The sequence below is a fragment of the Mobula birostris genome, chromosome 11, assembly GCF_030028105.1.
Source record: "Mobula birostris isolate sMobBir1 chromosome 11, sMobBir1.hap1, whole genome shotgun sequence".
Lineage (NCBI taxonomy): Eukaryota > Metazoa > Chordata > Chondrichthyes > Myliobatiformes > Myliobatidae > Mobula > Mobula birostris.
The window spans coordinates 71,105,994-71,177,819 of NC_092380.1; the positions used below are offsets into that span (position 1 = coordinate 71,105,994).

Below are 71,826 nucleotides of genomic sequence, written 5' to 3' on the forward strand. Positions count from 1 at the left end.
CGGCACCCAGAGCCATCCAACCTCGCTCTCGGGCCAGTCATATGGGCATCAGAACTTCATCTGCACTGATTCATCTTCCAAACTTGCCTCGCCATCACTCACCCCTTCACCGTTTGCGTCAATAATTTAACACAATTTACCTCAGAAGATGCATTTTTAGTGATGTTTTTGGTCGGATTTCTTAGCTTTTTGATTACTTGGAAGCTGTCACATACACTTGGTAGCGCCATCTTAACCAGACGTAATATGGCACAGTAGGTTAATTGGTCACATGGGTTTAATTGGGCAGAAGGGCCTGTTACTGTACTGTATCTCCAAATAAATAAATAGGTTGAAATTTGGGGTTTTATTTCTCAGCGGACATGGTGTCTCAGGAATTCTTCAAAACATTAGTAGATTATTTGTATTTTCAAAAGCATGGTCCTTTTAAAAGAAATTCAGCACGATGTCACACTACAGGTTACATTCAAAATGCAAGTAAGTTTATGCCCTATCATTTTAAATTAAAGGAGCTCTCAGCATTCCAGTTGGATTCTTCTTATAAAAATGCTTAATGTGATCTTGCATTGAACCACATTCGACGGAGGAGGCTAAAACTCTTGCATTGTGCTGAACTGATTCAGGTGCTGAAGCTGATAGCACCTGAAGTGCAATGAATTTGTATCAAAGGAAGAAGAAGATTGACATGAACTTGAACTTCTCTCTTGCTTTTGAGTTATTTGCCAATAGAATTGTAATTGTGTGGATGTTGATTTAAGGGGTGTTTGGATTTGATTTAAGTTTTGACCTTTTGTTGTCTTCATTACCTTGATTAACAAGGAATTCCTGTTTTGCCAAAACCTTATTGTCTACAATACATCCTAGAAGCTTTTTAACAGTGAGAATGATGATGAATCAGGCAAATGAAGTTTAATGGCTGTCAATTTTACCGCACAGATATATGTGGTGAGGATATTGCGGGAAGGACAGATTGCACCAATGTTTGTCTTCAGAACATTTGATGAATTCCAAGAGCTCCACAACAAACTAGGCATCCTCTTCCCCCTGTGGAAGCTTCCAGGGTGGGTGTTGAATACACATAAGAAATACTTTGTTGTGAACGTTTTGTTTATTGCAATTTAGACAAAGGCCATTGTTTTTCCAGCTTCCCCAACAAAGTTGTCCTTGGCCGAACTCACATTAAGGATGTGGCCTCCAAGCGGAAAGTGGAGCTGAACAATTACGTACAATGTCTGATGAATAGCTCGACTGAAGTAACTGAGGTAAGTGAGTGGAATTGGAATCAAAATGAAGGCTCTCCAAAACCCAGCATCTGTCTGGACTGGCTGTTTTCTTCATTCTATGCATACTGACCAGAATAGAGTCATGCAACACGATAGCACAGAAATAGGCCCTTTGGCCCATCTAATTCAAGCCCAACTATTAATCTGTACCCTTTGACCTGCACCCACACCGTACCCTCCCAGCCATACTACCTATCCAAATTTATCTTAAGTATTGAAATGCTGGCAGCTCATTCTACACTTCCACCACTCTGAGTGAAGATGTTCCTCTTCATGTTCCCCCTTAAACGTTTCACCTATTACCCTAACCTCTAGTTCTAGTCACACCTAACCTCAGTGGAAAACGCCTGCTTCCGTATACTCGACCTATACGCCTCATAATTTTGTATACATCAATCAAAATTCCCCTCATTCCCTATGATCTAGGGAATAACCTTCTAAGCACTCTGATCTTCAAGAGGACCAATTTTGTCCGTTGTATCCGTTTGCTTTTAATATTTCTGTAGAAGCCCCTGGTATTCTCTTTCACCTTGTCTGCTAGTGTAACCTCATGCATTCTTTTAGCCCTCCTGATTTCCTTCTTAAGTGTCCTCTTGCATTTCCTATACTCCTCAAGTACATTATTTGTTCCTTCCTGCCTATACCTGCTATGTAGCTCCTTCTACTTAACCAGGGCCTCAATATCTCAGGAAAACTAAAGTTCCCAAACCTGACGGGAACATACAAACTGTGCTCTCAAAATTTCACTTTTGAATGCCTCCTACCTACCAAGCACACCTTTGCTGAAAATAACCTGTCCCAATCCACTCTTGCCTGATCCTTTCCAATTTAGAATCTTAACCCAAGCACCAAGACCTACCCTTCTCAATAATTATCTTGAAACTAATGCATTATGATCACTCAACACAAAGTGTTCCCTCACACAAACTTCTGTCGCCTGCCCTGTCTCATTCCCAAATAGGAGATGCAGCATCACTCCCTTCAGTTGGCATTTCTATGTATTGATGAAGGAAACTCTTCTGAACACATTCAGCAAACTCCATCCCATCCAGCCCTGTAACAGTATGGGAGTCCCAGTCAATATGTGGAAAGCTTGAATCACTTATTATCATAACCTTGTGTTTCTTGCAACAGTCTGCGATATCTCTACAAACCTGCTTCTCCAAATCTCATTGATTTTTGGGTGGTCTGTAATATAATCCATTAATATCACTTTCTTACAGACTCACCAGATGAACATTCCAATCTATCCTATCTGAACACTGCCATGACATTTTCCCTGACTAGTAATGGAAAATTTACCTCCTTTAATCCCTCCTGCTCTATCACGGAATCCCAAAACATTGAGCTGCCAGTCCTGCCCCTCCTGCAACTCTCATTAATGGCTACAGTGCCATAATTCCACATGCTGATCTATGCCCCAAGCTTATCCACATTTCTTACAATATTCCTTGCATCTAGACTCAACACAGAACATTAGGTCCACCACGCTCAACCTTTCGATTTGTACATAGGCTTAAAAATATCTTTCCCCACAGCCACTCCACTGTCTCTCTGGCACTGGCTCCTATACCTCTTCCACTCTAGGTAATCCCCACCCCCCTACCGTGCAGCAAGAACAAACCTTCCTGCAAGGGTATTAGTCCCCTTCCTGGTCAGGTGCAGACCATCCCTCCTTTACTGTTTCCACCTTCCCTGGAAGAGAGTCCAGTGATCCAAAAACCTGAAGCCCTCCTTCCTACACCAACTCCTTAGCCACATGTTAAACTGTATGATCTTCCCATTTCTGGCCTCACTAGCAGATGACATGGGTAGGAATCCTGAGATCACAGCCCTGGAGGTCCTGTCCTTTAACTTAGCACCTAACTCCCTAAACTAACTTTGCAGGACCTTGTCACCCTCCCTACCCATCTCATTGGTACTGATGTGGACAACAACCTTTGGCTTCCACTTAAGAACGCTGCGGACCTGACTTGTGATGTCCCTGACCCTGATACTCAGCAGGCAACATACCATTTGAGAATCTCTCTTTCATCCACAGAACTTCCTGTCTGTTCCCCTGCCCATTTAATGCTCTATTGGTGCAGCTTGCCTCTTCTCGCGCACCCTCCTCTTCTTTTCTAAGCCACAGAGCCAGGCTCAGTGCCACAGTGATCACTGTGGCTTTCCTGTGCTATGGCATCCACCCCCCATCCACCCCCGCAACAGTATCCAAAGTGATATCCTTATTGTTGAAGGATAAGGCAATGGGTACTCTGCACTGGCTGCCTATCCCCTTTACCCCTCCTGACAGCCACCCAGTTACCTGTGTCCTGCACCTTGGGTGTAACGACCTTCCTGAATCGCCTGTTGATCAACCCCACAGCCTCCAGAATGATCCAGAATTCATCAAGCTCCAGCTCCAACTCCTTATCACAGTCAGTAAGAAGCTGCTGCTGAATGTACTTATAGATGTGGTCGTCAGGGACACTGGTCGTCTGCCTGCCTTCCCACATACCGCAAGAGGAGTATGCCACTCCCTTGCCTGACTTCTCCACTGCTGTAACTCTGGAATAAGAAAGAAAGAAAAATTAAATGAAAAAATCTACCTACATCCTCTGCCCTCCCCTTGCCAAAGCCTCTACGAGCCAAAGTGTAAACTCCTCATTCTTACACTGGCCCACTAACACAATGACCACTCTGCTTAAACCTCTTTTTATTGGACCTTGCCAAGTACCGAATTATGCACACTCCAACGTTCCTTAGTGGTCTGTGGCATGCAGAATATGCATACTTGTCCCGCTTGCTTCTTTTTAAATCCCTCTCTCAGTCTGCACACTCCATCTCCCAGTGATGTGTGGTGCATGACATATCCCAGGAAGGAGGTCCTCTCATCAAAAAAAACACAACCAGCAGTAATTTTTTAACCCTGTGCACTATCTTGCTCCTAAAATGGCCACTTGCACTCTTGTTCAGAATTATGCACTAGAAAAAGCTATCAAACTTTATAAACGTTCTTTGTTGTTATTTTTCAGTGTGATCTCGTTTACACCTTTTTCCATCCACTAGGCCGAGATGAAAAAGCTGAAGGAGTAGATGGACTAGTCAAGCCCACAGGTATTTCAGATGAAGTTTTGCTTGGATGGCATTTATCATTTTGCAGTTTGCTTGTGACTGTGGCATGTATTCATTTTGTTGATGCAGTATTTATCAACTTGACGATTTACATGTTGGGGCATGATTTTTTTAAAAACTTGCATATAGTTGTTAACCTTATCTACTAACACGTAATAGCCTGTGTTTGAGATTTCACGAAATCCGGTTTGCAATCTTGAATTATATAAAAAAGTGGATTGTACACGTTTCTTGTAAATTTAAATGAAACTTCTGCCCAAACCACCAATCTAATGGGTTAGTTAGAGCATGGAACAGTACAGGCCCTTCAGCCCATTATGTTGTGCCAACCTTTTAACATACTCTAAGATCAATTTAACCTCCTTCCCACATAGCCCTCCATTTTTCTTTCATCCATTTAGCTAAGAGATTATTAACTGTCACTAATGAATCTGCCTCTACCACCAGTCCTAGCAGTGCGTATTACGAACGCACCACTCTCTGTGTTTCTTTAAAAAAAAAACTAACCCTGAAATTTGCTAACCCACCCTTTCATTTTCTCATCCAAGTCATTTATAAAAATCAGAAAGCAGGGGTCCCAGAACAGGCCCCTGCAGAACACCACCGGTCACCAACCTCCAGGCAGAATCTACCAGCACCCTCTGCCTTCTGTGGACAAGATGATTCTAAATCCACGCAGCTAAACTTCCCAGGATGAGCCTACCTTGTCAAATGCCTTACTGAAATCCATATACACCACATCCACTGCTCTACCTTCATCGATGTGTTTTATTACATCCTCAAAAAAATTAAATCAGGCTCATGAGGCATGACCTGTCCCCTACAGAGCCGTGCTTCACCAAATTCTCATAAATGCTGTATCTAAGAATCCTCTTCAATCCTTTTCCCACCACCCATTAGTCTATAATTCCCAGAATTATCCCTATTAACTTTCTTGAACAAAGGAATCACATTTGCCACCCTGTAGTCTTCTGGTACTACTCCCATGGCCAGTAAGGACTCAAAGATCATTGCCAAAGGTGCAGCCATCTCTTACCTCACTTCCTGTCATAAGCTGGGTTATATCCTGTCCAACTCAGGGACTTACCTATTCTAATGTTTTTCAATGTTCAAGCATATGCTCTTGCTTAACATGACATTTTCCAGCATACTCACCTGTTCTTTACTGCTCTCATTTTCGTCTGGGTCCCTTTCATTGGTGAATACTGAAGCAAAGTACTGAATATGTCTCTGGAGTTGGAGAAGGTCCTTAATAAATACTTTCCTTCAGTATTCACTAAGGACCTCCTCCAACTTTAGACACATATTTCCTCTTTTATCCCTAATCAGTCCTACCCTCGCTCTGATCATCCTTCTGTTCATATGTGTGAAGAATGCCTTCAGGTGTTCATTACCTTATTCGCCAAAGCCTTTTTGTGTCTCATTCTTGGTTTCCTAAGTCCCTTTTTAAGCTCCTTTCTTGCTTCCTTGTAATTTTCTACAATGCCATCAGATCCTTGCTTCCTGAACCTTAAGTATGCTTTCTTCCTTTTGACCTGATGTTCCACTTCTCTTGTCAAACATGGTTACTTCAGTCTATCATCCATTCCCTGCCTTAATTAGCCAAACCTATCCACTTGTTTAGGTTAATATCAGTCTCATTTCTTCTTTGTTTAGAAATTGAATTGAATGATCTTTATTGTCATTATACATAGGTACAATGAAACTCTGTTTGGCTTCCTCTCAGGCAATTAAATAAAGCGGTAGATAAAAACAAGGCAGTAATAGAAAAACAGTATTAAATAGATAAGTAGCAGAAAATAAGTTGCAGCAGCACCAGAATATCACAGTAATTCACAAAGTGCCGATAGTGCAAGTATTTGAGTCCTTGTGTTCCAGTCAGCAGTGTTCCTAATAAGGTGGCTGCTTCATCAAGCTTTTGATTGTGAAGACTTTAACCAGCATTGTCAGGTCACATTTTTTAGTCATTCAATTTTCTTGGGGATGTTCTAATTTTGGGTAACTTTTTGTCTGATACAAAGAAATTAGGTTTTGAAAAACCCCATTACATAATAGCGATAAAAGTGTAGGCTAATAAATCTGTCCTTTCCCTATCATTGTGGACTTCAACCAGGCTACTTAAAGAAGTATCTGAACAGCTATTACCAACCTATCACCTGTGAACTAGAGGGGCCAACACACTTGACCACTGTTATACCCACCATTAAGAATGCTTAACATGCCATCCAACACCCACTTTGGAAAGTCTGATCAGTAGCTATTCTTCTACTTCTGGCGTATAGGCAGAGACTAAAGCACGAAAGTGATGACCAAGAAGGTGGTCAAGGGAGGTGGAGGAACACTTACGGGACTACTTTGAGTCAGAGGACTGGAAAATATTCAAGGACTCATCTTAGAGTAGAATCTAGATGAATATGCCACAGTTGTCACCAACTTCATTGAGACCTGTCTGACTTTGAGATCATACTGAAGTTATCCGAAACAAAAGCCGTGAATGAACCAGGAGATTCGTAGTCTACCAAAGGTTAGATTGTGGTATTCAAGGCCAGGGATTCAGAACTATTAAAGAAGTCCAGGTATGACTTAACCGAAGGCTATTTGAAGAACGAAGAAACAATTCTGATTGAAGTTAGAGACTGAATCAGATGCACATCAGCTCTGATAGGGTTTGCAGGCCATTACTTCCTACAAAGCGAACCCTAAGATAGCTGTGATGCTTCACTCTCGTATGAGGTCAATGCCTTTCATGCACTCTTTGAAAGGGAGAATAGAACTACACCTGTGCGAATCCCTGCAGCATCTGGTGATCCTGGGAACTCTGTTTCAGAGGACAGTGCCTGTCCTGTGTCCAACATATGAAACAATTACAAAGAAGGCATGACATCAGCTGTATTTCATTCGGACTTTCAGGAGACTTGGTATGTCATCAAAGGCACTCAAATTTCTACGGACGTACCATGGAGAGCATTCTAACTGATTGCATCACCATTTGGTATTTTGGGGCCGCTGCACAGGATCAGAAAAGGCTGCAGAAAGCTGTAAACTCAGCCAGTTCTATCATGGGCACTAGCCTCCTCACCATTAAGGACCCTTCAAAAGATAATGCTTCAAAAAGGCGGCATCCATCATTAAGGACCCCATCATCCAGGACATGCCCTCTGCTCATTGCTACCATCAAGGAGGAGGTACAGGGGCTGAAGTGACACACTCGATGTTTCAAGAACAGCTTCTACCCTTCTGCTGCTAGGTTTCTGAATGAACTCATACCAGCACCTCACTTCTTTTTTGCCTTTTTTTAAAACACTTTTTGCATTACTTATTTAATTTTTAAAATTTCTATTGTTGTAACTTAGTTTTTGTTATATATTGCAATGTACTGCTGCTGCAAAACAACAAATTTCATGACATATACATGTGATATTAAATCTGATTCTGATTGCACATCCTCTCACGTTCAGTCTCACCACTTCTTCAAGATGCAGTGCTTTTATTTGTTCTCCTGCCTCCATGGCTGAGCATGTTAGAGAGAATTTGAAGCTTTCAAAGTCATTGTGGCTCATTTTGTATTGTTGAAAAAAGTTACTTAAGTATAATTCTACTTTGAGAAAAATCAAAGTAGAAGATGGTTGGAATCAGATATCATTGATAATGGTTCATGATTCATTCGTTCATCATGTAAGTTCCCATGGGTAATTATTTTTTTTATTTGTTTTAAACAGAAATAGTTTCACCATCTGCCAATTCAGGTCAAGTAGGTGGAGAGGTTAAACTGTCCATTTCATACAGGAACAGTACACTATTCATCATGGTAATGCACATACGAGACCTGGTAAGTGAAAATTAAGCTCGGAACTATGGCTCTGCTCTCTGTTTCTGTAGGACTGGAAAATTGCAAATGTCACCCCCATTCATTAAGAGGAGAGGAAGACAGAAGAATGGAAATTATAGGCCAGTTAGTCAGACTTCAGTGGTTGGGATGATGGTAGAGTCCATTACTAAGGATGAGGTTTTGGAGTACTTGAGGCAAAGTATATAATAGACCAAAGTCAACATAGTTTCCTTAAGGGGAAGTCTTGCCTGACAAAATGTATTGGTATTCTTTGAGGAAATACCGGGCAGGATAGGTAGAGGAGAGTCAGTGGATGTTCTCTGTTTTATCTGCCAAGGAAGTTTTCTGCCATCATCTTGGTAGCAGTGTACATTCAACGTCAGGCAGGCACTGGAGACCTGTACTATTGGAGTTTAGGAAAATGAAGGGGATTTCATTTACAGCTATCAAATATTGAAAGGGCTAGATAGTGGATGTGGAGAGAATGTTTCCTATTGTGGTGAGTCTAGGACTAGAGGGACGTCCATTTAAAACAAAGTTGAGGAGCAATTTCTTTTACCAAAAGATGGTGAATCGGGGGAATTCATTGCCACAGACAGCAGTGGAGGCCAAGTCATTGAGTGTATTTAAAGTAGAGGTTAATAGGTTCTTGATTAGTCAGAGTGTCGAAGGTTACAGGGAGAAGGCAGGAGAATGGAGTTGAGAGGGAAAATAATTCAACCATGATGGAATGGCAGAACAGAGTTGATGGGCTGAATGACCTAATTCTGCTCCTTTGTCTTATGGTCTCTGACCCTTTTTCCTAGATTTATGTACAACCACAGACTAGCTTCTCTGTCCCTTGGGTGTAACCAAATTAAAACTGGAACTCAGCCACTCTCATTTACTTTCACCCTTCTCTTGCCTGTACCTTCTAATTGGTCCTTCCCTTATTTCCACCTTCTCTTGGCTGTCATCTACATTAGCAATTTCATACACCCCTTTGAATCTGTTAGCCTTGTCACTTTTCATTTCTTTATTTTCCTTTCCATGTCCTTTACCTGACACAAGGATTCTTTGATTTCTTTGTATTACTGCTTTTTAAGATGTTGCAAAAACTTAAACCTTGATGATAACCTTGTTTTTTTCAACAGTTGGATACCTTACCTCTGTAGTATCATGGGAAGCATTTGCTATGCAATTATACTTAAGTTTTTAAAGATGAAACACAACATTTTGCTTGTATGAAAAGGTTTTTATATTTTGATTATAGGTGACTGAGGATGGAGCAGATCCAAATCCTTATGTAAAAACATATTTGCTTCCTGATCCACATAAAATAACCAAGCACAAGACAAAGGTATCAAGGAAGACACGAAACCCAACCTACAATGAAATGGTAAGCATCTGCTGGAACTTCTCACAGTTTGTTTTTAGTTTTTACCTTTGAGCCCCTTTAGAAACTTTACTGTTTGATCTGTGAGCAAGTGCTTAAGCTGGCAGATTTTGAAGAACAGTAATTGCAATGCCAATTTTAAGGGAAGAAGTACAGAGTCTTGCATGAAGCTATCAAGGAGGCGAACTTCACTTAATTAAGATGAGTGACTGACAGAAAACCTTTTAAATCTCTTCCCTCATTGTAAACAGGTTAAGGTCAGCGGCTCCTGTCAGAGTGCCAGTGCTATGTAGAATTAATGAAATCCATTCTGGATTATTTTATCTGCTGGTGATTAAAATATTAGCTTCTGAGTAATTCTTTGCTGGAGCACTCACTTAGCCAAAGATTAAGACCATAAGATAAAGAGCAGAATTGAACTATTTGGCCCATTGAGTCTGCTCTGCCATTTCATCATAGCTAATCCAATTTTCCTCTCAGCCCCAATCTCTTGCCTTCACCCGGTATCCATTCATGCCCTGACCAATTAAGCAATGTATTTCCTTCCCTTTGTAATATTAGTGAAGCGTTTGGGATTTTCTGATCCCACAGCTTCATTGTCACTGACGGCAATCATTTTTACACAAGCTCTTTTGTTTGGGAGAGAATTGTTTCAGACATCCTTGAAATATCTTACCAGCTCCAGTTTGTAGAAATACCCTGGACCTACTCACTCGTCCACAAAGGAAATGTTCAGTCTCGGAGCTCTCTTGTGCCCTTTGCTCTGTAAGAATTGGAATGCTTTTCGCAGCAATCCAAAAATATGCTAATGCTCCTCTTATTTGAGATGAGCAAAGTTCTTGGCCAGAGCTGGCTAGAGAGATGTTGGAGAGTGCTGGCACTTCTGCAGCTGTACATAATGACCCAGCCGTGTGAATACACTAATTAAATATCCCACAATTTGGGCTGAATTCCATTCTATCGGTAACAGCCTTAGGTTGTCATTCTTCGTCACCCTTGGGCAATTCGCTATCTATTCCCCCTCCTTTATAGAATATCTTGATTATTTGTTTGGGCAAAAGGCAATATCAAAATAGACAGTTATTCTCTCATGAAAAAGCATCAAGTAATGACTTCTGGTGTATCTACCGGGGCAAAGCACTAGTTAATTACAATAAAACTAACAGACCATCCTGCTCTGCTTTGCAAAATGACACATATACACACATCTACCTACCGCTGTACTCGGATCACTTGCACATACGAGGAGTTATGATAATAAATGTCTAAAGTGGAAAAAATACACACATTATTGAGGTTTTTAGGTAGTATTGCAGTACTTTATTAGGAAAAATTTTCTTCTCACTTGTAAAAATATCTCAGCTGCCAACTTTGAACTTGCACCGTCTCGGAATAATGTTGAACATCTGTTCTTTTTCTTTCAGTTGGTGTATAGTGGATACAGTAAAGAATCACTCAAACAGAGGGAGTTGCAACTGAGTGTGTTGAGTGCTGAGTCATTACGGGAAAATGTTTACCTTGGTGGCATTACATTAACTCTGAAGGAATTTGACTTAAGCAAGGAAACCATTAACTGGTACAAATTGACTGCTGCATCCAGTGGGTGACTCCCTACCACATCTTGCACAAAGTATGTGAAAAGTGGAACAATTTGCAAAGAGAAACCCAACCAGACTCCTGCAATTTACTTGAAAGAAGACTTTAACTGTGGATAAACAGCAATTCCAGCTGATGCACATTGCCAATGGACCAATCAGTTTGACGAAATCACAAAGAGTTGCATGCACTTAATGTCACCTTCATTCTATATCTTCTCTTAATTTCTCTGATTAAAGAATGGTGGGAAATCAAGTGTGCCAAAAGAAACTGTTGAAGAACTTCACTATTTGCAGCGCAAAACATCACCTTTCTTTACTATGCCTCCAAGCTCGCAATTAAATTCAAGGTGCTAAATTCAGTGGCTAACTCAGACACATTACATTTCCCAGGGAGCGGCACAAGAAAGATCAGGCACAAGGCAATTGATTGACCCAACTTCGACTCACTGGGCTGCTTTTAACGGAACTAAATAAAAAGATACAAGTTTTACTGCCTCAAGGATTGTAAAAATACAGATGGAATATATGCTTTATGCAGGAGATCTTTCATCTGTGGTATGTGACCTCTTTTCTATGATTAATGCCATTGGAGAAGATCCAGGACTAATCACCCCACAGGCAGACATAATAAATAAAGAAAATGAGTGCATTGAAAGGCTTGCTCAAGCATTAAGTCTCTCAGATGTGGTCATTAAATAACAATTGTGTGAAAGGTGAATCTGCAGTGAAGCTGAACAGTGAATGCCAAAGGAGGAAATTATGAATTTACTTGTAGATCCTTTACTATTCTACTTGGGTCCAAAATCTGAGTTAAGAGAATTTGTGAGTTTGCAGTCACATAAATAAGTATTGCTAATAGCAAAATTCAAGAGATTTCAACTACTAGATGATATGTTGATTTCTTGGATGTATTTTCTCTATTGCTTTACTGTTACAGTACTAAACTTGCATGCATAAAAATAAGTTGTAAAATTGAAAAGGCACATCAAATATGCAAGTGGGTTTCACCTGTGGTTATATATTTTTTGTTGCTGTAATTCTTGCAAAAAAAAAAGCACCATGAGTATCAATTTTATAAGATATAGCTTACTTTCTAACACACCTCAGTTGCTTCACTGATATTCTGGGGTTAAAATTAATATGATGCCAGAGAAAAAAAATTCCTAAAGGACGACAAGCCACTTAAGGAAGCGCAATGGAAATAATAAAGGAAAATGCTTTTCTGAGAAGTGTGCCTATGGTTGTTTCCAAGATTTGGTAAAAATACAAAAAAATTTGGAGGTGCGCTAACACATTTGACTACACCTTTTCTTTAAGCTTTGCCCCTCGGCTATGCCATGCACACGATACTCAGTTCATGTACCACTGGTTTGTCTTCCTAGGCAAATTTTTTGCTATTACCTTGTGTGCAAGATTTGGCATTTAACTATGGAAATGTGGAATTGTTCAAGGCAATAAAATGGAAGGTTGTTGTATTTCCTTAATTCACCTCATCTTCTCTCACAGCAGTCAAAACTGACAGACTTGACATTTGCCCCAGCCTGTAAATGGTTCTGCAGAAGCCCACATTTGCTGCAGACTTCCAGTTGCCTCTGCAACCATGTGTACCTCTGAATGATGGATTTGCACAAACCGACCAAGTAGTATTTTGTCTCTTTAAAATGTCTTGTCGACAGTGTTTTTGGACTGAATCAAGAGCAGAATAATTTAGTTAAATACTTCAGCTGTTCTAATCTTAAGAGGTTTACAGCTCTTTTGATTATTTCCCCCTTCCTCTATCCAACTATTGATTAGATTGCACCAGACAAATGTCATGTGTCTGTTGCCTATTTATTTAATAGTTTGCCCCTAACGAACCAAATTCAGAGCTGCAATGTAGCAAATTTCAGTTTCAAATATGTTACCTTGGGTTTTCAAGTTTGTTTTTTAAATTATTGCATATATTCCACTGAAAATACACTACTTTCAACTTCAAGAGAGCAGAGATTACAAATGCAAGTTTTGATTGATCTTCTGGTAAGATTCAGACAAAAATATTAGCCCTGAACAGGAGAAACAAATGGTGTATCATTTCTACATTGCACCTTTTTTCTTAGAAGAATATCATTTTTGTGCCTTGCTCAACCTTTGTAGCTGAGTGCATGCACATTAATTACTTTTGTATGGTGAAAATTAAATTCAGCTGCTTACGTCTATTTTACTGTAAATAAATTTGTCCTTGACATTTTAAATCTTCACCCTTAATGAAGATGAATAAATAACCATTAAAATTAATAGCTGACTATTCATTATTTCCCAAGTTGATGATAGTTTCATTTGTCTGGTATCAACAGAACGTCCTTCACAGTAGCTGAATGGGGGAACTAAAACATTAATTTTCACTACAGTAGGTTAAATTTAGGATTCTTTGAGAAAAGCTAAATTTAAGCATTAAATGGTAATAATCTGCCTTTATGTATCATGTAGTATCACTGAATAGTTGCAGAGATTCTGATAAATCTTTGCAAAAAAATTATCAAACGGGAGATAGTGAAATTCTGCACATGACTTTAAGGGGCAGGAGGTCCCACTGATTTGGTAATTTGACATTTCATTTTGCCACTGTTGGGTGCTACACTGTATTAATTGCAACTGTAGCTAAACAAAAATTATGGGGTACAGAATTGTTGCCTTGACTGATCTGCATCACCATTAGATCTAAGAACCAAGTGTATGTTTTGATCATGTTTTTTTTCTTTGAGTAAAGATGTACAGTATTTCTATCCAAATCCTGTCCACATCCAAGTGGACAAAATGTGACTCCATAACTGTTAAATATATATCTTGTTTTTAATAAAGTCATTTTCAAAAATCACAATGTTTTGTATTTTCTGACTCTGTTTTTCTCTTCAGTTAGCTCCATCCTAAAAAATAACTTAACAAATAAATGTTAATGGAGTGGATAACCAAAAGCCAGTGTTTCAAAGAAATGGGTCTGTGTGAAATGATCCTTAAACTAATCTGGTGGAGCTGCATAACTGACAGAAAGTGGAGGCAAGTTCTCTAACAACATCTTAAAAGTTTCAGGACGAGCATTTCAACATGCAAGGCTCAGTAAATTGGACGAGTACAGCTATGAATGTGGTGAGTATAAATATGGTGGGCTGAAGGGCCTGTTTCTGTTCTGTACAATTAATGATGTTTAGATGGAGAGGTGGACATCCATATTCAAAAGAGGAAATGGTGAAAGTCAAAAGGAAAACTGAAATGAGGTTATTCGGCTTTCCAGTGGTGCCCATATCCTCTAAATGAACAAAACAATACAGAATGTTTTCATTAGCCAAAATTAACATTTCCTTAAATTCTGCTGATGCTCTTGGCTCTTGGCACTTGCTCTCCTGGCTCTCCCATTTCCTCCCTTTCCAGAATCTAGCCTCATCTCAATTAGCAGCAAATAGCTTTGTGATTTCCACACATCTATACGTAATAATATTCAGACTCCCCTTCATCTTCATCGTAATTCAACAATCTCATGCCTGCACACTCCTTGCTTTCTCAGTTGCAATCATAACACTTGGTTTCCAGTTTCCACCATTATATTCCCCATAACAACCACAAAACGCCATGGGCGTTTTCTGCTGCTGCTCCACCACTGGCTCACTCCTAAGCTGTGTGCTTCTCTGACTGTAGTTACTTCCATTCAATCCAGTTCTGCTCTTGCGCCATTTATTCATTTGCCATTCAATACATTCAGACAAGTAGATACAAGTGTTTGTTCTGCCTCCTTAAAGGCAAATGCAAAGGATGGAGACGTCACTGAACTTCTAGTTTGCTTGCTGTTCCATCAGTTGGTCTTTTGGTTGCATTTAAGAGATCTGAATTCTATGGTTCAGCATTAAAATTGAGCTTGAACAGATTAATTCAGCACAGAAAGTAAATGATAATGGTTGAAGGGAGTTTTAATGACTGGAGGCCAATATAAGACTCAATGCTAAATCCCTATTTCATGGTTTGTATAAAATGAGGGACAATAGGTGAGAAGTTGGGCAATGTGGATGATACTGAAGGAAGGGAGTTCTATACTGCTGGAAGGTATGAATTGACTGATTAGGTAGATACAAAAGTGGCAAGTAGAATTAAATCTTAAGTGTAAAATACTGTATCTTGGGCAGGCATGAGTTATGAGGTGATGAGGGAACTTTGATACTGGAGGAAATATTCGTAAGGCCAGTGATGTTGTGGGGATGGAACTGGACTCTCTGATGGTGGTGTCTGAAAAGAGGATGCTGTCCAAGTTGCATGCCATCTTGGACAATGTCTCCAATCCACTACATAATGTACTGGGTGGGCACAGGAGTACATTCAGCTGGAGACTCATTCCACCGAGATACAACAAAGAACATCATAGGAAGTCATTCCTGCCTGTGGCCATCAAACTTTACAACTCCTCCCTTGGAGGGTCAGACACCCTGAGCCAATAGGCTGGTCCTGGACTTATTTCATGGTGTAATTTACATATTACTATTTATTTATGGTGCAACTGTAACGAAAACCAATTTCCCCCGGGATCAATAAACTATGACTATGACTATAAACTTTTGGAGGAAGTTGGTAAGTGAAGCAGCTTCTGTGGAGGTGAAGGGATAGTCAATAATTCAGGCTGAAACCCTGCTTCCGGGCTGGGATGTTCAAGCCCATGTCCACAGATCCCTGAAAGTGCTGGGATGTAAAATATGATGTGCTATATGATGTGAATGTGTGTCTATTTTGGACAAGACATAGACCATAGAAATCATGCATGATTGTATAAAGCACAATTTGGGCCTTGGCTCAGGAATGGTGTAGAGTTCTGGTCACTGTATACCAGCAGGGCTGTAAGCACTGGACAGGGTATGGACCACAGACATGAGAAATCCAAGCAACGCACACAAAATGCCAAAGGAACTCAGCAGGCCAGGTAGCATCTGTGGAAAAGGTCTCAGTGTGAAATATCGACTGTTTACTCTTTTTCATAGACGCTGCCTCTCCTGCTGACTTCCTCCAGCATTTTGTGTGTTGCAAAGAATATATGGAGATGCCTGAACAATGCTGCCTGGATTGCAGAATTATAGCCATCTGCAGAGGTTGTTCAGGCTGGGGTTGAGGATACAATTGAGACAGGAATGATTCCTCTTGCAGTGATCAAAGGAGCATGCATTTAATTGCAAGAAGGATTGGATAGATACGTGAAGAAAACTTTTCACTCAGCAAAGAGTGGGGATCTAAACCTCACTTGAAGAGTGATAAGTACAAGGTTAGGATGAAATTAATGTTCATATTCACTTGGTATTGACATGGTGAACCAAATTGGATCCTTGTATGCTGTAAATGTCTTTGATTGTGGCTACATACTGACTTGTGAGGACAAGGCCACCACAGAAAGTATCTGTCGAGATGTATTCTCTCCAAAAATGTGCCCTATCCTCTGAGAACTGAGGAGTGGGAGTGGAAAGTCAAAGAACTCTGTTAGCAAATCAACTTGCCCAATCTGCTGCAACCTTTGTGATAAATGAGAAGGGATGATAATCACGCAGCCTGGCATTTTAATATAATCTTACACTGTTCATGGCTCTGAAACACTTGAAGAATGCTATGCCTGAATGTATCAGTAATGTCAACCTGAGAAAAGAAATCTGAAATCGCTTGAAGTGCACTGATGTTGTTAATTACAGTCAAGCAACGTGCAAGATTGTGCAAAGATTTCTACAAAAGCAATGATTAAGAGAGATTACATAATGAGGCTGGTTACTATAGTTGAGCAACAGCTGCTAAGTTAACTGAAGACTTCTGAAAAAGCATACAAAATGACCAGGTGCAGGGGCATAACTCTGTAATCCTTCTGGGAAGTTAAAGATGTGTCACAGATATAGTACAGAAACAGGCCCTTCAGCAAACTAATGATCAACTACCTATTAAGATTAATTCCACATTAATCCCATTTATTATTCACATCAATTCCCGGGAAATTCCACCACTCACCTATACATTAGGGGCAATTTACAATGGCTAATTAATGTACATCTTTGGGGTGTGGGAGGGAACTGCAGAACCAGAGGACACCCACATGGTTATGGGGGGGCGGGGGGTTGCTTGAGGACGGTAGTTCCTAAGATGCTGCCCATCAATTAGATTTTGTACTCCAGCAATATTCATATAATGATATAAGGAGAGCTTGCCTGGTTAAAGAGGGATGTTTTGGTACCAGCTCAGAAATATTTTTTAAAAAATCAAAGCCATTGCGAACTTGACACTTGACTTCAGAAAAATAACCGCTCAACTTCTTATAGAGGTGTGAAACTACTGCATTTTCCTCAAGCTCTTTCCAGTCCAAGACCACCCTAATCCTGCTTCCACCATTGTTTTGTCTCCGTCAGTTGCACTTGTCAATGAACAAAAACTTCGAAAGCTCCTTGACTGAACCTAGGTAGATTGGCCTATCAATGAACAAAAAAATGAAGAATAAAATTCAAGAGATTTTGGAATGGGATGGGAGCTTAGTGCCAATTCAGTCAATCAAGAACCAGACACAAAATGCCAATTGCGCTCTCTTGTGGACGTAGTGAGCAGAGTTACAGAAACCAGAGACTGGGTGCTGCAGCAAGCAATGGCGAGAAAGAAAAATGAAGCGGAGACACAGAAATGAAGGCCACAAACATAACAGACCAATGCTGTGGTAATGATGAAGGGAGCGGTTGGATGTCAACACTGGTGATTTACAGTGTGCTGTTCTGTGACTGGTTATAGTGATAATGCTGGGCCTGAGAGGAGAAAGGTTCAACTACATAGAGGAGTTGAATAAAACATAATTTGTCACTTGTGCTGTGCTTTACTACATGAGAAATCAAACATTTGTTTAAAGCAAGGTCTAGGGAGAGTCTACAGTTGTGGATTGGGCACGTGGTACTGAAGCACCAGCTCTTCAGCTACTTCATTCCTTGTTGATTGATTGATTGATTGATGTTCTCACAAATCATTCTGTGAGGAGACTCTCGGTTCAGACCCACCATCAATATCAATGAAAGTAGTTCATAACCTGAGATCTCACTCCTACATTTCAGCAGCAAGATAACATGTACCCCTCTGCACGCAGTGGTTAAAGGTGTTGCTTCAGTTGCCTTCAAAGTGGAAGCTGCTACTTCAGTGCATGAAGTGATTCAACATGAGTTGATCAACCATTGCATCTGGTCCAATGCTGGAAGATTATTGGATCAAATACTGGATCTATGTACCTGTCTAAATTTCTTATAGATGTCAAAATTAGAATTGATATACGGATAGGAAAGATTTGGGAGATTATGGTGTCACATGACCAGCAACAATGAAAATAGAATTGAGTCAGGTTTTATAAAAACAAACAAACATTTATTAAACTCTGCTCAAAAATAGCGAAATGTATTTAAACAACTAACTTAACTGGAAGTTAACTGCTATACGGCAACTCTGGAACAGTTCTTAAAAGGGTGAATGTGTAAACAGTTCTTAAAGTGGTAAATTCGAACACAGTTCTTAGGATGGTAAATTCGAAAGTCCAAGAGATTTATACAGTCAATTAAGAGATACTTTTCTGAAGTACAGAATTCCTTGAAGATGTGACGTTACCGCTGATCCCAGCCGGAACCTGCCTTGTCCGCAGGATTCACGACAACGGAAATAAAATGGTTTAAAGGAACTGACCTTTTCCTCTGGAGAATAGACACTGCACAATCCTTCCTGCTTTAGCAGAGGATATCTCAGATGCAGGTCACTATTTCTTGAACAAAGATTCAATAAAAGTTGAGCCTCTCCAAATCCGCCGAACGATATCAGCTTTACTCGACTTGGCGAATTACTGAACTTTGGTAAGGTCTTCACTCTCCAATACTACTTACAATAGAAAGTAGAACTCCACTTTAAAACAAAAGTGCATCATAAGACGAATACGCAGCATAACGGAGTATCTGACAATTTTTTTTTTCTCTCCAAAAATACTTTATTCAGAAATGTTACAAAATAAAGTTATTTACATAGAAAAAAAACATTCGTTGACTCTGAGTCCTTATTCAATAAGTAAAGTTATTTACAATAAAATTATGGCATTGACTCTCAGTCCATATTCAAATTAAAGATGTTTACAATAAATCGTTCGTTGACTCTCAAACCTTAGTCAAGAATTAAGGCTTATTTACAATAAAATTATTAACAATAAAAAACCAGGTATTGGCTCTAATTCCTTTACCGAAGTTCTTTAACAGTCTGCACAATTTCAGCCACTCCTGGGGCACCAAGTTGATTCATCTATCCACACCACTGATGAGGGGTATTCTCCTCCCCAGCCAACCCCTCCCACTCCCGCAGGTGATGAACCTTAAACTGTGGCCCTTCCCCACCGGGTCTTCACAGGGGCCGCACCAAGCTTGAGTGCATCCCTCAGCATGTACTCTTGCAGGCGAGAATGTGCCAGTCGGCAGCATTCAGTCACGGTCATCTCCATGTGCTGGTAGACCACCAAGTTTCGGGCAGACCAAAGAGCGTCCTTCACCGAATTGATGATCTGCCAGCAACACCGGATGTTTGTCTCCGTGTGTGTCCCTGGGAACAGCCCGTAGATCAGGGAGTCCCCGATTACGCAGCTGCTGGGCATGAATCTTGATACCGTCCCTTCCATCCTCCTCCAAACCTTCTTCGTGAACCCACAGTGTGCAAAGAGGTGAGTCACTGACTCCACCTGATTACAGTCCTCCCGTGGGCAGCAAGGTGTGGAGACGACATTCCGGGCATACAGGAGGGATCTAACTGGGAGGGCCCCTCTCACTGCCAGCCAGGCGAGATCTTTGTGCCTGTTGGTGAGGTCTGGCGATGAGGCAATTTGCCAGATGTACTGGACAGTCTGCTCAGAGAACCAACCCACTGAGTCCATCTCGTCCTTCTCCTGCAGTGCCCGCAGGACATTATGCGCCAACCACTGCCTAATTGCCTTGTAGTCAAAGGTATTGGCCAGGAAGAACTTTTCTACGAAGGACAGGTATGGAGGCAACAACCAGCTGACAGGGCTGTTGCGCAGGAAAGGGGCCAGACCCATCCTTCATAGCCAGGGCGACAGGTAGAACCTGGGCACACAGTGGTCCTTTTGCCCATGTATCTGGGATCCACGCACAGCCTGAACCACACACGAAGCTGGCTATCAGGGTGAGGGCGACATTGGGGACGTTCTTGCATCCATTGTCCAGGGACTTGTGCACAACAGTCCGTCTGACCCGCTCCATCTTGGATCCCCAGACAAATCTGAAGACAGCTGGAGTGATTTCCGAGCTGTAGGAGCAGGGGACAGGCCACACCTGCGCCAAGTACAACAGACCTGAGAGCACCTCACACCAGGGGTCTCCCTTTTATACCCGTGGTGACAATGTCATCACGTGACCTCACACTGGTGGGAAAATTACATCACCCCACCATCACATGACCACTACTTCATGCTCATAAGATACTCAATTACATCATGGTCATAAGACAGTCACAAGATATCCATGAGGTATGTAACAATGGCCCAAAATGCTGACGTTTGACTATCATGGATGGGCATCTTGTCGTCATGGATCTGCTGGGCCAAAGGGCCTATTTTCTCACTGCGTGACTCTGTTACTTATAATTTCGGACTTAGTTAAGATCATCAATTCATTCTGAACAAATTCATTTTTTTCCTGAGGTATATGTTCCAGCCACAGCAGTCTTCAGCTCAACTTCCAGTGCTTGAAGAAGTAGATTGCATTTCAATGTCAAAATCTGCTACTGTCATTGAGAGTGAGCTGTGAAGGCTCCAGCTGTGAAATGATAGATTTATCACTGCAATTGTCTGCCTTTCTTTTCCTTAGTATTAGCACACAGTCACCAGCACAATATGGAACCTATAGAGCTGATGATATTTTAAAGCATCTCAGAAGCCTATTCGTGCAGTGGAAATTAAAATGGAAATGTTGCTATGCTGTTTGGGTAGTTGACTCTTACACCTGCTGTCTGAAATGGCCTGAACCTGAACAGGTTAGTTAAAATTACACACGGATCACAGAACAACCCAACACTACTCTGCAAGTTGCTTAAGACTGAGACTATTCTACAAACAAAATAAATTCAAAGCAACATCATATTTGATATTACAAGGAACGTACAAAGATTATGTGGTGGAAATACAATAAATATACTATGGCCTTTCAGATCTGGAGATAATATTGTTCAGAAGTTTCTTTGGAACTCAAGAATGAGGCAAAAATCTTGTGATTGCAGCTGTTTTATTAGATGTTCACAGCAAAATAATAACAGTAAAACACAGCAGCAGGTACCTAACTGTAACCAACTCATTCTACTGTAAGTAAGACAAAGGAGCTGGTTGTGGACCAGCAAGGGTAAGATGAGGGAACACGAACCAATCCACATTCAAGGGTCAGAATGAGAAATTTCAAGTTCCTGGGTATCAAGATCTCTGAGGATCTAACCTGGTCCCAACATATCAATGCAGCTATAAAAAAGTCAAGACTGCATCTATATTTCATTAGGAGTGTCAGGAGATTTGATCTGTCAACTAAATCACTCAAAAACTTCTACAGACATACCGTGGAGAGCACTCTGACAAGCTGCATCACTGTCTGGTATGGGGAGGGGGGGCTACTGCATTGGACTGAAAGAAGCTACAGAAGGTTGTAAAATTAGTCAGCTTCAGCTTGGGTACCAGCCGCTGTAGCATCCAAGACATCTTCAACAAGCGGTGCCTCAAAAAAGTGGCGTGTATTATTACCCAGAGCATGCTCTCTTCTCATTGCTACTGTCAATGAAGACTCACACTCGGCAATTCAGGAACAGCTTCTTCCTCTCTGCCATCTGATTTCTAAGTGGACACTGAACCCATGATCATTAGCTTTCTTTAATGTATTATTTCTGTTTTGCACTATTTTTAATCTCTTCAATAATCTACATATATATACTTACTGTAATTCATTTACTTTTTTTTCTTTGTATATTATCACGTATTGAACTGCTGCTGCTAAGTTAACAAACTTCCCGACACATGCTGGTGATAATAAACCTGATTCTGATTCACTCTACTGTAAGTAAGGAAAGGGAGAACAAAGCGCCTTGCCTTGTAGTCAACCTATATATCGAAAATTTGCTCGAACTGCATGGATAAGAGAACTCTTTAAATAAGAGCAATCTATCAGACAGCAGGGGTGATTTACGATACCATGAGCCCTAGGCTTGCTGACAAGGAAACCACAAAAAATACAGACCAGCTGCTCTACAAATTACTGAAAATCCACTGAACATTGATAGACAAGCAGGTGATTACACAAACACATAAGCAAGCATAAGGAAAGTTGCAAGAACAATGACATTTTAAACCTGAATCCAGCAGAACTAAGAATTTCAGTACAGTAATCTTACCCATATTCCCCAATTGTGACATCTCCTTCTAAAAGTACTTTTATATTGAGGTGTTATTAAGTTTTTGTGACTGGTTAGTTAATCTGTTTCATGACCCATACTAGTTGCTCTGATAAGGCAGAAGTTCATACCCAAATCATATAGTAATGTAATTGCTCCACGAACCATTCCACTGCCATTTCACCATTATAACAATACGCCATTAATAAATCCTACCACCCAAACCTCACATATGGGATTGGAGTGGAAAAAAATCCTGACACATAGGACAAGTTGGTGGTCGTCCGTTGTATCTGATGATGAGTTAGATTACTGCAGTTCTCCTGTTATGCATTTGAAGATGGTCACTGAGTCCAAGTCGTGGGCAACATGGACATCCACAATAAGGAAATAGAAACGGCCCTTGATCTGTTCGTAGAGCCACTGGAACTGCAAGAAGAAACTTTTTAAGTTTTTAAAGTGGAAAAGCCTTTGCACTGGGGCAGTTCCACTCTCCCATCCTCGTAAGTTTGGGTGCAGTAGTCGTCACAACTGGGGTCTTCCTTAGTTGCAGTGGCTAACCTTGATTTCCATGACGTTTCATGCCTGTCGCTCTCTACGAAACGTTGAACAACCCCCTTGGCTGTTGCATATCACTATTGCTCTCATCCATCCAGTCCGCTGGAGCTGACATTACACGCAAGGACAGGCATGTCCATTTCTCACCAGCGGATAAGGCCCGCAAGCAACCCTCTGCCGAAGTGGTGTACCAGGGTGTGGCAAGTGTATTCGGAGCTACAGGTAAGAGCTGCATGTCTGGTGGGGATCAAAGGTGAGTGATCTACTCCAGGAAAGACACAACAAGGCCCCTCACCAGAGGTGATACACCTCATACAGTGTTTCTGTTGTAATCGTCCCAGTGCAGGAAAATCACACAAGTACCCATTTTTTCATTCAAAAGGTTTATCATATGGGAAAGTGCAGTTACTGATATGGAACAGTCACAAGGATCCTTGTCCAATCAAACCAATATGCAAGGACAGCTGGCTCTTTATAGACAGAGGTGCATATCAGCCAGAAGTCTTGGTACACATTGGTACCAATGACATTGGTAGAAAAAGGACAGAGGTCCTGAAGAGAGAATTCAGGGAGTTAGGTAGGAAGCTGAAAAGCAGGACCTCCAGGGTAGTAATCTCAGGCTACGTCCACACTACGCCGGATAATTTTGAAAACGCCGGTTTCGAGTAAAAACGACAGGCGTACACACTAAGCGTTTTTCAAAATATCTCTGTCCACACGAAGATGGATAATTGGGCGAATCTCCTCTACTGGGCACGCGCAGGACACACAGAAAACGAGCGAAGAGGAAACAGTATACTTAGTGCGAGTTTGTCCAGTTAGAGTAAAAAAACTTAAAAGGAATTGCTCTTGGCTCTCACGCAGGAGGACTTAAAACTAAAAAAAACAAATACTGGAGCGTATGGAGGCAACCGACAGGGAGTTTACGGACAATATGACCCGGTTGACGATGAATATTGAAAAACTGACTAACTCTGTTGCATTAATAAAGCATCTTGTTAAATGTATAAAACATGTCTGCATCAGTGTTATCTTGTATTTCCATACAATGTTATGTTAGGCTGTTACACATCTGTTGTCAGAGAAGTACTTGTATAAATAGGTAAACCACCTTCATACAAGCAAGGACAGAAAACAGGACAAAGTGAGTATACTTATTTATTCAGTAAGTTATGGGTCAAAGTATTTGGTGAGTACATTTCTAACTCTTCTGGCTTCAGTCTCATTGCCGTCTGTTCTGAAACTGTTAGGTTGTGTGGGGGGTTGCGTTCAAGAAAACTACAAAATGCCGCGCTGCGGCCATCTGTTCCGGCACGTCACGACAGCGTTTTTAAATAGTCAAAAAAGCTCACTTTACAATTTAACTCTCACGCCGTTCACACCGACTGCGCGTTATAACAGCTGTCCGGCAGTGCTTGTACAGTACCAAGCAGAAGCAGAAAAAGCATTGTTGTTGTGGAGTTGTCATGACAGCGTTTTTAAATATCTCTGTTTACCCCGTACACACTACAATGGATATTAGGCGTTTTCAGATTTATTCACTCTGGAGACCGTTTCTGAAAATCTCCATTTTCAGGGGATGAAAACGCCGCTTTAGTGTGGACGGAGGGTCAAAATGAAGAGAAAAAGCTTCGTTTTCAAAATTATCTGGCGTAGCGTGAACATAGCCTCAGGATTGCTGCCTGTGCCACGTGCTAATGAGCGTGAGAATAGCATGATCAAGCATATTAATGCGTGGCTGAGAAACTGGTGTAGAGGGCAGGGCTTCGGATTTCTGGATCCTTGGGACCTCTTCTGGGGCAGGTATGACCTGTGCAAAAAGGAAGGGTTACACCTGAACCCAAAGGGGTCCAATATCCTAGCAGACAGGTTTAATAGAGTTTAAAGGTTTAAACTAATTTGGTAGGGGGATGGGAACTGGAGTGATAGGGCTGAGGAAGGGGAAAACAGAAATAAATCAAAGATAGTGTGCAACAGAGATGATAGAAAGGACAGGCAGGAAATGAGGCATAAACACAGCCAGTGGGATGAGTTACAGGGCAATAGAGGCGTGGTGCAGTTAATACAGAAAGCAACAAATATTGGACTGCAAGTGTTACATTTGAATGCACGCAGCATAAGAAATAAAATGGATGGTCTTGAAATTCAGCTACAGATTGGAAAGTATGACTTGTGGCCATCTCTGAAACTTGGCTAAGGATGGCTGCCATTGGGAGCTGAATGTCCAAGGATATATGGTGTATCAGAAAGATAGGTTAGTAGGCAGAGGGGGTAGTGGGGCCTTGTGTATAAGAAATAATATTAAATCATTAGAAGGGGATGACATAGGATCAGAAGGTGTAGAATCTCTATGGGTTGAGTTAAGAAATGACAAGGGTAAAAGGACCCGAATGGTATTTGTATGTAGGCCTCCAAACAGCCCCGGGATGTGGATTACAAATTACATCGGGAGATAGAAAAGGCGTGTCAGAAGGGAAATGTCATGATAATCCTTGGGGATTTTAACATGAAAGTGGATTGGGAAAACCAGGCCAGTACTGGACCTCAAGAGAGAGAATGTGTAGAATGATTAAGGAATGGCTTTTTAGAATAGCTTGTTGTTGAGCCCACTAGGGAATTGGCTGTGCTGGATTGGGTGTTGTGCTTGAGGTTAAAGAACCCTTAGGGATCAGTGATCACAATATGATCGAGTTCACTTTGAAATTTGAGGAGGACAAACAAAAATCCAATGTGTTGGTATTTCAGTGGAATAAAGGAAATTATAATGGCATGAGGGGGGAACTGGCTAGGGTTGACTGGAAAGGGACACCAGCAGGAAGGACAGCAGAGCAGCAATGGCTGGAGTTTCAGTGGAAAACGAGGGAAGTGCAATTCAGATATATTCCAAATAAGAAGAAATTTTCAAATGGAAGGAGGACACTACCGTGGCTGACAAGTAAAGTCACAGCCAAAGTAAAAGCAAAAGAGAGAGTACGAGGAAGCCAAAGCTAGTAGAAAGATAGAGGATTGGGAAGCTTTTAAAAACTTGCAGAAGGAAACTAAGAAGGTCAATAGGAAGGAAAAGATGAATTATGAAAGGAAGCTGGCGACTAATATCAAAGAAAATACTAAAAGCTTTTTTAAGCATATAAAGGGTAAAAGAGAGTTGAGAGTAGATATAGGACCAATAGAAAATGATGCTGAAGATATTGTAATGAGAGACACAGAGATGGCAGTGGAACTAAATGCCTATTTTGCATCAGTCTTCACAGTGGAAGACACTAGCAGTGTACAGGACATTCAAGAGTATCAGGAAAGTGAAGTATATGCAGTGAAAATTACGACTGACATGGTGCTCAGGAAGCTTAATGGTCGGAGGATGGATAAATCTCCTGGACCTGATGGAATGCACCCTCAGGTTCTGAAGGAAGAAGCTGGAGAGATTGCGAAGACATTAATAACGATCTTTCAAGAATCAATAGATCCTGGTACTGTACCAGATGACTGGAAAATTGCAAATGTTACTCCGCTATTTAAGAAGGGTGGGAAGCAGCTAGAAAAGAAACTATAGACCTGTTAGCCTGACATCAGTAGTTGCAAAATTGTTGGAATTAATTGCTAGATTAGATTAGATTATGAGGACACTCAGTCCTCGTTTCTTGTCATTTAGAAATGCATGCATGCATTAAGAAATGATACAATGTTCCTCCGGAGTGATATCACACAAAAACAGGACCAACCAAAGACTAACACTGACAAGACCACATAATTATAACATATAGTTACAGTAGTGCAAAACAATACCATAATTTGATAAAGAACAGACCATGGGCACGGTAAAAAAAAGTCTCAAGTCCCGATCGACTCCTATAGTCCCTGATAGCAGGTGGCAAAAAGGGAGAAGCTCCCCTGTCATAAACCTCCAGGCACCGACAATTGCCAACTGCCGATGCATTGGAAGCACCCGACCACAGCCGACTGAGTCCATCCGTAAACTTCGAGCCTCCAACCAGACCCTCCGATACAGCCTCCCGAGCGCCATCCTCTGCTGAGCGCCTTCAACCTCGTCCCGGCCGCTAAAACAAGCAAAGCCGAGGACTCAGAGGCCTACTCCTCTGGAGATTCTGGAACACACAGTAGCAGCGGCAGCGAAGCAGGCATTTCAGAAGTTTCTCCAGATGTTCCTCCGTGCTCTCACGTCTGTCTCCATCAAATCAGAATTGTGCACGGTTTCCTACTTAACAAATAGATATTATTCCAGAGCGGCCACGCACACTGCATCCCGCTGCCATCTTCTCCTCCTCCTGGGATGAGGTTACGGAACACCTGCAGTCACATGTCAAGACAGGCCAAAGTTTGTATGTAGCTTCAAAAGAAAGCATTGTCTATACTTCGTAAATATGGAATTGTCTTTTATGTTTAGCAAATAAATATCGAGCCCCACGTTGGGCCAGCAGACCTTTCCACCGAAAGCCTCTCAGTATGATGCCTGCTCTACCTTGTTTTGTCGAATAAAGAAGCTGCTTTGTATCTACCAGTAACTCTCTCTCCGGTGATTGAATTCACGTAACAACAGTCTTCCGCCCTATCAGATTTCCACTTCTTACCTACCACCTTACACTTCTTCCTCCCCTCCCCCCACCTTCTTGCTCTAACTTCTCATCATTTTTTACGGTCCTGATAACAGGTCTCAGCCCAAAACAGCAACTGTTTACTCTTTCCTATCAATGCTGCCTGGCCTGCTGAGTTCCTCCAGCATCTTGTGTGTGTTGCTTGAATTTCCAGCAACTGCAGATTTTCTCATCTTTATGACAGGATGGTATCAGTGCACCAGCTTGTCTGTCAGACTGGTTGTGGAGATAATGCTGGATAGGATCAACATTAGATAAGAGCAAGTCAGATGTAGGCGGTGCCCATCTAAGGAAGGTTTAGGAATGAAGGCAGCAGCTTGGACACAGTGTTGCCATTGACAGCATGGGCAGGCTGGCTTTTATTCTGGAGACACAGGAGACTGTAGACGTTGGAAGCCAAAGTAACACATAAAATGTTGGAGGAATTCGCAGAACAGGTGGCATCTATGGAAGGAAATGGATAGTCAACATCTTGGGTCTAGACTCTTCATCTGAATATCATCTGTCCATATTCCTTAATAAATGCTGCCAGTCCTGCTGAGTTCCTCAACTTTTCATCCCCCTTAAGTCTTTTGCCTGGTGGTGAGCAGGAAATATGAAAATACTTTAAAAAGGATGTAAGGGCTTTAGAAAAGGAAACAGAGTTGATTTTCCAAGGTTATTTCAGACACAAGGAACTTTAGTTAGCAGACAGAAGATGGGATTGTTCTCCTTGGAGCAGAGGGAGGTGTAAGGAGATCTGATGACTTAAAATTATGATGAATATAAACACAGGAGGTGGAGAGTGACTTCCCATTATGGAAGGAAAGTGCTTTCGAAAATGATTCACAGCAGCACGAAAATGATATGAGGAATATCCCCAGAACGACTTTGAAGGCTACCGAAGAATTTTATTGTACCTTTATATCCTTCCTGATACAGTTTCCTCATTTTCTTGTTGCAACTTCCTTACTTTCAAAGAATCAGTACTTTGAACATATTCAAAAACATCTAGTTTCCTCTTTTTTATCCACTTTCTCTGCCCGCCTGGCACATCCACAACTCCCTGTTCTTGTAATCTGTTAATAATTGTGCCCTGTAGTTACTTTGCTTCTTCTCATTCAGTTGCATTTGTCGTGGGGAAAAAGATACCAAAGCTGACAAATTGAAGGCAACATGATTTAGCTCGTGAATGACCAAAGAGGAAAGATCAGCGACAAGGCTGGTTACAAGGGAACTGCAACAGGAAATGTGTGCTATTTAGGACTGAGCCAGGGTAGAGCAAAAGGTTTACGAATGAAATCTAATAAAAATATCAGGAGACTACTGATGAGATATGTGCACCCTCCATCAGACAGCAGCAGAATAAAAGGGCAATTGCACTCTTTTGTGGTTGTAGAAAAGGTATATTGTGTGTGTGATGCCTACAGCCAACAGCAGAGAGCACCGCGGTGGCAAAAACAGAGTAATTAGGGAATCTGTTGTGAAACCATTGGTATGAACTGGATTCTGGTGTTTTCTGTTGGTTGTTACAATAATCTTGGTATGGGACGGAAAAGCGAATATTAACAAGTTGTGTACTGTGGATGGTTTCAGAATGAAAGCCATGGATTGCCCTCTGCAGTACTGTAGGAGTGTACAAGTTTGTCTTCAAAGGTAGCCTAGCTACTTGGTCTGAGAGTCTCAGCATCACATTTTTTGGATGGGGGGGGGAATTGATGTACAATTAGCAGCAGCAATATTGAACTATATGGTTCAGATTCACTTTGAAAAACAATTGGAGTGGAAGATATCTTAAAAGATTTAAAATCTGTCTAACAATGAGTCATGGAATGTATGCAGGCAGAATTTCTACAGTGAAGGAGAGAAATTTAAGGGAAAAAAAGCAATAGGCTTATTGGGAACAAATTTCATAACATATGTCAATAATATTAAACCTGATTGTGAATATACTGCAATGAAAGGTCCGTTCAGTTGAATGGGGAAATGAAAACATGTGGCCTTAGAGACCATAATTACCAGAAATGGAGTCCTGATGAAAGGTTTGGCCGGAAACATTGACTTGTTTATTCCCTTTCATAGATGCTGCCTGACTTCCTGCAGCATTTTCTGTGTGTTGCTCAAGATGACCAGCATCTCTTGTGGAGAGTTGTTAAATTCTGCGGGGAACAGTGAAGGTGAAAACACATCATATAACATTGCATCATGTGTGCAATATGATAGATGGATAAAGTGATAATTATAATACTATAACCTGTAGGTAAGAATTTGGCTGTTGGATAAATTGACTGCTGGTTGTGGTGATAATCTTGCTATGGGCTGTTTGACCTTGGATAATTTGAAATAGATTGTGCAAACTTCCAATCAAGTGTAGGAAAAGGATGCATTTGACTGTATTAGGCAGCAACACCATCCCAGGTACCAGCTGACTCCTGCACAGTACAGGGGATCTGACCTGGGTGAGTTCACCCCTCTTTGACCACTTTGTGACCTCAGGCTCTGTGGATGCTACGCTGAGTGCCTTCTCTCACCCAACAGACACAGCTGCAGCCCAGGCCTCCTGACCTCAAGCAATCGGCATCGTCAGCCTCCTGGCAGCAGGATCACAAGTTCAGGCCACTGCACCTCGTGATTTTCTCCATGCAGCTTGACTGGTTGCAGCAGACGATCGCACTCTCCCGTTTCTCTTGGTTCTCGTGTGGTTCAAAGACTTTGATGAAAGAAGTCATAGAGTTCTAGAACATAGTTACAGGCCCTTAAGTCTAACAAGTCTACGCTGACCATGGTGCCTGCCCAGCTAATCCCAATTTCCCGCACATGGTCCATATCCCTCTACGCCCTGCCCCTCTATGTGCCAATCAAAGTGCTTCATAAATGATACTACAGTACATGCCTCAACTATTTCTTCAGGTGTGAAAAAGTTGCCCCTCAGGTTCCTTTCAAATGTGTCCCTTCTCACCCTAAACCTATGCCTCCTAGTTTTGGATTCCCCTACCCTGGTGAAAAGACTTTTACTGTCTTTACCTCTTCTAATTTTAAACATTTCTATAAGGTAACTCCCAACTAAGGATCACCAGAACCCCTTGTTTAAAGTTTTGTTTGCTTGCACATTGCCAACTGGGTGCCAGTGAATACTGATGGAGCAAGTCTGGAATAGCAAACAAAAATTTGCAGATGCTGGATATCGCAAATAAAAACAGCAAATACTCAGGAGGTCAGGCTGCTTCCATAGGGTGGAAAAGACGACAAGCAGAAGATAGAGAGTGAATTCATCTATAGATCTTCTGAGAATTTGTGTTTTTTTTTTGCATTTTTGATATGGAAGATAAAACAAAACATGCTAACATTCATTACATACCGTCAATTATTTGTTAAATACTTATACACAAGATACTTACGCTAAAGATACAGATTTTAAACACTGAGCAACTCCTGGTGTCTTTGAATGACTTGGTGGGATCAATGTTCCCTTGTATCACCACTGGGATTTGCCAATTCTTAACAGCATGGCTTGGGGTTTCCCTGTCCCAACCTTGCCCACCCTACAAAATCTGGGAGGCAGTAAGATGAGAAGCAGGAAACTAATTCCGATTAAAGAAATCTCCTCCTTTGCTCCATTTTGCTCCAGCCAAATAAGAATATATGAAATTATTGTTGATTTAAGAAAACATATAAAACATAACAAACTAAATGCCTTTTCATTTTTGCTTAACAAATGATTTTATCTTAATTTTTTAATGAAAATTTCAGAATTATTCAAAATCATTACTGTGAATATAACACTGTGACTGGAGTGTGGAAGTTCACTGCCCCCTACTGGACATTAAGTTCAAGTTCGAATTTATTGTCATTCAACCATATACACACATATACTGTACCGCCAAACGAGACAACATTCCTCTGGATCAAGGTATATTTAACTCACACACATAACACATAAAGTAATATTACCACAAATATATTATTTTTAAAATAGTAAGGTGCAAATATACATACGAGTTAAAAGCTAAACAGGATAACACTACTGGCACTCCATGTGTAAGGAGACCTCAGTGGTGGCAGTAAGTTCAGTAGTCTGCGGGGAAGAAGCTGTTTCCCATTCTAACAGTTCTTGTACCTCCTGTGGGAGTCAAAGAGATTGTTGGATGGATGGAAGGGGTCACTGAGAATGCTAAGGCTCCTGATCAATGGGTGGAAGATGACTCCGATGTATCTCTCAGCAGTCCTCGCAATCCTTGCGATCAGATGCCTTTCAATTCCCACACCAGATGGTGATGGCAGCTGGTCAGGACACTCTCAATGGTGCTCCTGTAAAAATTGGTTAAAATGGGGAGTGGGGGGGAGCCTCACTTGCTTCAATCTCTCTAGAAAGTGAAGACTCTGCTGTGCTTTTTTGAGGGACCAGGTGAGGCATAAATTTCCAAGAAAGGAGAATTCAAATAGTCATAATCATACTTTATTGATCCTGGGGGAAATTGGTTTTCGTTACAGTTGCACCATAAATAATTAAATAGTAATAAAACCATAAATAGTTAAATAGTAATATGTAAATACACTATCAGACCAGTGAATAGTAGAAGACAGTAGCAGTGAGGTTACCTTAATTGGAAACCATCTAATTAATTGCAAGAAATACTAACTTGTTATCGGGGCTAGGAAGTGATTGAACAATTAGAGATGAAGAAAAGCAAATTAAGCATACACAATGGCATCTCTCAAGCCTGTCCTCCATTCACATAACTCATGCACTTATTAAGAAAGATTAATGGAATTGCTCAATGTAATTGTTTTTAAAAGACTGCGTCCCACTGTATTGGTCAGGCTGCACTACAGCGGCTATTCACAGGCACGATCCCATTACAGATCAGCACGGGGACTTTGACCTGCTCCGTTTCCGACCTGGGCCGGTTCACCCCTCTTTATCGCACCTGGTGATTCCGGGCTCCCCTGGAAACACCATATGGATACCGATCTTAACGCGGATGCCCGATCGGCACAGCGCGCAGCAGCCCAGAACTCCCGACCTCAAGCAATCCTGCAGCCTCAGCCTCCGAGCAGCCGGATAACAGGCGCACGCCACCGCGCCCGGCGCTGGGACCTCAGCCGAGGATCCCCTTCCCTGCAGACCAGCCGTGACGTCACACAGACTGGCGCTGGGCCCGGGCGCGTTGGAGCGTCGGCGGACGCAATGACGTCTCTTCCGGGCGCTCGCCCATAACTGGCGCATGCGCGGCGGTAGCGTTCCTTTTCCTTGCTGCCGCCGCCGCCGCCATGGGTCGCATGCACGCTCCCGGGTAAGTGGCGGGGAGTCGCCAGTGGGCAGGCAGCCGTGCCGGTGCTCCCACCTAGGCCAGCGGCACCCCTTCCTGAAACCCAAGCTTTCCCGTCGCCACAGGGGACTGCACCGGCATCTCCCTTCTTTCCCTCCCTCAGGCCTGGCCCGCGCGGTAATGGCGGAGTTTCGGGGCCTGGTGGATAGATCAGCCCTCGCTCTGTGCGTCAGGCAGCGGCCTAGTGCCGCCTGCACTCAGCAAGGCCTTGCAGAGCAAACATCGCTGTCTTGGTGTAGGACCCCGGCCTGGGCCTACTCTTGGGGTGTTTTTCCGCGCCCCTCCCCCCAACACGAGGCCTTCTTGGCCCGCTACTGCAAGCGCTGGAGCCGCTGCCTGGGTGTCGGCGTGTTTCTTGGCTTTGCTGCAAGCTCCCCCTTGATGAAAGTTAATAATACGTAGAAAATCTAATTGCATGTAAATCACTTGTGCTAATTATGCTCAACGTGTTTTCCACAGCAAGGGCTTGTCCCAGTCGGCTCTACCTTACAGACGAAGTGTGCCCACGGTGAGTGAAAGGATTTTCTTGTTTAGTGGCCTTGATTGTTCAAGGTAGGACCAGACTAAAATAAAAGCGCCCAACTAATTTCACGCCTTTTCTTTAGTGTCCCAAACGAGCTATTTTCGCTGCAGTATTTTCTCCATTCTGTAAGCCGCTAATTTCTGTGAAAGTTACGTTTGCATTTTGGGTAATAGCAATCACAGGTTAGAGCAGGAAAGAGATCGTCCATGAGCATGTTGACTGCATCTCTGTTTCTTGTTCCTTTTAATAGACTTGTTTTAGTGTTGAAATTGATGTCGCTTGGATAATTTCAGATGCTGGAATCTGAAGGTGGTGGGGTAGTGACACAAAGTAGAAAGGACTCAGTCGGGTCAAAACAGCGTTTGTGAAAAGATGCCCGTCAACATTGCTCAGAAGAGCAGTCCTTCTCTCTCTCCCCCCCCCCCCCCCCCCCCGGCTTTGAATGCATGAACACTCCACTTGTCCTGAGTTACGGTGCAAGTCGTGAACCTATAGAGGTAGTGGCCGTGTCAGTATCAACTGTTGTAACTGGAGCTCTATGATACAATCAGATGCCTTTGCTCCTTTTACTCAGTGGAGGTTGGTTCAGAGTTCTCAATCTCCATGTGCCCAGATGGTGTTATACTCAACTGTCTTTAACTGAAGCCTGTTGCAGTATTGTAATGTTTTTCTTTATTTTTTTAGTGGCTAAAGCTCACATCTGATGACGTAAAAGAACAGATTTACAAGCTGGCAAAGAAGGGGTTGACCCCATCACAGATTGGTAAGTGCAGTTTCTAGAAGTTGTTTGATTTTTCAGTGCAGTGGCTTAATATGACAAATGCCTTTAAGAGTTGGAGAGCTGACAGGTAAATATGCTCAATTGTGAAGTTTGTTGTATTTCATTTCACTGGGGCTTATTGGGCTAATCTAACTTTTGATTAGCTGCTCACTGTGATGATTGTTCTTCCAACCATTCGCAGTTTCCCCCAGAAAGGACTGGTCCATGTGTTGGTTTGACCTTCCTTGGATGTCTGAGTGAGCATTGAAGTTGTTCCTTACTGTATCAGGATGTTTGGCCAGTTGAGGGTATGTGGGCTGTTGGTCTCAGAGCAATCCCATCTTCCCTGTGAATTCACTTGCCCATCAATTGTTTTTTCTGTGGCCCACCTACATGAGGGGTAATTTATGGCAGGCAGGCAATCAACCCACCAGTCAATAGGATGGGTTTGAGATGTGTTCCTGGGGAAACCTGGTAAGTCACAGTGGCGCACCTGATTGGAGCTGTGAAGTGGTTGTAATTCCCATGGCTTTGAAAATATTGTGGAGCACTGAACTTGATTGTGCTGTTTTTCTCCCCCCAATTTAATGTGCTTAGTAATCAAAGATTGCTGGATTTGAGTTTTAGGTTAGTGTGGGCATAGACTTAAAGTACTGTGTAAATACTTTTCAGGTGTGATCTTGAGGGATTCCCATGGTGTTGCCCAGGTGCGTTTTGTTACTGGGAACAAAATCCTCAGGATCCTCAAGTCCAAAGGCCTGGCTCCTGACCTTCCAGAAGATTTGTACCATTTGATCAAGACTGCTGTGGCTGTGCGCAAGCATTTGGAGAGGAACAGGAAGGTAAGAATTTTGCAATAAATTTTCTTTAGAATTAGTATATTTACAATGGGAGATTCATTCATGCTAGAATCCTTGACATTGGTGGTGTTCATTTTTAGGTTTATTGAAATTTCAATTTCTGTAATTTCAAACCATGCTTGTTAGTTGGTCTTCAGGTGAGGCATGTTGAAATGTCTCAGTTTTAATAAATTTATAAGCTCTAATAAATTTTTTGCACATATGAAATTGAAATCTAAGCTGCCTTTAGTGGTTTGTGTAAAACTTTGGCAGTGCACATTTAATTTTTGACTTCTCAGTCTCGGACCATTGTACGTGCTCCTGACATTTTTATTGCACAATCTGCTTGAGTGGTTTGACATGACTTTGGGAGATAAGAGCTTTAAATTCTGGATTTATAGTTGTTGGAGTATCTGAAATTGATATTAGAGAGCACTTTTCATGATTCTGAAGATTTGCATGGGTTTTGCTCACAATGATGAATGTTTTATCCACCATTCGCAGTTTCCTCCAGAAAGGGGGTTTCCTCCTTGTGTTGGCAAATCCTTCCTTGGATGTCTGAGTGAGCTCTATATTGACTATATTGCATCTGTGGCTGGTGCAGCTAGTTGTTTCTGCTCATCTCTGATAAATTGTTCCTAAGAGTATTTTTGTTTTGTTGTAGGATAAAGATGCCAAGTTCCGTTTGATTCTTATTGAGAGCAGAATCCACAGACTGGCCCGGTATTACAAGTCCAAGAGGGTGCTTCCACCCAACTGGAAGTAGTGAGTATCAACTTGCAGGATATCATGGCATTTTCCCTTCCAAATCTGTTGTAAGTGCATTAAGTGGAGCTGCTCACAATGATGATTTTGTCTAATCATTCGCAGTTTCTACCAGAATGGTATTTTCCTGCATGATGGCAAACCCTTCCTTGGATGTCTGAGTGAGCTGATGCTACTTTATTTAGAGATTCAGCACAGTAATGGGCCCTTCCAGCCCAATGAGCCTGTGCGGTCCAATTATGCCCATGTTATCAATTGACCACTGTTGGAGGAGTGTGGAGCAAGCTAAGAAAACGCATGTGGGCATGGAAAATGTACAAATGGCAGAATTGTAGCAGCATTACTCTAACCACTAGGCTACTGTGGTGTTATACTTTTGGGAGTTGAAACATGGAATTCTGTATTTCTTAACTGAAGGTGAAGTTTATTTTCTAGCTGCTTAATGGAAAGGTGCAGTTTTGACATGTCCAAAGCAATTTTTAACTTGCAAGTGACAAACTTTTGAATTAGTGGGCACAGAAAATTTAAATATAGCCAAATTAATTGCTATTGGAAGGAGGAGTAGTTGCAATTAGTGTGCATTTGCATTCCTACAGCTGGGCATTGAATATTCTGTTAGTTTGGGTGAGTGGCATCCTTTACACAAGTCTTTCACCATGGCCACTATCTTTTGTGACTTGCGAGCCAGTTCTTCTGGCTGTTTACCTATTTCTTTGAATTCTGCCTGAATCCTTTAGAAATGTGATTGAGTAGGAACTTCAATCCACTGCTTTTTGATACAATAAACTCTTTGTTTTCTCTCTGCAGTGAATCCTCTACTGCTTCAGCACTTGTAGCCTAAGGACTCTCTTCATTGACTGAATGGATCTCAGAAAAAATAAATCAATTTGTCATGCTAACTAACATGTCTTGAGTTTTGATTGAGATGGAAGCCTTGGTATTACACTATTAAAATGCATAATAGATGTATGGCCAAGCAGTGTTGTTACAAGTTTCTTTGTACTGGTTAAAACTTGCTACCAAGGATTGCAAGTCTGGGACAAATCTTCCTGTGAGGATGATTCCTTATCCTCTTGTATTTGCAAACTTAATATCCATATGGGTTTTAACCTGACTCCCATTTAAGATTATAATTCGCAAAGACATTAAAAGGATTTATTGACGTATCCTTGATTGGATCTGTTGTCCTGTCATGGAAATGTTCACTTAGTTCCATCTATTATAAAAGTGGCCTACCCTGACCTAAACTAGTTAACAAGGCTATTCATTTGAGCAAACATTGTGTTGGAGATGTTATTCTTTGTAGATGTGCTTCACTGTCTGCTGATTGTTCAGCTGCTTTTAAAACAATATTTATCTTTGTGTCACATCCTAAATAAATCAAGTTTTTTTAAAATCCTACAGATTCGTTGAACATGACTTGCCCTGAATTCTTAATGCATGGACTTAGTTCTTTCAGCTGGCTGTTCTGAAATACTTGTTTGCAAACTATATTCTGGAAAAACACCCTAAAATAAAGGCTTGAAAAACTGCTTTGGTAGGATTAGAAGCAGAATCAGGAACATCACTGGCTGTGAAATCTATTTTGCAGCAGCAATACAGTGCAAAACCATTATTAAGTGCAGTACTTTTAAAGTGCAGGTAGTTAGATTTAGCAGTTACAATGTGCTGCAGTTAGCCAGGCTACTATGTAAATGAACATTGCCCTTTATTAAAATGTAGTAGTTGGTTCAAATGTGACAGTAGCATTGTCTTCACTTTGAAAAGACAAATGAATATTTGGTTCAATTCTTCCTTCTATTTACAATTGTTTATAGACAGATTGTAGTTTAAAGTACTGTACCAAAGAATTTGAAAAGATGGGTAGTAATGAATGAATGGCATGAGAAATGTGAGCCCAAGGATGGTCTACCTGCACTTGTAAATGGAGGAGAGAATTAAAATGCTATTTATAGGCAAAACAATTGGGGGTTTGCATCACAACTGGATGCTACAAAACAGTATCTTTTCAGAACTTACCAAAGTCTTCTAAATGTGTACTTTCCATTTTCAATCTGAGGTTGCACTTTCAGATTGATAGCTTATTCCTATCCAGAACACAATATTGACCAGTACAACACGAGTATAGGTCCTTTCGCTCAAAGTTATGCTGAACTATTATTTTTAAAATACTGAATTAATCTGCATAATAACCATATCCTTCCAATTACTGTCCCTGTTGACCCAATGTTCTCTGGAAGGACTGAAGCACAAGAGGATAAGATGTGAAAGAATATGACCTATCAAGTGTGACAGTTGGGAAAGTGTGTATGGAACTGGAGGAAATGGCAGAGGTACTTAATGAATACTTCAGTATTCACTATGCAAAAGGATCTTAGTGATTGTAGTGATGACTTGCAGTTAGAGCACGTAGATATTAAGGAGGATGTGCTGGAACTTTTGGAAAACATCAAGTTGGATAAGTGACCGGGACCAGATGAGATGTACCCCAGGCTACTGTGGGAGGCAAGGGAGGAGATTGCTGAGCATCTGGTGGTGGTCTTTGCATTATCAATGGGGAGGGGAGAGGTTCCAGAGGATTGGAGGTTTGCAGATGTTGTTTCCTTATTCAGAAAAGGGAGTAGTGATAGCCCAGGAAATCAGAGCAATGAGTCTTACTTCAGTGGTTGATAAGTTGATGAAGATCCTGAGAGGCAGGATTTATGAACATTTGGAGAGGCATAATATGATTAGGAATAGTCAGCATAGCTTTGTCAAAGGCAGGTCGCGCCTTACGAGCCTGATTGAATTTTTTCAGGATGTGACTAAACACATTGTTGAAGAAAGGGCAGTAGATATAGTGTATTTGGATTTCAGCAAGGCATTTGATAGGTACCCCATAGAACATAGAATAGTACAGCACAGTACAGGCCCTTTTGCCCACAATGTGCTGACACTCAAACCCTGCCTCCCATATAAGCCTCCACCTTAAATTCCTCCATCTACCTGTCTAGTAGTCTCTTAAACTTCACTAGTGTATCTGCCTGCACCACTGACTCGGGCTGTGCATTCCACGCACCAACCACCCTGAGTAAAAAAACCTTCCTCTAATATCCCCCTTGAACTTCCCACCCATTACCTTAAAGCCGTGCCCTCTTGTATTGAACAGTTGTGCCCTGGGGAAGAGGTGCTGGCTATCCACTCTATCTATTCCTCTTACTATCTTGTACACCTCTATCATGTCTCCTCTCATCCTCCTCCTCTCCAAAGAGTAAAGCTCTAGCTCCCCTAATCTCTGATCATAATGCATACTCTCTAAACCAGGCAGCGTCCTGGTAAATCTCTGTACCCTTTCCAATGCTTCCACATCCTTCCTATAGTGAGGCGACCAGAACTGGACACAGTACTCCAAGTGTGGCCTAACTGGAGTTTTATAGAGCTGCATCATTACATCGCGACTCTTAAACTCTATCCCTCGACTTATGAAAGCTAATATCCCATAAGCTTTCTTAACTACCCTATCCACCTGTGAGGCAACTTTTAGGGATCTGTGGACATGTACCCCCAGAGCCCTCTGCTCCTCCACACTACGAAGTATCCTGCCATTTACTTTGTACTCTGCCTTGGAGTTTGTCCTTCCAAAGTGTACCACCTCACACTTCTCAGGGTTGAACTCCATCTGCCACTTCTCAGCCCACTTCTGCATCCTATCGATGTCTCTGCAATCTTTGACAATCCTCTACACTATCTACAACACCACCAACCTTTGTGTTGTCTGCAAACTTGCCAACCCACCCTTCTACCCTGACATCCAGGTCATTAATTTAAAAAAAAAGCAGTTTATTGAGAAAGTAAGGAGGCATAGGATCCAAGGGGACATTGCTTTGTTGATCCAGAACTGGCTTGTCCACAGAAGGCAAAAAGTGGTTGTAGGCGGGTCATATTCTGCACAGAGGTCGGTGACCAGTGGTGTGCCTCAGGGATCTTCTTGGTCTCTTACTCTCTGTGATTTGTATAAATAACCTGGATGAGGAAGTGGAGGGATGGGTTAATAAGTTTGCTGATGACACAAAGGTTGGAGGTGTGGAGGGCTGTCAGAGGTTACAGTGGGACATTGATAAGATGCAAAACTGGGCTGAGAAGTGGCAGATGGAATTCAACCCAGGTAAGTGTGAAGTGGTTCATTTCAGTAGGTCAAATATGATGGCAGAATATAGTATTAATAGACTCTTGGCAGTGTAGAGGATTGGAGGGATCTTGGGGTCTGACTCCAAAGCAGCTGCGGAGGTTGACCCTGGTTAAGAAGGCATATGGTGTATTGACCTTCAATTGTGGAATTTATGAGCTGAGAGGTAATGTTGCAGCTATATAGGACCCTAGTCAGATCCCACTTGGAATACTATGCTCAGTTCTGCAGGAAGTCTCACCTCACTACGGGAAGGATGTGGAAACCATAGAAAGGGTGCAGAGGAGCTTTACAAGGATGTTGCCTGGATTGGGGAGCATACCTTATGAAAACAGGTTGAGTGAAATCAGCCTTTTTTCCTTGGAGCGACAGAGGATGAGAGGCATTGATCGTGCAGAAAACTCAGAGCATGGGTGAATTTGTGGAATTATGATGTGACCATTACAGAGATTTGGCTATCACAAAGGCAGGAATAGCTGCTGGTTGATCAGGGGTTTGGATGCTACAAAAAGGGCAGGAAGGGAGATAAAAGAGGTGTGGGGGAGTGGTATTGTTAATCGGGTAATATTCACAACTGCAAAAGGGAGTACTTGGAGGCATCGTGTGCTGAGTCAGTGTGGGTGGAAGTAATAAACAGGAAGGGAGCAATCACTCTATTGGGAGTATTCTATTGACCCATTTCTACCCCCACAACAGTAACAGAGACACTGAGGTGCAGATTGGAAGGCAAATTTTGAAAGATACAAAAATAACAAAATGACTTCAACTTCACTCAACCCATTCTCATAAGGTATGCTCCCAAAAAGAAAAAAGGTTGAGTGAATGTGACCATTTCTCCTTGGAGCAACAGAGGATGAGAGGTGACCTGATGGAGGTGTATAAGATAATGAGAGGCATTGATCGTGTGGATAGTCAGAGGCTTTTTCCCAGGGCTGAAATGGTTGCCACAAGAGGACACAGGTTTACGGTGCTGGGGAGTAGGTACAGAGGAGATGTCAGGGATAAGTATTTTTACTCAGAGTGGTGAGTGTGTGGAATGGGCTGCCAGCAACGGCGGTGGAGGCGGATACAATAGGGTCTTTTAGGAGACTTTTGGATAGGTACATGGAGCTCAGGAAAATAGAGGGCTATGGGTAAGCCGAGTAATTTCTAAGGTAGGGACATGTTCGGCACAACTTTGTGGGAGAAAGGGCCTGTATTGTGCTGTGGGTTTTCTATGTTTCTATATGTTCTGCTTGTAGAATGCTTGGGTTTTTTTTTCTGGGTATTGCAGTTTCCTCCCATGGTCTTTAGACCTACTGGTTAGGTTAATTGTCATTGTAAATTGTCCTGTGATTAGGCTAGGATTAAACTGGCAATTGCTAGATGGTGTGGCTCAAAAGGCCTGCTAATATTACAACAAAAAGCCCCCACCACTGTTTAAGATGACTTTGCCTAGTGGAAGGACAATCTGAACTGTCTGTAATAATTCCATGTGGCCTAGCTGCAGTTTACAATGCTGCACGTTATTTCCTGACTCTTGAACTCCATTTCTTGAGGCAAGCGTACCATCTGCTCTTACCATCCTGTCAGCTTGTGACTACTTTCAGGGAGCCATGGACTTGAATGCTGACATCCTTTGCTTTTTACGTTTACATCTGATGCCCACAAATGCAACATTTTTTCATTCGGTTGGGTTCAACTCCACATCTGACAATTTTCCCTCCCTATCTGATCTATATACCACTGTTCTTTAGCAGTCTTCCATGCTATCCACATAGTCCGCATCTTCAAATTCATTAACTTACCGATTCACATACGCATTCAGGTCACCTACATATATCACAGAGCTGAGGTCCCAACATGGCTCCCTGTGGAACACCATTAGTCAAGATCTCCGACCAGAATTAAGTTCCGTCGACTACTACCCTCTCTTTAGGCAAGCCTATTCTGATTCTAAATGGCCAATCCACGGAATCCTATGAAATACTGCTATATGCAGGATTTAAAAAAACTTTAAAAAAAATCCAACTCAGTATAGATATCACCAGAATCTTGCCGCGTTGATTCCAGCAATAGTTATTCTCATACATATCACGCTGAATTTCTTTATTTGCCTTTCCTAGCAGAGAACTGACTTATTTCGTCTTCCAATAGCTTATCGACGTACAAAAAGGTTCCTGCTTCTTTCCATTTTACCAGGTAAAATTGAACACTTCAGGCATTCGGAGAAACTGGGTCAGTGACAGAAAGCCCGTGCAGATAAATTTTTAGGCGTGGTCTGAAGAGGTCGACAACTAAATTTTACGGAGGAACTGTCATAGCTCCGAACCAAAGTACCTGAAGACGTTATCGTTAATAGCAGCGTTTAGAAACTTGGATAGCTTGAATTGGAATTCAGACCTTAATGGCAGAAATTCACAGGAACGGAATTGATGTGCACTGCCGGAGGGATATCGAAGTGGGAGTATTGTTTTGAGGAATTGTTATTTCCATGATTTCAGCTGTTTTTCCGTCTACTGTGTGCGAAGATAATTATTTTGCAAGTTTTGTCATCCCCGCGCTTTCGACGCAGTTCATGACGTCATGCTATAATTATGGATTTGCTTCCAGAAACAGTCGTTACGTTACCACAATTAATCCAATTGAAATCGAAGGATTGGGCAACAATTTGATAGTGCCAAATTAACTATTATAATTCCTAGTTTTTGTCCCATAAAGACCGCAAATATTTGCTTATCTTACACTAATGCTTTATAACCCCAAGTAACTGCCTGGTTGAATCATTCTGCGAAATTATATTTTGAAAATCGGACTGGCAAGTTCATAAACGATACTAAGAACAAAAACTAATTAATTAATTAATAGCAACTGCTGGAGAAGTATGTTGGGTGGGTTCATTCAAAACAAGTGGTAATCGTATTGGTGACTCATTTGGGGTGATTTGAGGCTTCCCCCGTGCTCTGGTCGGAATTTCCCGTGTGACGTTATGGAAACTGTGGTGCCTGATGATATAGCATATGTTTCTACGTGATTTCCCTCTGTAGAGGGGATCTTTCTGATTACAGAAGAGAAGCATTGCCATCTCGATTCGTTGTCCATTGGTAGTGTTCGGGCTTTGGGAGCACCAAATATTGTTCAAGTTATCAGAAGATAAAGGCAAGGTTGTGTTGGTGTTAAACTGGTCTTCCTTTGGTGTCGTGGCTCGGCTACAAGGCTGTTTCAGTGACATGGTTCCCGTCAAGTACATTCACAATCAACACTCAACCACCCTTTTCGCCAGGGTTAGTTGCTCTCTGTCCATCCTGTGGCACTGTGGGCTGATTTTGCTGACCCAGTTCAGGATCTTTCTTGCGCTGTTGATTAAGCTCCACTCAGGTAAGCGAAACCCCTGATGAGCAGGGGACGCGGGGCTGAAAAAACAGTTTGCCTCCGTCGAATGGGTTTGTGATGCATTTCGTTCCCTTTGGAATTCTAAACCAAGACTCTTGGTGCGCAGAACGTTATAATTGATGGGAGTGTTGTTCGTGATCTCTCCTATGTTCTGCAACAACAGTGTTGGTCATGTTTCGGTCCCGTGTTGTGTGTGTGTTTTAACACTTACTGGTTCAGATCACCAGAAAAGGATTGGCTGCCTATGGTAAACCTTAGCTATCCGTCTTTCTGAACGGGTCCTTACAGGTCAGTGCTTTCGTAATCTGAGCCAGCATTGTTAAAACACATGCTTGTTATGAAGTCATAAACACGAGGAAGTCTGCAGATGCTGGAGGAACTCAGCAGGCCAGGCAGCATCGACGGATGAAAGAGTAAATGCTTGACGTTTCTGGCTGAGACCCTTCACCAGGACTGGAAAGAAGAGAAGCCAGAGTGTGAGGGGATCCAGGAGTGCCCCCTATTAACTGTTTGAAGAGAGACGGAGAGAGACATTCATTATTGATGGTTTGTTTGGAAAAGAGAGAGAGTTATTTACCACCGCTTTGTTGCTTTTGAAGAGAGGGAGAGAGAGAGACGAAGATTGACGGTTGGACTGTCACTTTAAGGCATTGGAAGAAACTTTGGATTTTTACTGAGTTTGGAGTTGGAGACAGCACCGAGCAGCTCGAAGGTTGCTATGGTGACCGAAGGCAGTGTTATTTAATGGACACGCGATGTTATGATTTTCAGCACATTATTGATGTTACTTTCAAGGACTTACTGCCTGCTTGTGCATTTCTTCGCAGACAAGGGAGGGAGGGACTCTTTGACTGACAGGTGATGCTCAGCACAGAAATAAATGGGAGGTCAGATGATACAGACCTCAGGACACATGATCCGGACACTGAATGAGCATTGTTATGCCCACAGAGAAAGTGGGCTTTGGAGGATCAATCAGGCGGATTGATCCAAATTGCTATTCCAACGTAGGAGAGGGGATTGACTGGTGGGGAGTTGTCTATGTCTCCCCTCCTCCACTAATATTAGTAGTTTATAGCAATACTGGACCCCAAAGTGGTTTCTATTTCTGCTGGTTTCTTTATCCCCGTCACGGGGTACGTGAGAAGATGGGAGGAAGAGGTACAAGGTGGTAGGTGATGGATGAAACGGCGGGGGGGGGGGGTGAAGTAGAGCTGAGAAGTTGATGCTGAAAGAGATAAAGGGATGTGGAAGGGCGAATCTGATAGGAGAGGATAAAGAACTATGGGAGAAAGGGAAGGAGGTGCAGCACCAGAGGGAGGTGATGAGTAGGTAAGGAGATCAGGTCAGAGGGGAAAGCAGGAATGAGGAAATTTGAAGGACAGAGGTGGTTACCAGAATTTCAAAAAATCAATGCTTATGCCATCAGGTTGGATGCACGTTAGAGAAAATACTGCCATACATTGTTACGAAGTTTCTTTCTTAGTATGACAGCCATATTTGAGATAAATAGTGTTGCTTGCAGTTTTTGTGGATTTCGTGCCTTAGATTTTATGAAATAATTGGATTGTGATGAATTTGGAAAGACAGATCTATGTAGGGGGATTTAGGATTTATGCATAAATGTATAGCACCCTCATTTTGGTGAATGTAAATTGTAACAATGACATTAAGTTAGTTCTGTCTTCAAGTCTAATTTGGGATTACTGTTAATTCTACTCACTAGTTTTTCCCCATTAAATTTGCTTGACAGCAAGATGATGCTTTTTAGGGACATTGGCAGGAAGGGCATTGCAAGAAAGGGAAGGGAGCTTTTGTTTTTAACCATTGAGTTATAATAATATCAGGGAAGGTCTTGAAACAAGCTTGATGGTTGCTGCCATACTGACTGTCCAATTTTGTAAGTACTCTGTGGGCAACACACACAAAATGCTGGTTGCTCTGGATTTCCAGCATCTGCCAAATCTCTTGTGTTTATCACTTAGCATTCATTTGCAGATCTGAAAGATTGGAATATATAGGTGTATACAATGACCATTTGATGTATTACAGAAACATGAAGGAGCTGGGGTGTGTGTGAATGTGTATTTGATTCTTATTGGACCAAGACTTCAGTTGAATCATAATGGTACACCTCCTTCTCTGTCTTTTAGAAACGTGAAACTGAAGGGGTCTGGGATGGTTTGTCTGTCTTCAGCCTAATCATTTATATAGATAAGTTATTAATATTTGGCATGTTTGTGATTATGTCATCATAGCCAATTTCATCTTGGATTTGATATTTTGCAGTTCTTCGGCTGTCCAGATCATCACATCTCAAGCCTATAGACAAGGGGCCACCAAGTAATGAACAAGTGGTTGAAGTCAAAAAATGTGACAAAAGATTACTGAATGGGTTTGGAAGAGCATTTGGTACCAATGATGCCCGTAGCCTGCAGTGCAGATTCGTAAAGACTGCCAAAGAAATTAATTCTCAATTGACCTTAAATGAATTTAATTTAACTGACCAAACAATAATCTCCATGTTTCCATTTAAATCAGAAAAAAATTTGCAGCCCAGTACTGAGGAGGACTATTGTCAACCTTATCTGAATAATAAGTTCAACCAAGAATACTTCAGAGATGATGGTAACTGTATGACTGATGGCAAATGTGTGGTTGTTGGGTACCCTGTCAATCAAAGTGCATTTACAAAACTTATTATGAGAGAACAGAAGAATGAAGTGGATGATGAAGATTGCAGTTCGACTGATGATGATGAATGGGATGACTCTGAAGAGTCATCTACTCAGTGCAATAGTTACGAATCACTTAGTGATGAGGAACAGAATGAAATCCTTTGGAAATCTTTCTTTACAACAGACATCTACAATCCATGGAATTTTTCTGCACAACTTACTAGTTCTTCCACAAGAAGAGTTGCTGAAGATTTAAAGGAACAGTGTTTAGAAAAGAATGTGAAGAGGAAAGTCAGCACAGCTAAAGTAAATGTATCATTTGCACAGAAACCAATTTTACCACAGAGGCATTTCCAACACTTTTGCAAACTTGGTGCTGGGGAAAATGTCAAATTACATGTGTGGAGAAAGTCATCGAAATGCACTAAACTCGAAAAAGGCAAAGTCATGGGTAAACCAACCAGTAAAAAGGTATGCCCATATCAAATATTTATACTTCATCTTTGGTATTATCTTTTATTTCTATAAAAATATCATAATCCCAGTGAAAATGCTGAACCTGAGGAATTTAGGCAATGTTTGTAGAGACAGAAGCAGTTAATATTTCAGTTCACCAACCATTCAATCTTTCCATGTTTTAATTTATTTCTGACACTTTCAATCTGACTTCTAAAAATTTGGTAATATCATCCACTACTGTCATGTCTAGAATGCTAACAAAGCAAAACTATCTGTTTTGGAATAAGTTATCTATTTGGTTTGTTTTTGCATTTTCTCATTTAGCAAGGCTTCCATTGTTTTAATTGAAATGCCAATGACTGGTGTGTAATCCACTGAAATGCTTCTGTTTAAGGAGATGTAAAGCAAGTCTGGTCAGCTTAATACAGTAGCATGCAAAAGTTTGGGCACCTCTGGTCAAAATTTCTGTTACTGTGAATAGCTAAGTGAGTAAAAGATGATCTGATTTCCAAAAGGCATAAAGTTAAAGATAACACATTTCTTTAATATTTTAAGCAAGATTACTTTTTTATTTCCATCTTTTACAGTTTCAAAATAACAAAAAAGGAAAAAGGCCCAAAGCAAAAGTTTGGGCACCCTGCATGGTCAGTACTTAGTAACACCCTCTTTAGCAAGTATCACATCTTGTAAACGCTTTCTGTAGCCAGTCTTTCAATTCTTGTTTGGGGGATTTTTGTCCATTCTTCCTTGCAAAAGGTTTCTAGTTCTGTGAGATTCTTGGGCCTTCTTGCATGCACTGCTCTTTGGAGGTCTACCCACAGATTTTCAATGATGTTTAGGTCGGGGGACTGTGAGGGCCATGGCAAAACCTTCAGTTTGTGCCTCTTGAGGTGGTCCATTGTGGATTTTGAGGTGTGTTTGGGATCATTAGCCTGTTGTAGAAGCCATCCTCTTTTCACCTTTAGCTTTTTTACAAATGGTGTGACGTTTGCTTCCAGAATTTGCTGGTATTTAATTGAATTCATTCTTCTCTCTACCAGTGAAATGTTCCCTGTGTCACTGGCTGCAACACAAGCCCAATGCATGAACAGCTGGAGAGGTGTTCTTTTCATGAAACTCTGCACCCTTTTTTCTCCAAACATACCTTTGTTCATTGTGACCAAAAAGTTCTATTTTAACTTCATCAGTCCACAGCACTTGTTTCCAAAATGCATCAGGCTTGTTTAGATGTTCCTTTGCAAACTTCTAACACTGAATTTTGTGGTGACAATGCAGGAAAGGTTTTCTTCTGATGACATGAAATTCATATTTGTGCAGGTGTCGCTGCACAGTCGAACAGTGCACCACCACTCCAGAGTCTGCTAAATCTTCCTGAAGGTCTTTTGCAGTCAAACGGGCGTTTTGAATTGCCTTTCTAGCAATACTACGAGCAGCTCTCTTGAAGTTTTCTTGGTCTTCCAGACCTCAACTTGACCTCCACCATTCCTGTTAACTGCCATTTCTTAATTACATTATGAACTGAGGAAATGAGTACCTGAAAATGCTTTGCTATCTTCTTGGCCTTCTCCTGATTTGTGGGCATCATTTATTTTAATTTTCAGAGTGCTAGGCAGCTGCTTAGAGGAGCCCATGGCTGCTGATTGTTGGGACAAGGTTTGAGGAGTCAGGGTATTTATAAAGCTTTGAAATTTGCATCACCTTGCCTTTCCTAATGATTATGAACAAGCCATAGCCCTAACAAGCTACTTAAGGTCTGAGACCTTCGTAAAAGTTACGAGAGCTCAAATCTCTTGGGGTGCCCAAACTTTTGCATGGTGCTCCTTTCCTTTTTTTTTCATTCTAAAATTGTACAAAACAAAAATAATACACTAATCTTGTTGAAGAATGTTTCATCTTTAACTTTATGACTTTTGGAGATCAGTTCATCTTCTACTCACTTAACTATTCATGGTAACAGAAATTTGGACCGGGGTGCCCAAACTTTTGCATGTCACTTAATCAATTCTTGTACCACTTAAGGGAAGTCACAGCAGAAAGTGTAGATAGGGAACAGGGAGAAAGTAGATGGAGTGGAGAGCACTGTCTTTGGATTATGTTTTCTGCTTCTTAAAATAAGAGCACTGCGGGAAAAAGAGATTTTTGATAAGAATGCTTTTTGTCCTCCAGTTCATGTGGGACTTGAGTCTGAACTAAAGCCAGCAAAGTTAACGGTTACCATTCTAACAAGTAGAAATAGCCCATTATTTTAGAAGATAATGGAAGCTAAAAAGTGGAAGTTATGGAGAATAATATAGAAATGGTATAGCTTGGGAGTATGAAAATAGTAAGAGTTTAAATGGTTAAAATTAAGGGGCAGAGTCTAACTATAAATTATAATTTGAATGGATTGCATGATAAAGTAGGAAAAGCAGAATGTGGTAATGTGAAAGCTTCATGCAGAAGGCTAGGGGGTTTAGCATGTGCTGACATTTGCTAGGTTGCAGTACTGAATAGTTGATGGCTTGTCAGGAATATTTTTGATTATAATGTATTAAATTAATTCATTAAAGAGTAACAAGTGATTAAAATAATGGAAATCACAGGAATGTGATAGTGAGAGATAGTCTCTGTATGGTTTGTCAGATCATGAGGGTGGGGGAGCAACTGGGTGAGATGGCATTTGTTTAGCCAGTACATTTGCTGTAAATGTTTGTCACTCAAGGAGGCTTGATTCAGATTTTTTGAGGCAAATTTCAGAATATGGATGTTTTGATCCAGAGTACTGTGATGTCCCTTACCTTGGGTAGTGTTTTAGTTTGGTTTGTAGAAAGTGACTGTCACTGTGACAGGTCAGGCAACCATAGATGTAATGGTAGGAAAGCTTCAGACTTTGTAAATGTCCAGAAGGTGCAAGGACTTGTGGCTCTCAGGGAATAGAGGGCTATAGAATTAAACCGTTGAGGTTAATGGCATAGCAAGCAGTCTAAATGAGAGAGATACACAAAATGATGGTGGAACTCAGATCAGGCAGCATCAATGGAGGGGAATAAACAGTCAATGTTTTGGCCAAGACTTATGTCAATGAGACACATAATCTGTGTTTGATTCTGTTCCTTATGTTCTTTGGTAATATATTCAAAATACTTCATTCAAGTTTGCTTCCCTCAGTATAGGTTGGTTCTTTGAACTTACTCTTCCAATGCAAAGGTCACCCAGATGAATAAATGAAGCATGGCATCATGTTTGCATTTGCAATAGTAGAACCGCTGCTGCCATTGTAACTAAAGGCAGTTGATGCAACATTCAAGAATGGCTTTCACCATATCACAACACATTATACCCAAGCCTAATTTTGTCCTCTAAGTGTATCATTTACTAGAAGGTTCAAGTTTTTAACCTGAAACAGCTTTTTTACTTTATGAATTATTTCCAAATTTACAATTATTTAATCAAGCATCCATGTTGACATACTAAAACTGTTTGTACTTGTTCGTAATTCTCTTTCTAAGTACTGTTGTTTGCTCAGTGTCACTGTTATTGTTCGCTTGCATCAGTGAGGAATTGCATATTGCACTTAAAATAAATTGGGAGTATCCATAGTAATCTGACCAATGATTAACTGCTCATTCAGACCTTAATGTTAATGGTTATTGTGTACTTTCCTAATAAAGGACATCTTAACTGTATTAAGTACTATGAAGCATAACATGATAAATGTCTACATGATATTTTGTAAGTATGATGTTTGCTGCTTAGTCATCTTTTAGCTGTAATAAGTTGGTTATTAGTTTTTCTTAATAAACTGGGCTATCATCCGCAGTTCAAAACCAAAGCTTCATTCTGCAATGTTTCCATGCATAGTTAAATACAAGGTATTGTTGGAGGCCTATGGCCATGGCTGACAGGTTAGCAAAGAAAGAATATTTTCTGGATTTGCATTGGTTGAAGTTTAGATGGAAAATGAACTTTATGTATCAAGGTAAAGTATTTTAAACAGATGCAATGATCAGAAGCTTGCCTGAAATACAAAATGTATACACCTGATTGCCACGGATGTGACATTATTGATGTAAATTCATTCAACAGTGTAGTAACATTGAGCATTTAGTTGCATTGTGAAGGAGTTCATCAACCAACAAGGTGAATAGGTTTACAAATGAAACTGCAGATGCAAGAATCTGGAACAATTTTTAATAATAAAAAAAAAGCTACTGGAGGAACTCAATAGATTGAGTAGCATCTGTTGGAAGCAGAAGAATGATTAATAGTTAAGACCCTTAACGTGTGAGAAGTCCAGCTGAATATACTAGTCCATGGCCTCAGGGTGGAGAAGCAACACATTATGTTCCATCTGAGGAACTCCAACCTGATGGCATGAATATTAATTTCCCCTGGTTTTTAAAAAAAAAAAAAAAAAAAAAAATTACCCCCACCCTCTGTTCCCCAATCTGACCTTTTATCTCTATTCACTTTACCCTGGGTCCCCTTCTTAATTTCTCCTATGGTCTACTCTGTTCTATCAGATTCCTTCTTCTCCAGCCCTTGACCTTTCCCACCCACCCAGCTTCACCTATTGCTTTCCAACTAGCCTCCTCCCCCCACCCCCCCCCCCACCTTTTTATTCTGGTGTTGTCTTCTCCCTTCCTTCAGTCCTGAAGAAGGGTCTTCACCCAAAATGTCAACTGTTTTTTCATTTTCATAGATTCTGCCTGACTTGCTGAGTTCCTCTTGTATTTTGTGTGTGTTGCTTTGAATATGTTAATTCTATTTTCTTTTGTTCGTCTGTACATATTCTGAAGGATTTATACTGGCTTGCCGGTTGATCTGTTGAATTGTTGGAGTATGTTCCTGTCTCTGCTGTATACTTTATACTTTATTGTCACCAAAGAATTGGTACTAGAATGTACAATCATCACAGCGATATTTCATTGTGTGCTTCACACTCCCTAGATTATAAATATTAAAAATAGTAAATATTAAACATTTAAATTATAAATCATAAATAGAAAATAGAAAAATAGAAAGTAAGGTAGTGCAAAAAAACCAAGAGGCAGGTCCGAATATTTGGAGGGTTTGGCCCAGATCCGGGTCAGGATCCGTTCAGCAGTCTTATCACAGTTGGAAAGAAGCTGTTCCCAAATCTGGCCGTATGAGTCTTCAAGCTCCTGAGCCTTCTCCCGGAGGGAAGAGGGACGAAAAGTGTGTTGGCGGGTGGGTCATGTCCTTGATTATCCTTGGTTGTACTTTGAGCAACGAGTATGCTTATGGTATAGGCACTTAGATAGTGATCGGGAGATCTTTATTCATCCTCACCTGTGTGCCTGCTATGCAAATCAGCCTGCTCTGGTATCATTTTAATTTCCAAGATTTGTTTGAATTAGAACTGGAAGGAAGGGAAGGGGCTATTGGAAAAGAAACTTTTAAGCATAGTTTGAGATTTTCTGAAATGGTCAAATATCTTCTGCAATAAGCTGCTGATGCAAGATCAATGGAGTACAAAATAGACTTGAAGGGTTGAATGCCCCATTCATGTTCCAACACTGCCTGCCTGTAGAACAGCGTGGCAATTTGTTTGTGAACCAAAAGCTTCAGTTATTTTAAAGTTTTAATATTTTGATTATTTTCTCTTCCAGCTGAGATTTTCTCCTGTTGTTGAAGTTCACACAATGGTGGCGTGGTCCTTCGCTTTGCGTGAAGCTCGGAAGGGACGTTGGATACAGGCAGCTCATGACAGATTAAGGTTCCTAGACAGGGTGCGGAACACAGAAATGGCAATTGGTTATTGTCTCCAAAAGGATCACAGATTGAAAATCTGGGAAAAAATTCACAATTCACAGAATTATGTAGTGTAATTCTGTAGCCACTTAGTGTAAAAAGGACTTGATGGACTGTGATCTCCCTTTTACCATTTAGATTATATGGTTATAACAATGTTGCAGTAGCTAGTCATGCACTATCTGGGACATTGATGGATCTTTCCAAGTTGGCCTGATGGAGATGTGAAATTCTGATGCACTTTGCAAATTAACATTGGTTCCATATGTGTAGGCCAAGCTTTGAATCAAGAATATTTTCTAATCTTGATAATGGAAGAGCTTGCACTGTCTTCAATGCTGCAATGTTCATTAAATAGATTCCAGAAACTAAAGCTCATGTAGAACTGCTTCTCCATTCTGGTTTTGTCTGTTCAATTATTACCTTTCAACATTACAACAAAATAAATTTGTATAATTTAACATGCATTTCTTTTACAATATCTTGTGTATTAGATTTATTGAGAAACATTGAAGATTTCTGAATAACTATTTTGAACTCATTGTAGTTAATGCAGTGTATGACTCCATTTTTCTGTTGGGCCTGGTAATATATTTTGGTCCTTATGTATGTTAACAAGTTCATATGACATCACAAAATCCAACTTTGTTTCACAAATCAGATTATGACAATTTCAACATAAAAGTGGGGAGAAAAAAAAGTCTGATTATAACTGTCTGAAGAAATCTGTTAAAGTTAAATGTTAGTTTTTGTCTAGAGATAATTACCTCTATGTCCCTTGCCTGTCACCCTGGTATCAGGAGTTAACCACTTTTCATGTGTGCAGATACAACTAGATCAAGGAATGATTCAGAAATCTATTCACCAGGCTGCCTTATCATTGGAATATCTGATCTACTGGCATGTTATCTAGTTTTTTGAAATATTGATTTCTACCTAATTGGAATGATTTTTTATTAGAATTACTATTTTGATAATGTAACTACTGCAAATTCAGATACTTATGTTAATGGCAAATATTTTGCCACTTCTTGTCGTTACCCCTCAACATTGAACAATGCATTGAAATATGGTTTCTTCACTTACCATCCTGTTACTTGTCGCAGTATTTTTTTAATGTTACTTTGTAACCTATCTACCTTTTGTTTTGTAGGCTTTAGTTATTGAATTAAAGTTAGGCATTGAATTTTATATCAAAGGATATTAAAACTGATTTTTTGTTAATTTCCAAATGTACCCTCATAAGTGACTAATATACAAAATTGTCTTCTAGGGAATTTTTCTAGAAAAATTTTTTGGGTTAAAACATGTTTGATTCAAAAAATTAAGTCATCTGAGTACAGGCACATTCCAGTTGATGCCTATTATTGTACAGTAAGAAGTGCTAACAGGCCAGGGAGTGAATATTCTTCATAATTTGAAATAATTAGTTTTGTTTCACATGTGAATATCTCAAGAGTATGCACTTTGGTTGTATCAGTCTGGGCAGGAATATAAATAGTGTTGCTTACTGGGTAACAAACAAAAATTAACTTGTATTTGGAAAAATAGTTGAGTAAAAGAGTCATACAAAAGTACAGTACAAAAATGGGCCCTTCACCCCATATAGTTCACGCTGAGCCATTTCAATTGCCTGGTCCTGTCAATCTGCAACCAGACCGTAGCCCTCTCTACTCCTGCCATCCATATACCTATACAAACATCTCTTAAACATTGAAATCGAGCTTGCGTGCACCACTTGTGCTGGCAGCTTGTTCCACCTGCTCACAAGTGAGGAAGATTCCCCTCGTGTTCCCCTTACACTTTTCACTATTCACCGTTAACCCATGACCTGTAGTTGTAGTTCCACCCAACCTCAGCTTGCATTGACCCTATCTATACCCCTTGTAATTTTGTGTACCTCTATCAAATCTCCCCTCAATCCTCTATATTCCAAGGAATAAAGCCCTAACCTGTTCAATCCTATAACTCAGGTCCTTCAGTCTTGGCAATATCCTTGTAAGTTTTCTCTGTACCCTTTCAACCTTATTTACAACTTTCCTGTAGGTAGGTGACCAAAACTACACCCAATACTCCAAATTATGCCTCACTAACCATCTTGTACAACTTTAACATAAGATCCCATATCCTGTACTCAATACTTTGATTTATGAAAGTCAATGTACCAACAGCTTTCTTTATGACCCTATCTACCTGTGCCACCACTATCAATGAATGATGGAGTTGTATTCCCAGATCCTTTTGTTGTACCACACAGTTTAAACCTCTCTGTTAGGGCCCCTGCAATCTCAGCACTTGTCTCCCGCAGGGTCCAAGGGAACACATTATCCCTTGCAATCCTTTTGCTTGAAACTTATTTATTGAATCTCTTGGGATTCTCTTTCACCTTGTCTGCTAGGACAACCTCCTGCCTTCTTTTCATCCTCCTAATTTCTTTCTTAAGTGTTCTCTTGCATTTCTTGTACTCCATAAGGACCTCATTTGTTCTGTGACGAAAGAGGGTTACAAAAAATACACATAGATTAAGATGTTAACTGTGCTGGCACCAGTGGGATCAGCAGTTGATCTGCCACCTGTCTTCAGGAGAAAGAGAGATGAGGAAGACAATGGAGCAGCATTTGGAAATGTTAATGAAGAGATGAGAGAGTTTAACGGAAGGAGACACCGGTCTGAGAACTGTCAAGATCGGCTCCTTTTTGAACCCTGAACTGTTTGAAGTGTGATGGACAGGCGATATCCCAGCAGGGGGATAAAAAGGGACAGGTTCGCTAAGGCAGGACACACAGGACACCACGAGGTAACGAGACCCTGGAAGCGGTGCGCCTCCCCCAAGTTGGTGGTGGTTTTTGGAGGGCTGGTCGTGGGACCAAGCCATAGACGTACAGGGTGGAAAGGTACGATCAGCGGGAACCTGGTGTGTTTCCGCCCGTAACATAAGTGGGGTTCTCGTCCGGGATTTCAAATGCTAAATTTGGGACGGAGTAAATTGATTGGGTCAAAATTCCCGAAAGAAAGAAAAGACTAACAGCAGAAATGGAGATTGAGGAATTTCTAAAGGCACCGACCTTGGAGGCATTAGAGGATGCCAGGAAAGCGGAATTGGCAGCTGTGGCAAAACGGTTGAATCTTGTTAAGGGGAAGTCGACAATGTGGAGAGAGGAGATGCACAGAGCTATCGTAGAGCACTATGTATCTAAAGGTGTGTTTCCCCAAGGGGAGCTGGAGGTGGTGTCTATTGAAAAACCTGCTGGAGACACGGTACAGGTGCAGCTTGAAAAACTGAGACTCAAGCACGAGTTCCGGGTACGGCAGCTAGAACACGAAGAGAGAGAGAAGCAGTTAGAATGGCAGGAGAAAGAGAGGCAGTTAGAATGAGAAGAGAGGGACAGGCAGTTAGAATGAGAAGAGAGGAACAGACAGTTGGAGCGAGAAGAGAGGCAGAGGGAAAGGGAATTTGAGCTGGAGAAGTTAAAGATGATGGCAGAGCAGGGGCCCATGCCGAACCAAGGTGGAGGGTTCCGGGCGACCCAGGAGGTTAGGCTGGTTCCCCCATTTGACGATACCGACGTGGATCGGTACCTTCTCCATTTCGAAGAAGTTGCTACAAGTCAGGACTGGCTGAGGGTTAAGTGGGCTGTTTTGCTTCAGAGTGTACTAAAAGGGAAAGCCCAACAAGCTTACCCAGCTTTGTCCGCGGAAGATGCCCAGAGGTATGATGTGGTGAAAGGGGCCATCCTCAGGATTTATGAGTTGGTCCCGGAGGCACACTGGCAGAGGTTCCGGAATGCGAGGAAGCAGTGGGACCACACGTATTTAGAGTTTGCCCGTGAGATGCAGACATATTGTGAGCGTTGGTGCGCCTCGAAGGGGGTAGAGGGGGATTATGACAGACTGCTACAGCTGATCCTGATTGAGCAGTTTAAAGGTTGTGTCCCTGAGGGTATGAGACCCTACCTAGATGAGAAAGAGGCAGCCACATTAGCCGCAACTGCTAAGTTAGCGGATGAGTATGCGCTGACGCATAAAATGAAGTTTGCCCCGAGTAAGGGCTACCAGAAGGGTAGTCAGGACGGCGGGGAGAGTCCGCCAGAAAAGTCAGTAAGTAAGCCGGGGACTAGTGAGAAGGATAAGGTAGACCGGGAGCAGTTTGGTAGGAAGTCTCCTGGGGTCATCTGTTATAATTGTGGGAAAGTCGGACACTTTGCGTCCAGGTGCTTTGCCCCAAAGAAGGAGATGGGAAAAGGAAAAACGGCGATTTTGACTGGCTGTATTGAGCTGGTAAACAAACTGCTAGGAGAGGAAAGGTCTGCCAAAGTTCAGGAAGGGTGCGAGAGGTTTATCTCGGCCAGATTGCTGTCGGACAAGGAGGGGTTAAACCCAGTTCCAGTGCGGATCTGGAGAGACAGGGGAGCGTGCCAGTCATTGATATTGAAGAGTGTGTTAGAGTTTAGTTCAGAGACCCAGACTGGGGAGGTCAGGGTCAGAGGTATTGGGGGAGAGACTGAGGCAGTCCTTTTGCACCAGATACACCTACAAAGCAACTTGGTCTCTGGACTAGTCACGATCGGGGTGAGGCCCGAATTACCGATGAAAGGCGTGGAAGTCTTACTCGGTAATGACCTCGCGAGGGGAATTGTGTTCCCAGCCGTGAGATTGACAATTCAGCCTGTCAGCATTGAGGCCCCGCCCATGGACTCACGGGTTTATCCCGTTTGCGTAGTAACTCGGCGGATGTCGAGGAAGGCTGCATAGGCTGATATAAAGTTAGCTGAGACGTTTCTGTCAGTCTTGTACAAGGAGGGGGTAGAAAGTGAAAAGAAGGAGTGTAATGAAACAGGAGGAAGTGGGGAAATTAAGGGAGATTTATCATTAGAAAAGAAGGACTTTATACAGGCACAGGAGCGAGACGAGGAAACAGCTCGCTGTGAAACAGAGTTAGGAAGAGAGCCAGTAGGCTATGGTGTGAAGGGGGAGGTGCTAAGGAAGGAAGGGAGACCAAGTACCGCAGATGAGGAATGGGGGATGGTGCCAAAAATTTCTGGGGATGAGATTTTTAACCCGGCCCACAAGGTACCCCTCGGTGGACATTTTGAGGTGCTGAAGGAAACAGTTGGAATCATGAAAGAGGTTTACTGACTACACAGGAGGAAGGATGTTATTGATTATGGCAGACGCGAACTGAGACGGTCACAGGCTTTTGATATGCTAACGAACCTAGTCGGTGTTAGCGCGGAAATCAGTGAAGCTAGGGTCCCCCTGATAAGGAAAAAAAAATATTTTGAAAAGATGAGTATGGTATCGACCAGATGGGAGAAGGCTATTGTTTTGGCCAGCTCTGCTGATAAGGTCTCTCCCTTAATCCCTGAACAAAGCGACCCTTTAGGAGAATTAATTAAACGGCTCGCACACGTGTGTTTGATTGTCCCGAGGCGATGCAAAGAACTGGGACGTTGGGTGGTGTTTGTCACGCTAGGTCAGCCTAGTGAGCAACAGCTCTATAGAATGAGTAATTCAGTGACGAAAGGGCTAACGAACACAGAAGTGTATATTTGCGATATAATACAGCTGTCTGAAGCCAGCTTGATGGTGAACCTTGGGAAAAAATGAGTTTGGCCACACGAAGGTCACTTATCTGGGAATTATGGTAACACAGGGGCAGCTGGCAGTGATGCAAGCTAAGGTGCGGGCTATCTCTGACATCCCAACCCCGACAGACAAGAGGGCCCTCAGAAGGCTCTTGGAGATAGTGGGGTACTGTAGGAAGTTTTGCAATAACTTTGCGGTTACTACCCCTTCCCCTCCTACTAAGCCCTTGCGAAAGAAAACTAAGTCGGGATGGGATGACCCTTGTTATCGTGGTCCGGGACGAAACCCAATGAGAGGTTACACTAATCACAATTCATCAGTGTTTTTGGCCACTATGAAGTTTGCTAAGTTGGAGCCTGGTTTAAAGGGTTATTAAAATAACACATATAAAAGGAACAGAAAATGTGATTGCTGACTGTCTGTCAGGTGCTGACAAATTAAAATTCTCTGTATTAACCAAATAGCTGATGAAGATGTATATTTGTGTGTATCTAATAATGTATTCATGTTTGTAATTTTTACCCCGGTAAAAATCCTTAAAGGTGAGGGGTGTGACGAAAGAGGGTTACAAAAAGTACACATAGATTAAGATGTTAACTGTCCTGTGCTGGCACCAGTGGGATCAGCAGTTGATCTGCCACCTGTCTTCAGGAGAAAGAGAGATAAGGAAGACAATGGAGCAGCATTTGGAAATGTTAATGAAGAGACGAGAGAGTTTAACGGAAGGAGACACCGGTCTGAGAACTGTCAAGATCGGCTCCTTTTTGAACCCTGAACTGTTTGAAGTGTGATGGACAGGCGATATCCCAGCAGGGGGATAAAAAGGGACAGGTTCGCTAAGGCAGGACACACAGGACACCACGAGGTAACGAGACCCTGGAAGCGGTGCGCCTCCCCCAAGTTGGTGGTGGTTTTTGGAGGGCTGGTCGTGGGACCAAGCCATAGACGTACAGGGTGGAAAGGTACGATCAGCGGGAACCTGGTGTGTTTCCGCCCGTAACATAAGTGGGGTTCTCGTCCGGGATTTCAAATGCTAAATTTGGGACGGAGTAAATTGATTGGGTCAAAATTCCCGAAAGAAAGAAAAGACTAACAGCAGAAATGGAGATTGAGGAATTTCTAAAGGCACCGACCTTGGAGGCATTAGAGGATGCCAGGAAAGCGGAATTGGCAGCTGTGGCAAAACGGTTGAATCTTGTTAAGGGGAAGTCGACAATGTGGAGAGAGGAGATGCACAGAGCTATCGTAGAGCACTATGTATCTAAAGGTGTGTTTCCCCAAGGGGAGCTGGAGGTGGTGTCTATTGAAAAACCTGCTGGAGACACGGTACAGGTGCAGCTTGAAAAACTGAGACTCAAGCACGAGTTCCGGGTACGGCAGCTAGAACACGAAGAGAGAGAGAAGCAGTTAGAATGGCAGGAGAAAGAGAGGCAGTTAGAATGAGAAGAGAGGGACAGGCAGTTAGAATGAGAAGAGAGGAACAGACAGTTGGAGCGAGAAGAGAGGCAGAGGGAAAGGGAATTTGAGCTGGAGAAGTTAAAGATGGTGGCAGAGCAGGGGCCCATGCCGAACCAAGGTAGAGGGTTCCGGGCGACCCAGGAGGTTAGGCTGGTTCCCCCATTTGACGATACCGACGTGGATCGGTACCTTCTCCATTTCGAAGAAGTTGCTACAAGTCAGGACTGGCTGAGGGTTAAGTGGGCTGTTTTGCTTCAGAGTGTACTAAAAGGGAAAGCCCAACAAGCTTACCCAGCTTTGTCCGCGGAAGATGCCCAGAGGTATGATGTGGTGAAAGGGGCCATCCTCAGGATTTATGAGTTGGTCCCGGAGGCACACTGGCAGAGGTTCCGGAATGCGAGGAAGCAGTGGGACCACACGTATTTAGAGTTTGCCCGTGAGATGCAGACATATTGTGAGCATTGGTGCGCCTCGAAGGGGGTAGAGGGGGATTATGACAGACTGCTACAGCTGATCCTGATTGAGCAGTTTAAAGGTTGTGTCCCTGAGGGTATGAGACCCTACCTAGATGAGAAAGAGGCAGCCACATTAGCCGCAACTGCTAAGTTAGCGGATGAGTATGCGCTGACGCATAAAATGAAGTTTGCCCCGAGTAAGGGCTACCAGAAGGGTAGTCAGGACGGCGGGGAGAGTCCGCCAGAAAAGTCAGTAAGTAAGCCGGGGACTAGTGAGAAGGATAAGGTAGACCGGGAGCAGTTTGGTAGGAAGTCTCCTGGGGTCATCTGTTATAATTGTGGGAAAGTCGGACACTTTGCGTCCAGGTGCTTTGCCCCAAAGAAGGAGACGGGAAAAGGAAAAACGGCGATTTTGACTGGCTGTATTGAGCTGGTAAACAAACTGCTAGGAGAGGAAAGGTCTGCCAAAGTTCAGGAAGGGTGCGAGAGGTTTATCTCGGCCAGATTGCTGTCGGACAAGGAGGGGTTAAACCCAGTTCCAGTGCGGATCTGGAGAGACACGGGAGCGTGCCAGTCATTGATATTGAAGAGTGTGTTAGAGTTTAGTTCAGAGACCCAGACTGGGGAGGTCAGGGTCAGAGGTATTGGGGGAGAGACTGAGGCAGTCCTTTTGCACCAGATACACCTACAAAGCAACTTGGTCTCTGGACTAGTCACGATCGGGGTGAGGCCCGAATTACCGATGAAAGGCGTGGAAGTCTTACTCGGTAATGACCTCGCGAGGGGAATTGTGTTCCCAGCCGTGAGATTGACAATTCAGCCTGTCAGCATTGAGGCCCTGCCCATGGACTCACGGGTTTATCCCGTTTGCGTAGTAACTCGGCGGATGTCGAGGAAGGCTGCAGAGGCTGATATAAAGTTAGCTGAGACGTTTCTGTCAGTCTTGTACAAGGAGGGGGTAGAAAGTGAAAAGAAGGAGTGTAATGAAACAGGAGGAAGTGGGGAAATTAAGGGAGATTTATCATTAGAAAAGAAGGACTTTATACAGGCACAGGAGCGAGACGAGGAAACAGCTCGCTGTGAAACAGAGTTAGGAAGAGAGCCAGTAGGCTATGGTGTGAAGGGGGAGGTGCTAAGGAAGGAAGGGAGACCAAGTACCGCAGATGAGGAATGGGGGATGGTGCCAAAAATTTCTGGGGATGAGATTTTTAACCCGGCCCACAAGGTACCCCTCGGTGGACATTTTGAGGTGCTGAAGGAAACAGTTGGAATCATGAAAGAGGTTTACTGACTACACAGGAGGAAGGATGTTATTGATTATGGCAGACGCGAACTGAGACGGTCACAGGCTTTTGATATGCTAACGAACCTAGTCGGTGTTAGCGCGGAAATCAGTGAAGCTAGGGTCCCCCTGATAAGGAAAAAAAAATATTTTGAAAAGATGAGTATGGTATCGACCAGATGGGAGAAGGCTATTGTTTTGGCCAGCTCTGCTGATAAGGTCTCTCCCTTAATCCCTGAACAAAGCGACCCTTTAGGAGAATTAATTAAACGGCTCGCACACGTGTGTTTGATTGTCCCGAGGCGATGCAAAGAACTGGGACGTTGGGTGGTGTTTGTCACGCTAGGTCAGCCTAGTGAGCAACAGCTCTATAGAATGAGTAATTCAGTGACGAAAGGGCTAACGAACACAGAAGTGTATATTTGCGATATAATACAGCTGTCTGAAGCCAGCTTGATGGTGAACCTTGGGAAAAAATGAGTTTGGCCACACGAAGGTCACTTATCTGGGAATTATGGTAACACAGGGGCAGCTGGCAGTGATGCAAGCTAAAGTGCGGGCTATCTCTGACATCCCAACCCCGACAGACAAGAGGGCCCTCAGAAGGCTCTTGGAGATAGTGGGGTACTGTAGGAAGTTTTGCAATAACTTTGCGGTTACTACCCCTTCCCCTCCTACTAAGCCCTTGCGAAAGAAAACTAAGTCGGGATGGGATGACCCTTGTTATCGTGGTCCGGGACGAAACCCAATGAGAGGTTACACTAATCACAATTCATCAGTGTTTTCGGCCACTATGAAGTTTGCTAAGTTGGAGCCTGGTTTAAAGGGTTATTAAAATAACACATATAAAAGGAACAGAAAATGTGATTGCTGACTGTCTGTCAGGTGCTGACAAATTAAAATTCTCTGTATTAACCAAATAGCTGATGAAGATGTATATTTGTGTGTATCTAATAATGTATTCATGTTTGTAATTTTTACCCCGGTAAAAATCCTTAAAGGTGAGGGGTGTGACGAAAGAGGGTTACAAAAAGTACACATAGATTAAGATGTTAACTGTCCTGTGCTGGCACCAGTGGGATCAGCAGTTGATCTGCCACCTGTCTTCAGGAGAAAGAGAGATAAGGAAGACAATGGAGCAGCATTTGGAAATGTTAATGAAGAGACGAGAGAGTTTAACGGAAGGAGACACCGGTCTGAGAACTGTCAAGATCGGCTCCTTCTTGAACCCTGAACTGTTTGAAGTGTGATGGACAGGCGATACCCCAGCAGGGGGATAAAAAGGGACAGGTTCGCTAAGGCAGGACACACAGGACACCACGAGGTAACGAGACCCTGGAAGCGGTGCGCCTCCCACAAGTCAGTGGGAGTTTTTGGAGGGCTGGTTGCGGGATCAAGCCATAGATGCACAGGGTGGAAAGGTACGATCAGCGGGAACCTGGTGTGTTTCCGCCCTTGCCTGGGTGCCAGGTTCACTGCAGAGGAACGATCGTATCTGAAACGGAGGGATCACAGTCGGTGACCTCAGAAGACATTACAAAGGGTTCGCCCGAAAGCTGACTGTGAGGAATATCGAAGGTCTGTTTGGAATCCGATTTTGAATATTCATTTTCTCTCCCTCTCTCCCTCTCTCCCTCTCTCCCTCCCATGGCACGGCAGTGATTACTGGGAACTGAACTCAATTGAACTGAACTTTGCGTCACTTTGAAACCGGTCATTTACCCCTAGACGATGATAGAGCTTGATTGATCCTATTATCCTAGTTCTGTGGACATGTGTGTTTATCATTGCTCAACTGTTGCATTTATTATTCTTTTGATTAGAGTACTGTGTTGCTTATTTCTTTAATAAAACTTTCTTAGTTCCAGTAATCCAGACTCCAACTGAGTGATCCATTTCTGCTGGTTTGGCAACCCAGTTACGGGGTACCTAACAGTTCCTATATGCATATGTCTGCTATGCACCTCCCTTTATTTTCTTACCTAGAGCCTCCATACCTTTGAAATCTGAGGTTCCCTAAACCTGTTGGATTTACAAGCTTTGTACTCATAATTTCAGCTTTGAAGGCTACCCTCTTACCAAGTATGCCTTTGCCAGAAAACCGCCTGTTCCAGTCCAAGCTTGCCAGATCTTTTCAGATACCATAAAAATTGGTGTATTTACAATTTGGAATCTCAACCCATGACCAGACCCATTCTTTTCCATACTTATTTTGAAACTAATGCCATTATGATCACTAGATGCGAAGTGTTTCCCTTGTTACGTAACCGGCAACAATGAATAGTGATTGAGACAGGTGTCATATGTGAAGCCAAGCAGAGCTGCAGAATGGATGATGTTAACAAGAAAGATAATGAGAGACAACAGAGAGCCATTCAAAATGCTAATAAGAGAGAAGAGAGAGAGAGAACGAGAGTGAGAGACACATAATTCAGTATGTGGCGTCTGCCACAGACCGTTTGCTTTGAACCTGAACTGTTCATTAACAATCCTGCTGAGACAATAAGAAGTGTGAAGTTTGATGGACGGGTGATACCCCATCAGGGAGATAAAAATAGCGGGTTTGCTAAGGCAGAACACACACGCCACGAGACCCTGGAAAGAGCATTGTGCCCCCCAAGATGGTGGGAGTCTGGAGGACCGATTCGCGGGAATCAGTCAGAGGCTCACAGGGTGTAAAGGTACGACCGGTGGGGACCTGTTGTGTGTCCACCTTTGCCTGGGTGCCGGGTTCACCACAGAAGAATGGTCGCATCTGGAACGGAGGGGTCACAGTCAGTGACCACAGTGGGATCAGAAGGCATCGAAAGGTTTACCTGCAACCTCAGCTGTATCTCTCACTCTCTCTCTCTAATGGTACAACGACAGCGATTACTTCAAACTACACTAGACTGATCTGAACTCTGCTTCACCTTAAGACTGATCATTTTACCCCTAGACTGCGATAGAGTTTGGTTGATTCCTATTACCCTATGTCTGTGTATATGTGTATACTATCATTGCTAACCTGTTACATTTATATCCTTGTGGTGAGTGTACTGTATTACTTATTTTTGTTAATAAAACTTTATTAGTTTCTAGTAATCACAGACTCCAACGAGTGTTCCATTTCTGCTGGTTTGACAACCCAGTTATGGGGTATGTGACATAAGTTATATAAAACATTTATTAAACACGGATAAACAATAAAAAACAAACGAAAACCTTAACCTGATGTTAACCGCTATACGGCCGTTTAACCAATCGTCACTCGGTACTGGTTCTTAAAGCGTTGAATGCAAAATCAGTTCTTAAAGCGGTAAAGTCAAACAGTTCTTAAACTGGTAAATTTGAAAGTCCAACAGATTTATACATTCAATTGGGAGAGACTTCTCTGGAGAAGGATTTCTTCATAGATGCAACTTTCCTGTTGTTTCTATCTAAAGGATTCACAATGCAGGAAATAAACGGCTTAAAACAACTGACCTTAGTTTCTAGAGAGCAAATCCTGCATGAACTTCTTTGTTCTTTTGGCAAGAGTTATCTTCGATGCAGGTCGCTACTTCTTCAAAGAAGACTCAATAAGGTCGATCCTTTGTTAAACTGCTGAATGATACCAAACTCTCTTAATTCTTTGGGTCCTGGGGGACGTCACGTGATGACGTAGGATGGAGACGTATGAATCCAGCTCTCCCGTAAAAAAATCAGCAAAGTACCGTTTAAACAAAGCAAGGTTAATAAATACTTTCCAAAAACTACTTATAAACTTCTCAAGACTATTTTACGATATGCCTCGCAAACCGCAACAGAAGAAGTCTGCTGTTGTGAAGTCGCCGCAAGATGGGAAGGAAAAAAAGGCCTACTGCAGCGATGGAACCTTGGACTCAGGTTGGATCTCCTTCGGAGGAGACACATTTTATCTCTGGCATAGAAGAACAGGGAGCAATGGCGGTGGTAGCGGTCCCTGGGAAGAAGATGCCAGACTTGCGCATGCACAGACATGTAGTCATGCACAAATCGATACAACTCAAACTACAAGGAGCGACGGCCACTGCAAGCGAAAGTGACTCAGAGTTAGAATTGGATTTTGCAGAGAACACAGATGAAGAAGAGGAGGAAGAACTGGAAGAGACTAAAAGTAAAGGATATGAAGGAGACATAAAAGAGGCTTTATTGCAAGTAATGATTGAATTAAAAGGATTAAAAATAGAGATTAGAAACATGAAACTGAGCTATGATAAAGCTATGAAAAGACAGGAGAAAATGGATAAGAAACTTCCAAAGTTGGAAAGAACAATGGAGCATATTAACAACAGAGTGGAAAAAACAGAAAATGATACGCTTGTCTGGAAAACGGAAAGAAATCGACTGTTGGAAAAAGTGGACGTGCTGGAAAATTTTAGTAGATGAAATAATATTAAGATTGTTGGTCTTAAAGAAGGTATAGAGGGAGACAATCCAATAGAATTTTTTCAAAGATGGATCCCGGAAACTTTGCAAATGAAAGAGGGAGACCGATCAATTGAAATTGAATGGGCACATAGAGCTCTAAGACCAAAACCACAAGTTGACCAATATCCATGATCAATTTTAATAAAATTCTTACGATTTCAAGACAAAGAAAGGATTCTACAGGTGGCTGCTCGAGCTGCCAAGACTAGAAAAGGGCCATTGATGATAGAAGGGAGCAAAATTTTTTTCTACCCTGACATAAGTTATGAACTTTTGAAGAGAAAGAAGAAATTTAATCCAGTGAAAAAAGTCCTATGGGATCATGGTTATCAATTTATACTGCATTATCCTGCAACCTTGAAGACTGTCTTGGCTAACGGAGAAAAAAGATTTTTTGACGATTACCAGAAAGCGGAGGAGTTTGTGCGAGATTCTTTAAAGCTACAAGAACAAACCCAGGGGAGCGAGATGGATTAAAGATGAAGATTGGGTCAAGGAATAGACTTGGTGGATTTTTAAAGGTGAAAGAATATATAAATATATTATTAATTATATGATAGAGGGGACGAAAGGTTAAAGTTTGAAGAATATTAGTTGGGAATAGTGACATTAATTTTTCTATATATATACAATTTTTTTGTTACAGGGGAATTGGAAGAAATACTGACCAATCACTACGGAATTCATGTGTGCAAGCGTGGCTATAGCCACGATCTGCAAAATGGAGGGGGGTAGTGTTGTCCTTTTTTTCATTCACAACATTAGTAGGGGGGTATTTTGTTATTTTTCTTTTTGTATCACATCTATCTTTTATTTCTTTCTTTTTGCCTGGATGATAGTGAGGGAAACACATAGCAATATGGTGAAGTTTAAAGAGATTCCCCAAGGAACTATGAGAGTTAAGATGTTAAGTAACGTTTTAGATTGGAGTAACTTTGTTAAGAATAATGACTAATTTATTGAATTTTTTGAGTTTTAATGTTAATGGGCTTAATGGACCAGTGAAAAGAAAAAGAATCTTAACACATATTAAGAAAATGAAGGTAGATTTAGCCTTCTTGCAGGAAACACATCTAACAGAAACAGAACATCAGAAATTAAAGAGAAATTGGATGGGTAGTGTTGCAGTTTCATTTAATTCAAAAGCAAGGGGAGTAGCAATTTTGATCAATAAAACGTTACCAATTAGAATACAAAATGTAATAACGGATTCTGCGGGGAGATATGTGATTATACACTGTCAACTTTTTTCCGAATTATGGACTCTCATGAATATTTATGCACCAAATGAAAATGATGCAAAATTTATACAAAAAGCTTTTTTGAATTTGGCTGATGCACATGAAAAAATATTAAGAAGGAGATTTTAATTTTTGCCTAGACCCAGTCTTAGATAGATCAACGAGGCTGTTACAAAATCGAGGTAGTAAGATTTAAATTTGATTGATATATGGAGAAGAATCAATCCCAAAGAAAGAGACTATTCATTCTATTCTAAGAGACACAAAACTTACTCAAGGATAGATTTTTTTCCTATTATCAATCAATATTCAACACAGAGTGAAAAATATGGAATATAAAGCAAGAATATTGTCAGATAACTCTCCTTTATTAATGACAATAATAATGTCTGATAAGGAAGAAGTGACTTACAGATGGAGATTTAATTCAACATTATTAAAACATCAAGATTTTTGTGATTTTATGAAAAAACAGATCCAATTTTTTTTTGTATACAGTGGATGATAAAGTTATATTATGTGATACTATGAAAGCATATTTGAGGGGTCAGATAATAAGTTATACATCTAAAATTAAGAAAGAATATATGGCAGAACTAGATCAATTGGAAAAAGAGATTACAAAATTAGAAAAAGAATCTCAAAGACATACGACAGAAGAAAAACGAAGACAACTTGTCAATAAGAAGTTACAATATAATACGCTTCAGACATATAGAATGGAAAAAGCAATCATGAGAACTAAGCAAAGGTATTATGAGTTAGGTGAAAGAGCACACAAAACTCTTGCTTGGCAGTTGAAAACAGAACAGGCTTCCAAAACAATAAATGCAATTAGAACAAGTGCAAATAAAATTACTTATAAACCTTTAGAAATTAATGAAACCTTCAAAAGTTTCTATTCTGAATTATATCAATCGGAATCACAAAATGATGTTAATGAGATAGAAAGGTTTCTATCACAAGTAACTCTTCCAAAATTGAATTCGGAAGAACAGAAGGGATTAGATATTCCTTTTACGTTAAAAGACATTGAAGAAGCTTTAGGATCACTTCAAAGTAATAAATCTCCAGAAGAGGATGGTTTTCCGCCTGAATTTTATAAAAAGTTTAAAGATTTATTATTTCCTCCTTTTATGGAGTTAATACGTCAAGCGGAAAAAAATACATAAACTCCCAGAATCTTTCTCAACAGCGATTGTAATAATATTGCCAAAAAAAGATAGAGATCCTTTAAAACCTGCATCATACAGGCATATTTCTTTGTTGAACACGGATTATAAAATAATAGCAAAAATTTTATCGAATAGATTATCTAAATATTTACCAAAATTAATACATATGGACTAAACAGGATTTATTAAAAATAGACAATTGGCAGATAATGCATCTCAGCTACTCAGTATAATTCATTTGGCACAAAAAAGGGAGGAGATGAGTATAGTAGTAGCCTTGGATGCAGAAAAAGCATTTGATAGATTGGAATGGAATTTTTTATTTAAAGTATTAGAAAAATATGGGTTAGGAACACCTTTTATAAACTGGATTAAAACTTTAAATACTAACCCTAATGCTAAAGTAGTGACAAATAGTCAAATTTCAACACCATTCCAGTTAAAAAGGTCAACTAGACAAGGTTGTCCATTATCACCAGCTTTATTTGTATTGGCAATAGAACCATTAGCAGAACTAATTAGAATTGATTCAGATATTAAGGGTTTTAGAGTTAATCAGGAGTAATATAAAATTAATCTATTTGCTGGTGATGTTTTGGCTTACTTAACAAACCCATGGCATCCATTACAAAAATGATCTTCCAGATTGGATGAATATGGGAAACTATCAGGGTATAAAATGAATTGGGATAAAAGTGAAATTTTACCTCTTACTAAAGGAGACTATAGCCAATGTCGATTAGTATCCCAATTTAGATGGCCGGTAAATGGTATAAAGTAGTTAGGTATAAGACTTGATAATGATGTAAAGAATTTATATAAATTTAATTATTTACCACTATTGAAAAAAATTCAAGAAGATCTTGACAAATGGATGATACTACCAATAACGTTAGTAGGTAGAGTCAATGTTGTAAGAATGAATATATTTCCTAGATTACAGTATTTGTTTCAAACATTACCAATACAATTGCCACAGAAATTATTTCAAGAGTTAAATAAATGTGTGAGAAAATTTCGTTGGAAAGGTAAAATGTCAAGAATATCATTGGAAAAATTGACATGTAAATTTGAGTTAGGAGGGTTACAACTTCCAAACTTTAAGAATTATTATAAAGCAAATCAACTTAGATTTATTGCATCTTTCTTTGGCGAACATAAACCGGCATGGATTAGAATAGAACTAGATAAGATAGGAGAAAATACACACCAAGATTTTATATATAAATGGGAATCTAAATGGTTACAGGAAAAGAAAGAATCCCCTGTATTAAACATTTGATTGATCTATGGAATAAGATAAACATTGATAATGAAATAAAGAAATCTTTATTAGCAAGGAGACCTTTGATTCAAAACAGACTTATTCCTTTTACAATGGATGATCAACTTTTATATAATTGGTACCAAAAAAGGGATTAGATCTATAGGAGACTGTTATGAACGAGGTATATTGATGTCATTTGAACAATTAATGAATACATATAAAATAGCAAATAATACTTTCTTTCGTTACCTTCAATTAAGGGCTTATTTAAAAGACAAACTGGGTCAAACAATGTTTTTGCCAAAACCTGATTAAATTGAAATTTTAATTCAAAAAGGAAAAATTAGAAAAATTATTTCTTTTATGTATAATTTGATTCAAAAACAGACAATTAAACAAGGAATCCACAAGTCAAAACAAAAATGGGAAACAGATCTGAATATTAATATTGATGAAACAAATTGGTCAAGACTGTGTCTTGACAGTATGACAAATACAATAAACGTTCGTATTAAATGAGTACAATATAATTTTTTACACCAATTATATATTACACTGCAAAAAATAAATAGATTAAATTCAAACATATCTGATCAATGCTTTCGGTGTAATCAAAAAATTGGTACTTCCTTACAATCTATTTGGTCTTGTTCCAAAATTCAACCTTTTTGGATAAATTTAAGAGTTTTATTGGAACAAATTACTGGAGCTCAACTTCCACATAACCCTGCATTATTTCTATTAGGTGATATTGAAGGGATAAAACTGAAACTTAAACTGAATAAATATCAGAAAGAATTTATAAAAATTGCATTGGCAGTAGCCAAGAAGGCTATAGCAGTTACTTGGAAATTGGATTCGTATTTAAGTATGGATCGTTGGAATAATGACATTTCTAGTTGTATTCCACTCGAAAAAATTACTTATAATTTAAGAGATAAATATGATACATTTTTGAATAAGGCGCCCATATTTACAAAAGATAGGATGGCATATTTAGTTGCTCCGATGATAAAGCTGTTGGTCCCTTGGGGAAAGGAATAAATAAATATACTAAATTTATTTTGAATCCCATGGAGCATGTGGAAACTTTCCAATATCCAGGCAGATCTTCCTTCTTCTTTCTTTTTCTTTTTTTTCCTTTTTTTTCAGGTAGGGGTATATATCAGGGGGAAGGGTTAAAGGGAGGGGGGAGGGTAGATATTATCATTCTATGTAATCATTTCGAAAACTCAATAAAAATTATATTTAAAAAAATCCTCGGGTCCTGTACTTCGATAATGTCTTCACTCTCCCATACTACTGGAAAAAGGTACATCAACAGATCTAGCAAAAATTGTCAATCCAGCACTATTGTACCTTGCAACAGAACATAACACTCCATTTTAAATGTGAAACTGCATCATAAAATACATACACAACAGAAACGGAGACAGACTAATGTTCTAGCTGGAAAACTGAAAACTAAAAACTAACTGCATCATCTGAGGTCTTCCCTTATATACCCATGGTGAACATGTCATCACGTGACCTCACATTGGCGGGAAAACTACCTCAGGTGACCTCCAAAAGACCATTACATCATTCTCACAAGATCTCCTTGAGGTATGTAACACCTCACTCCAAAAAAAAAAATTTTGGTCTCTTAAAGAGCAAAATTCTAACAATTAACAATTTACATTAAAAAAATACAAAGGTATAAAATTTACAACATACACAATATATACAGTCTTATCTTTCAGCACTTTACAAACTAATATACAGTAGGAGTGTTACAAATGTTAAAATACCACTCCATAAAAAAAAATTTTCATTGTACATTTAACATCTAGATAGACAATCAGCGATCACATTATCTTTACCTTTAATATGAGTGATCAAAATATTGTACTCTTGTAACATTAAACTGTATTACTATATTGGTGTTTAATTTCCTTAACGGTCACAGTAGCATGACCAAATTCACTTTTAGCTAAGTTAATAGTTAAGTTAGCTTTTGAAAGTCTCTCGAATAGTTTCTCCACCGCAGTAATATGTGCTTTCCACGTATTATTTCCTGTAACTAAATCATCAATATAGGCATCTGTATCTTTTAATCCCTGAATCACACTATTAATCATCCTCTGAAAAGTACCTGGTGCATTCTTCATCCCAAATGGAAGAACATTATATTCATATAACCCAGATGGGGTTACAAATGCTGAAATATCTCTACTTCTATCCGTCAATGGAACACACCAATAACCTTATAACATATCAATTTTTGTAAGGAATTTTATCCACACAATCATCTACCCTAGGGATTGGATATGCATCAGTTTTTGTCACAGCATTCACCTTCCTGTAATCTGTACAAAACCTAATACTGTTGTCTGGCTTAGGCACCAGAACACACAATGAACTCCAATTCGAATTAGAATGTCTAATAATATCATTCTCTAACATATACTTAATCTCTTGTTCCGCAAGTTCACATTTTTCCCTGTTCATTCGATATGGATGTTGTTTTATGG

The 71,826-nt window shown here is 41.1% G+C and overlaps 3 protein-coding genes, 1 long non-coding RNA gene and 3 other non-coding genes across 8 annotated transcripts in view; 6 read left to right on the forward strand and 1 right to left on the reverse strand.

The window, feature by feature from the left end:
- Nucleotides 1–14,056, forward strand: part of pik3c2a (phosphatidylinositol-4-phosphate 3-kinase, catalytic subunit type 2 alpha) — a 152,901-nt gene extending 138,845 nt beyond the window's left edge. For both annotated transcript variants that reach the window (XM_072272476.1, XM_072272475.1), the window contains exons 28-33: nt 937–1,061; nt 1,145–1,262; nt 4,298–4,379; nt 8,117–8,226; nt 9,479–9,604; nt 11,026–14,056. In XM_072272476.1, the coding sequence (XP_072128577.1) occupies nt 937–1,061; nt 1,145–1,262; nt 4,298–4,379; nt 8,117–8,226; nt 9,479–9,604; nt 11,026–11,208 (744 nt within the window). In that variant the 3' untranslated portion in view covers nt 11,209–14,056. The remainder of the gene's footprint in view (nt 1–936; nt 1,062–1,144; nt 1,263–4,297; nt 4,380–8,116; nt 8,227–9,478; nt 9,605–11,025) is intronic.
- A 7,419-nt stretch (nt 14,057–21,475) lies between these two features.
- Nucleotides 21,476–32,911, reverse strand: LOC140205179 (uncharacterized). The gene is made up of 3 exons (XR_011887771.1): nt 32,414–32,911; nt 29,793–29,932; nt 21,476–27,489 (listed from the first exon to the last, which is right to left on the reverse strand). It is a non-coding gene; the product is annotated as an uncharacterized lncRNA (long non-coding RNA).
- A 67-nt stretch (nt 32,912–32,978) lies between these two features.
- rps13 (ribosomal protein S13) lies at nt 32,979–37,391 on the forward strand. Its single transcript, XM_072272477.1, has 6 exons — nt 32,979–33,067; nt 33,563–33,611; nt 34,311–34,389; nt 35,059–35,228; nt 35,890–35,990; nt 36,798–37,391. Exons 1-6 carry the CDS (start codon nt 33,045–33,047, stop codon nt 36,829–36,831), a joined length of 456 nt encoding a protein of 151 aa, XP_072128578.1. The 5' UTR covers nt 32,979–33,044; the 3' UTR covers nt 36,832–37,391.
- LOC140205626 (small nucleolar RNA SNORD14) lies at nt 34,555–34,647 on the forward strand. The gene has a single exon (XR_011887894.1). It is a non-coding gene; the product is annotated as a small nucleolar RNA SNORD14 (small nucleolar RNA).
- On the forward strand, nt 35,696–35,791 carry LOC140205624 (small nucleolar RNA SNORD14). The gene has a single exon (XR_011887892.1). It is a non-coding gene; the product is annotated as a small nucleolar RNA SNORD14 (small nucleolar RNA).
- Nucleotides 36,064–36,155, forward strand: LOC140205627 (small nucleolar RNA SNORD14). Its single transcript, XR_011887895.1, has one exon. It is a non-coding gene; the product is annotated as a small nucleolar RNA SNORD14 (small nucleolar RNA).
- Nucleotides 37,392–42,700: 5,309 nt separating the features above from the next.
- Nucleotides 42,701–52,879, forward strand: LOC140205532 (uncharacterized). The gene is made up of 3 exons (XM_072273151.1): nt 42,701–43,512; nt 45,817–46,676; nt 52,277–52,879. Exons 1-3 carry the CDS (start codon nt 43,365–43,367, stop codon nt 52,493–52,495), a joined length of 1,227 nt encoding a protein of 408 aa, XP_072129252.1. The 5' UTR covers nt 42,701–43,364; the 3' UTR covers nt 52,496–52,879.
- Nucleotides 52,880–71,826: the final 18,947 nt, after the last annotated feature.

Coding starts and splice junctions, on each gene's coding strand:
- rps13 (XM_072272477.1), top strand. CDS start 33,045: ATGGGTCGCATGCACGCTCCCGG. Junction 33,068..33,562: donor GGTCGCATGCACGCTCCCGG/GTAAGTGGCGGG, acceptor TGTTTTCCACAG/CAAGGGCTTGTCCCAGTCGG. Junction 33,612..34,310: donor ACAGACGAAGTGTGCCCACG/GTGAGTGAAAGG, acceptor TTATTTTTTTAG/TGGCTAAAGCTCACATCTGA.
- LOC140205532 (XM_072273151.1), top strand. CDS start 43,365: ATGGTTCCCGTCAAGTACATTCACAATCAACACTCAACCACCCTTTTC. Junction 43,513..45,816: donor GTTGATTAAGCTCCACTCAG/GTAAGCGAAACC, acceptor GATATTTTGCAG/TTCTTCGGCTGTCCAGATCA. Junction 46,677..52,276: donor GTAAACCAACCAGTAAAAAG/GTATGCCCATAT, acceptor TTTCTCTTCCAG/CTGAGATTTTCTCCTGTTGT.